At 41.0% G+C, this 54,745-nt stretch overlaps 3 pseudogenes across 2 annotated transcripts; 1 reads left to right on the forward strand and 2 right to left on the reverse strand.

The window, feature by feature from the left end:
* The first annotated feature begins 755 nt into the window (after positions 1-755).
* On the forward strand, positions 756-22,817 carry LOC100343412 (N(6)-adenosine-methyltransferase non-catalytic subunit METTL14-like; annotated as a pseudogene). The gene is made up of 10 exons (XR_016211485.1): positions 756-953; positions 7,825-7,913; positions 8,541-8,627; positions 9,696-9,776; positions 10,457-10,548; positions 13,752-13,893; positions 17,270-17,363; positions 19,974-20,090; positions 21,335-21,545; positions 22,528-22,817. The product of XR_016211485.1 is annotated as a N(6)-adenosine-methyltransferase non-catalytic subunit METTL14-like (transcript).
* Positions 22,818-28,038: 5,221 nt separating this feature from the next.
* LOC149125052 (calcium-binding protein 39 pseudogene) lies at positions 28,039-30,999 on the reverse strand (annotated as a pseudogene). Its single transcript, XR_016212020.1, has one exon. The product of XR_016212020.1 is annotated as a calcium-binding protein 39 pseudogene (transcript).
* Positions 31,000-31,130: 131 nt separating this feature from the next.
* Positions 31,131-32,913, reverse strand: LOC100343156 (pumilio homolog 3 pseudogene; annotated as a pseudogene).
* Positions 32,914-54,745: the final 21,832 nt, after the last annotated feature.

The following is a 54,745-nucleotide window of genomic DNA, read 5'->3' on the forward strand; positions in this document are numbered from 1 at the left end:
CTTTGCAGCCATTTGGGAGTGAGTAGATGGGTGGAAAATATTTCTGTTTCTATAATTCTGCCTTTTAAACGATTAAATACATCTTAAGGAGAAAAAGGGTGGGGGGACATCTGTCAAGCTTTAAAACATCAGGGGTGTCAACTAGGGAGTTAATGGAAAAGCGAATCAACATTTCAGAACTTTTTTTTTTTTTTTGGACAGGCAGAGTGGACAGTGAGAGACAGACAAAAAGGTCTTCCTTTTTGCTGTTGGTTCACCCTCCAATGGCCGCTGCGGCCGGCGCATCGCGCTGATCCGTAGCCAGGAACCAGGTGCCTCTCCTGGTCTCCCATGGGGTGCAGGGCCCAAGCACTTGGGCCATCCTCCACTGCCTTTCCGGGCCACAGCAGAAAGCTGGCCTGGAAGAGGGACAACCGGGACAGAATCCGGCGCCCCGACCGGGACTAGAACCCGGTGTGCCGGCGCCGCAGGCAGAGGATTAGCCTAGTGAGCCGCGGCGCCGGCCATCAGAACAGTATTTTAAACCATACTGATGACCTACCAAAGAGAGAGAAGTGAAAAACGATTCTGGATGATCCCATGGCGGACCACCAAAGAGCACTTCTGGGCGGCGCTCAGCGGCCAAAAGGCTTGAGACCCCTCTAGCGCAGCAACGCCTCTCATTGGGTCCTTTCCAGGTGGCGTCAAATTGCAGGCGTCCGATAGGAGGCGGGACTTCCGGATCTGGGCGCGCCAATTCCGGTCTCGTCGGAAATCCGAGTAGAGGAAATCCTTGCTGGTGTGCAGTCGCAGGAGGTATTTCCTTGTAAAGTTTGCTCCAGTGATTCGCGAGATTGGACAGGGGTTCATTCAAGAGTGGCGAGTATTCGGGTGGTGAAAGACGGAACATGGATAGCCGCTTGCAGGAGATCCGAGAGCGGCAGAAGTTACGGCGACGGCTCCTTGCACAACAGGTCAGCAGCCAGGGATGGCCCAGGTGGGGAGGGATCTCAGATGCGCCTGCGCGACCGCACTGTCGTTCTCCTGCCTTTCTCTGTCCTTGCTTCCTAATTCTGTCAGCGCCTTCCTGATCCCGCGACCCTGAGCCCTGGGCCTCTGGTCTTGTTCTCATTTCCCGTCGTGACCTGAACTTTCTTCCAGTTCCTGCCGCGGTCGTTGTGGTGCCACACTGAATGCTATGATTAGGCCTCACTAGGCTAATCCTCCGCCTGCGGCGCCGGCACACTGGGTTCTAGTCCCGGTGGGGGCGCCGGATTCTGTCCCGGTCGCCCCTCTTCCAGGCCAGCTCTCTGCTGTGGCCAGGGAGTGCAGTGGAGGATGGCCCAAGTGCTTGGGCCCTGCACCCGCATGGGAGACCAGGAGAAGCACCTGGCTTCTGGCTTCGGATCCGCGCGGTGCGCCGGCCGCGGCGGCCATTGGAGGGTGAACCAACGGAAAGGAAGACCTTTTCTCTCTCTCTCTCACGGTCCACTCTGCCTGTGGGGGGAAAAAAAAAAGAATGCTGTGATTACTTTCAGTAGCCTCTAAGGAACGCATGCCAAGTGTCTGGCTAGGGCCTCCACGAGGAGGATACAAAGCTTTGGTCTATAAGTAAATTACTGCAGTTCGTGGAAGGAGAAGCGACGTGTCCCCTAGATTTCCTTTCAGTATTCAGATGGTGTTCTGTGTCTTGTTATTTCTCGTAGTCAGCATCAATTCTTGAAATGTGGCTTCGTTGTTAACAGTGCTTTCTTTGGGATCATTTCTGAAGATAAGTAGTAGTAAAATTTTAGAGCCTGCATCTTATCTTATGTATACACTGTGTATACACAATGTTCTGATCATTCACAGCAACCCCTTGAAATGGATGTTATTATTTATTTCTTCAATAGTGAAATAGGGTTTAGAGGTTAAGTACTTTTAGCCTTGGTCACTCACGTCTCCAGCAGGATATTGAACCTATGTTCCTCTCAGCAAAGCTTGTCTTGTTTACCATTTTTCACTGCTTCTTGAGTATGAGTTAATTAACGTTTGCTGATTAGAGTACACATGTATAAAATACAGATTGTCCCCCATCTGCTTAAAGTCAGGGCTTTGTTTTCCATTCTTCCATTCAGATCAGTACATGTGATTAGGGAAATGATCATAGGCTTTAATGAGGCATCTTTGCCGTTAGTTTTCATAAATAATTTAGTACTAGTAAATGCATACCTGAAACCTGTCCTCTTTTATGATCTGATGAACAGATTTGTGATATACTGTTGAAGTTGTGGGAATTCGGAATCAGATCTGTCCTTTGTCTCTCAGGCATTTCACTATTGGACAATCCAGGTATCCTTTTGAAGTCTTTTTACCAACTTCTTTTATCATGTTATTTTAAAAAACATTTGTTGCCACCGCATAAGGTGCTTCACTCACACATTCTAAACTTTAATCTTTGACTTAAAACACATTCATGTAATGATTTTTTAGTTTTACACTAAAAAAAGTATCAGAGACTCTAGTAGGTATTGACAAATGAATTATGAGTGAGTACACATAAATCTTAACAAGACTACAAGTATATTCCAGAAGGAAATCATTTAGTTACGAAGTAAATAACGAAAATCAGAACTTCAAATGTTATGGTCTTAAATATTAGACCAGATTTAGTAGCTCCACATCTAAGGTTTTTTCTACCTGCCCCTCTTCAGTGCAGGGATGGTTGGCTGCTCAACACACTCCTCCTCCCCCTTTTCCTTTCTTTAAACTGTGTACAGTGAAAATTGTCTTCATTGTATTTTTGTTCTCTGGTAATGTAATAAGCATGATGGTTTCTTCTATTAATACATCATTCCAGTCTGGCTGGTAGTTTTGTACAGTATAGTGTATGAATTGCTGTGCTGCAAAGCCAAACAGCTGCGAAATATTGAAAAATCATTGAAGTATATAAAAATTGCAGTATCTTTAAAATCAGTAAAATGGACTAGCATATTATTTATCTTGTTTTTCAGTTAACAACTTTGCTCTCTGTGGGAGGGAGTCTTGTGTGTTTGGGAGGGAGGGAGGAGGAAGTCAATTATTTGAGTAAGTCTATAGTTGACGTCTCTCTTAGCTTCATTGTGACCGTTGAAATCACTTGAATGCTTAGAAAAGTCTGTCAGTTTGATGTACTTTTAGTGGCATTTTAAAAGTGGTTAGATTCCATAAATGGCAAGTACACCTGAAGTGAGGATACTGCAATTTTTGGGGGGAAAGAACAGCAGCTCTTAAGTGTTTGCATTTTCTATTTTGGGGGCAGGGAACTGTCATTCATTTTGCACAATTTCTTGAACTGATGTCAGCACCCAAATGGCTCCTGAATTTAAGTCTGGGATGACATCTTTTATTTTTACATGAATCTCTAAACAATTCTGTGAGCAAAGTTTGTAGCTGCTCGAGTATTGTCTGTATGGGAAGTTCCAGTAAACCACAGCTATGGCAAAGGTTATCCAATGTTATGCTTGGAGCAATCAGTACATATCAGTTTCTGATGTTTCAGGCAAGAAGTGGGGTAAATAATTGTGACCACTTAAAGCTACTTGTTAGCATGGAAGACTTCTCCATTCTATCTTAGTAAAAAAAAAAAATGCACTTGACATAGTAACAAATTGGTTCTGAATTATGCAACTGTTTGCTGTTTAGTAAACTAGCAAATGATGAACAGGTTTTGTTTTACATATACTGGGCAATATGAGTAAAATTCTGTCCTTTTTTTCCCCCTTTGAATGAGGTCGTCCATGTTGGAGGAAAAGACTTGCACTATTGCATTTATTTTAGGGACACAGATTTTCATAATTTCCATTTTGGGGGGGCTTAAGATTTTTTTATTTGTTGATTTAACAGTTTTACACTTTCTGATGTATAGTACTTGAAGTTCTTAACCAGAAAATTACGTTGAAGTTTTGACGCCTTTATTCAAACTTCTTTTAAATAAGTGGCCATTTTTTGTCAGTGTTGGGTCTCTCTCCCCCAACCATCCCTTCCTCCACCAACCATATTTTTCCTCTACTATTTTTTCCTCCTCATTTTACATATATGTATATATACATGCACACAGATGTGGGAGTATATATATGTATAGTGTGTGTGAGTGTGTGTGTGTAATTTCCAGTCCAAAATATTGCCCTGTCCCCCATGAAAATTGTTTTGGCACCAAAAGTAATGACCCTCAAAGAGCTTACTAAGTGCATAAAATTTAATAATGACTGTCATTTATTAAATCCTTTCTTCAAATCTACAAATTAGATGATGGAAGCTTAGAGATGAGCAAGGTCACAGAGCTGGTAAGTTTGCAAATTACAATTGTAATTTAGGCCTTTTCACGCTCGTTCTGGTCTACTAGCTATCTCCTGGTCTTCCAGTTGGATGCAAACCAAGAATGCCCCGTGAAACAGTAGCTTGAGCGTTTCACTTGCCTTTCTCTGTGTGAACATGACAGACTTGTTTATTACTCTCTGGGATAGGATTTATGTAGTATACACCTTATGGTTTTTCAAAGTTGCTTTCCTTCCTTTCTGAATTTCATCTATCTTCATGGTGCAACCCAGAACTTAGTGATGAAATTTATCTTAATCTCTTAGGCTTATGCACTTTCTATAAGCTTAATTTTCCTTACCATTGATTCTTCCACTACTTATTATATAACTGTCATATAGCATATAACGAGTTTGAGTGCAGTCTTTGCATTTGATTCCTGTTGGATTAATCTACCTTAGCATTGCTTCTTGCACAAAGTAGACTTTTAATAAACACATTTGTTAATTGACAAGATACCATGTGTGTGATTTGCCTAGTTTGCTTTTGTCTTTTGGGTGAGAAAGTTGGGTGCAGTAACTCCCAGACAATGATGTTGGCAGTTGAACTACTGCTTGGCTAGAAAATTTTACCTCCATTAAAAAAAAAAAAAAAAAAAGAGGAGGAGGAAGAAATGTATGTGTCTATTAGAAAGGCAGAATAACAGAGAAAGGGAGACAGACGTCTTTTATCTCCCATAACAGGCAGGGCTGAGGCTTGTAGGCAGCGTTTGGACAAATCAAGGCCCGTCTTGGCTTGTGGAGTTCTTGGGCTAAGAAAAAATGCAACACATGTTCATTACCAACCCCCTATCATTTGGAGGGTTCCAATGGATCCATTGGTTATTAATGTTGGCTGGACCACTATTGCTTTTCCTCCTTTGTATGGGATGTTTTCCGTGTGTTTTACAACTTATGTTAACTTTGCTACAGTCTATATGGACTGAGATCCATCATTTAAAACTTGATACTAAACTTCCTTTGTAATCAAAATAATTGATATTTGGCCTAATATCATATCCATTTTTAACTCTCTCCCAATGCCTAGCTGGAATGGTCCTCAAAGACGGGTAAGACACTCAGCATCCTGTACCAACCTAAGACAGGACTCTAGGCCAAGCTGCCAGAGTTACCAATGACGGGTAAGGGCAGAGATGACTGAAGGCAACCTAAGACAGAGGCCATTCTCAATAAAAATAAAAAAGGGGGAGATGTAGGCAGCCTTTGGACAAATCAAGGACAGTCTTGGCTTGTGGAGTTCTTGGGATAAGAAAGTCATATACTCCCATCCTGAAGGAGGATGTTAATCAAGAACACTCTGTTAAAATTATCTGTACTATTGGAGGCCCCAAAAAGTTGCATACATATGTTGTTATCTTTTGTACTTCTTTGTGCTTCTTTGATCTACAGCTGGTTATGTATAAATACCACCGAGACATTAGAATAAATGAGCCTTGATCAGCCTTGTTGTCTTGGCTCCACTTCTCTGTGCCCTCTTTTCATTCCCACTCCCTCCTTCAGGTTCCATTCGACTGGTGTGGCTGGCCCGCACAGAGGCTAAAGCCACGAGCCTGGAACTCCATCCAGGTTTGCCTCATGGACTGGAGCCGCCATCCATGGCCTTCCAAGAAAAAAGCTAGATTGGAAGCCGAGCAGATGGGAATTGAACTAGCACACCAATATAGGTTGATGGCATTACAAACAGTAGCTTAACCGACTGTACCACAGCATTTACTCCCTACTTGTTACTTTAACTTGTAGCTTTATTTTAAAAAATCATATATGCCTTTGTTTAATGCCAAATTTTCATAATTATTAAAGTAATGTACTTAGTTCCACCATAGTAAAACTCTGTTGTTGTCTTGATCTAGTCATTTCACAATTTAAAAAAAAATATTAACATAGCAGCTAAGATGTCCAGGTCCTAAATTGGAGTGTCTGGATTTGATTCCTGATTCTGATTTATAACTCCTGATGTAGACCCTGGGAGGAAGGAATGATAACTCAAGTAGTTGGGCTTCTGCAACCCATGTTACCAAGGCTTGGCCATTGGGAACTTTTAGGAAGTAAACCAGCAAATATGAGCCCTCTTCCTCTCTTTCTCGATTTCTCTGCAACATATAATATTTTTTTTAACTTAAAGCATTTCTGTGGTCATACATTGTATCCTAATGTAGATCCTAGTAGAAAATCTTCCTTCATTCTACACATATGTGTTGAAGATCTATCAGGCATTTTACTACTTGGTAAACATATGCATCCCAACAAGGCAGTCAGGGTTCTTAGCCTCAGGGAGTTTAGAGCTTATCAGGAAGAAGTGAACAAAAGTAAACTGGTGAAATGATTCAGTTACAAATGAAATAATTGGAAGTTGTGATAGAAACTATAAAATAGCACAAATAGAAAAGAAAATAATTAAACTTATGTTAAGATATAAAATTATTAAGAAAAACTGTAAAAAAGTGAGCAATGGAAGGGGGCTACCTGTCCTATATATATATATATATATATATATATATGTATATATATAATCATTATATATAATAATCATGGAAGAATTATCTTTGAAGAAACTTGTACTCTCCTGAGATATAAAAGCGGAATAGATAATCATACGAAGAAAGTTAGAAAGCACTCCAACTATAGGAAGTAGATAGATGTATTGCCTACTGAGTAAAGAGAAAACGGGTCAGGAGGATTGTATGAAGGAGTTGAAATTTCAGAAACAGTTAATATATTAAAAGAGATTTATCCTTAGAGAAAACTGAGGAGAATCATATGAAGTGGGTAGAATAAAAGGTTGGGAGGCAGTGTTTGAGATCAAGGCTGGTGACTTGCTGCTCTGATACTTTAGTATGCCTTCTCGCCTCCCCTGAACTAAAGAGATTATTTAATGCAGATTTGTTCATACCTTTCTTGTACTTAAAAGTGTTCCTCTAGATTTTTCAATGCCTAGGAATTACCTTCTGCCTTTCTTCTTGTGGCTTCTAAAGTTTTCCCTAAATTGTTCCTATTCTATAGCCAGTCTTTTCTTAACTATAATTTGGTTCTATTTGTTATATTTTGTGAAATTTTCCCAGCTGCCAACCAAAAGTGACATTACATTTTATAATTATTAGAAAAACTTAGCTTGAAAAAAACTGGATCCATTTTTGGTAGATTATGGACATAAGATGCTTCTACACCCTTTATAAATACTGTTGCTTTTCAGATGCTACCACTACTAAATCATGTTTTATTATTTATTTTAAACTAGGAAATTGGCTAAAGGTAAATGTATTCATTTCAAATATAACTGAATACATAAAATGCTTTTCTATCTGTTAAAATTATTCTTAGTTAATGTGATTTTGTTCCAAGGTGTTTCACTTTGTCTTGCAGGTTAATTAATCTATTTGTTTGCTCTGCGAGATGTTTTTTATTTTTATTTTTATTTTTGATACTTGATATATTAAATGCCTAGAAATGCTATGTAGTGCATTGTGATCCAGTTTTTTTTGTTTGGTTTGGCTTGGTTTTTGCCTTTTCTCAGTTGGGAGCTGAAAGTGCTGACAGCATAGGTGCTGTGCTAAACAGCAAAGATGAGCAGAGAGAAATTGCTGAAACAAGAGAAACTTGCAGGTCAAAGAATTTGTTTTGTTTTTGTTTTTTTCCTTTTTATTGGCATGTTAGTATTTTGAAAGGGTGGTTGTTTTAATGGTTTGGAGTGTGTGGATTTTATTGTCAATTTATGAAATATTTTCAAAAAATATAGTTCTCATTTACAGGTTAGAAAATGTCAGATGAAGAATTAGCTTATATATCAGAAATAGTTGCATATTTCTAAAATTTTTACAGAAGGAAATATATTTTACCTTGAAAATAGTATTTTTGATAGTTTAGAAAGTTATAGAATTTTTGAATACTGTAGTTATGAATTTGGATATTAATTTTGCTCAGCACAGATTAAAATTATATGTAATTATGTGCAGAAGCTTTTTGATGAGACATAATATAGAAATTTCTTTTTATAATATATCCTTCAAACAGCTTATTGTCTCATTCAGTTGCTTTTGTAAAAATAAAGCACAACATTACTAATTAATAAGGTTTATGACTTTGGATGATTTATAAACTGAGTAAATAGTTACTAGTTAATCAGGAAAAATTTTCTTTGTTCTGTTTTATAACCTGTTATTTAATGTTATTATTATGTGCATTTATACATCTTGTATATATTTATGTGTGATGTGCATATTTTGTTGTTAGGGCTTCCTATGATACCTCTGCTCCAAATGCAAACGTAAGTACTTGGATGAAGGGGAGACAGATGATGACAAAATGGAAGAATATAAGGCAAGTAGAAAATGGAATAATTTTATATAGTCAATAAAATAAATAAATCCTGTGTCCAGCATTAGCTTAGGATGCTTGTATTCCATATTGGAGTGCCTGAGTTCGAGTGCCAGTTCTGCTCTTGATTCCAGCTTCCTACAAACATGTACCCTGGGAGGCAATTATGATGTCTTAAATAATTGAGTTCTTGCTACCTTGTGGGAGGCCTGGATTGAGTTCACAGCTTTTGGCTTCCTCTCTCCCCTGTTGTGGATATTTGGGTGTGAACCAATGAATGGGAGCTTTCTCTCTCTCCTTCTCTCTCAAATAAATTTTTAAAAATAAGTTAAGTTTATAACAAAAAAAATATTTTAGCAACTCATGGTCTAAACAGTAGTATAGAACCATTTCTGAAAAAGCAAAGAAAACTCAATTTCTAAAATTATAATTGCAATATTTATTTGATAAGAAAGTATTATATACTCAAAAAACCTACCTCCATTTTTTTTCAAGTTAATTGTTGTATATATTTAATAAAGAAGATAAAGCATAGTTTCCATAAATCACTAGAAAGTTCAATGATGGAACTAATCTAGTGAATATTCTTGTGTGTTGCATTTTGATATATCCTAATTTGTAACCTAAATATTTTTCTAAATATTTTGTTGGGCTTAACCCTGTATAATTGTTGATAAGTAATATTTTCAGCTTATAAAAGTGGTATTTTCAAATGGTTCAACCTAAAAGAAATAAAACAAGCCCCATTGGTGGTTATTTCTTTTATGACTCAAGCTAAATTCTTACATGTAGTGTATTATAAATGAGATAAATGAGGCTAGATAATTCAGTAAATAAAACATTAGTAGTTGCAGGTATCATTCATGATAATGATGAAATTTTTATTTTGTTGTAAAAAATCAACCAGTTGAAGCCCATTATAAAGAAAGAAGACTCCAGTGTTTTACTTTAATGCCAGTTTGAAAGATTACATCTTAGGGTAGGGAAAGAAAACATTTATGTTGAGTATTAATCAAGATATGATAGAGGAATGGCCCCTGAACATTAAATATTTACATAATCTTTTTCAAGGATGAACTAGAAATGCAACAGGAGGAAGAAAATTTGCCATATGAAGAAGAGATTTAAAAAGATTCTAGTACTTTTCTTAAGGTAAAATAATCTTCAAATCTTGTAACTCTTCATATTTAAGCTCCATACTGCCAGAAAAATTTTTAAATACTTATTTGTCTTCAAGATCTTTTTTAATTATTGAGAAATCATTCTAATAAAATAGATGGCATTAAAAATTATTCATGAAGGGTCAGCACTGTGGCGCAGTCAGTTAATCCTCTACCTGTGGCACTGGCATCCCACATGGGTGATGGTTCTAGTCCCGGCTGCTCCTCTTTGGGTCCAGCTCTCTGCTATGGCCTAGGAAAGCAGTGGAAGATGGCCCAAGTGCTTGGGCCCCTGTACCTGCATGGGAGACCTGGAAGAAGCTTCTAGCTCCTGGCTTTGGATTGGCTCAGCTCCAGCCATTGTGACCATTTAGGGAGTGAACCAGCAGATGGAAGGCTTTTCTCTGTCTCCCTTTCATTGTCTGTAACTGCCTCTCAAATGAATAAATAAAATCTTAAAAAAATATATTCATGAAAGATTGGTTTTACATTTAGCTATTTAGGGTGAGATAATATTGTATTCATGTAACTGTTGATGAGTAATGTTATTTTAGTTGTGTTTTCAGTTTTTCAATTTCTCTTTGTATCTCATATAATAAAAAACCAATTACCAAGTTAATGTATTCACTATTGGATTACATACTTTTAATTTAATTTTGACTTTTCCTTTAGGGAACACAGAGCTTAAACCCCCACAATGATTACTGCCAACATTTTGTAGACACTGGACATAGACATCAAAATTTCATCAGAGATGTAGGTAGGTCACATGTTTTTGGGATATGCTATTGCTAGCTCTGGATTATATTGAAGTAATTAATCCATTTTGTCTGTTATTTCTAACCAAGTTATTTTTTCCTAGCTCGACTTCCTCTTTCTGTTCTCAGGGCTTCCAGTGTATCTTCCTTTGCCATTAAGTCATGTTGTTATTTTTTTCTTTGTTCTTTTTTTACTTTTGGCTCCAATTTGGTTCTGTGCCTATTCTTGCATTTTATCATTTTATTGAGATAATTTATATATGACCCATCTAATCAATTTATAGACTACAGTTCACTGGGTTTTAGTATAAACACTTAGTTATGCAATCATTACTACAAAAGATTTTAGAACATGTTCATCCCTATAAGGGATTCTTGTACCCATTAATAGTTAGCTCTTACTTTTCCCTCTCTTCTGCCCCCAGCCTTAAGTAACACTAATCTACTTTCTATCTACATATTGCCTTTTCTGGATATTTCATTTAATATAATATATGTTCTTTTTTGATGAGCTTCTTTCACTTAGCATAATACTTTCAAGTATCATTGCTGTAGCAAGTGTTCATACATAATTTCTTTCTATTGCCAATGATATTCCTATGAGTGTGTGTGTGTATCACATTCTATTTATTCATTTGGGTGGTTTGCATTTTTTCACTGTTATATGCAATATTGTTATGAATATTTATGTAAAAGTTCTTATGTGGGTAGATGTTTTCATTTTTTCATTATATGATTATGTATGGAATTTCTGGTAATTCCCTGTTTAACTTTTTGAGAAACTACTGAACTGTTTTTCAGAGTAGTTGCATCATTTTACATCTCTACCAGCAGTGCACAAGGTTTCCAGTTTCTTTACATCATGGACAATGTTATTGTCTGTAGTTTTTGATGATAGCCACCCCAGAGGGTGTGAAGTGGTATCCCATTGTGGGTTTAATTGGCATTTTCCTGCTGAGTAATGATGTCCAACAACTTTTCATAAGCTTGTTGACCATTTAAATATACTTGGAGAAATCTCCAGTTTGCTGCTTTAATTGAATTTTTGAAAAGTTATGGAATTGTAAGAGTTCACATAATCTGTGTGTGTTCTTTATATATTCTGGGTATAAGTGTCTGCAGTCTTTCCCTTATTCTGTGAGTTGTCTTCACTTTCTTGATGGTATGTTTTGCGATTTTGATGCAATCCAGTTTATTTTCTTTTATCACATTACTCTTGATGACAAAACTACTTTTAATGATTTTATAAGCAAAATTTAGGTATAGCATAAAAAGTTATAGAAATTGTACAGTCAAATTTGGATATAAACCTTTTAGCTCTTAAGACACTTGGTTTACCATGGCAAAGACAATGTGTGTAGAAACCATACCAGATTAAGAAAAAGTTGTACTTTCTGATTTATAGATGATAGAGTGCTAACTCTACTGTATTGAAACCTGACAGTAATAAAGTCTGCAAATTTATTTTATTTAAAATGTGGTCCACAAACATTCACTGAGAAAACATTTTTCTTTTTTATGTTGAAGTTATTAATTTTTTTGTTATTTTTTTTACTTTTGCTTTTAAATTAAGAAGTTTTCATAATTTATATCATTGTAAGTATACTTCCAAAGAGGGAAAACATGGAAAATTAAAGAAGTACTTGTTTTCTCTGCTTTGAATAACTTTCCAAATTTTAATATTTAAGAGAGGAATGCTTTTAGGTAAAAGGAGAACCAAACATATAAGAAAGATAATTGTTTTTTCTTTTCCTGAAAATAGGATGATTAAACTTGATGTAACAAGCAGACTGTTTATCTCAATATATAGGAGAAATAGAATGATATATGTTCTTGAACTAGGCTTTATTAGATCATTAAAAATTCTAGATCTTAAATGTTTTAAAAAATATTAGAGTGCTATGTGGATTGGGTTGTTTTCTTGGGGGGGCACATAACCTTTGCATTCACTGATACTTCAGTTGGAATGAAATTGAGAGTTTTATTGTAGAATATTCCCATTTAAGTTGTTTTGCATGTTTTCTATATTTAATAAAATACGACCTGTGAGTTATTAGAAGAACATCAAAGAAATCTCAGTATGTGGGAAAGTCTACATACACAATAATATTCAGCATATTTAAAAATACTCTTGGGGCAGGTGTTTGGCCTCATCATTAAGCAGCCAGTTATGATGCCATGTCTCACATCAGAGTTTCTGGGTTCAAGTCCCAGTTCTAGCTCCTGATTCCAGCTTCCTGCTAATGCACTCTGGGAAACAGTAGGTGATAAACTCAAGTAGTTGAGTCTCTGTCACCCAAGTGGGAGACCTGGATTTAGTTTCTAGCTCCCACTTCGCCCAAGCCTAGTCCCATTTTCTGCAGGCATTTAGGGTATGAATCAACCGCTCAAATTAAAATACTTTCATGGTATGTAAACATAACTCTTCAGTAGAGGTTGGTAATCTGAAAAGACTATTAATACAAATATTTTTATTCATGAGAAAAACTAGCCAAAGAAAATGTCCAGGGGACGGCACTGTGGCATAGTGTCGCCACCTGCAGTGCCAACATCCCATATGGGCACTGGTTCGAGTCCCACTACTCCACATCCGGTCTACCTATCTGCTGTGGCCTGAGAAAGCAGTAGAAGATGGCCCAGGTCCTTGTGCCCCCACACCCACATGGGAGATCCTGAAGAGGCTCTTGGCTTTTGACTTCAGATCAGCCCAGTTCCAGCCATTGCAGCCATTTGGGGAATGAACCAGCAGATGGAAGACTCCTCTCTGTCTGCCTCTCTGTAACTCTGTGTTTCAAATGAATATATAAATCTTTTTAAAAAAAGAAAAAAAAAAAAGAAAATGTCCATATTTAGAAATTAGTTTTTAGAAGGAAGAATTTGAAACTTAGAAATAGTCTTCATATCCTAACTGAACAATTGAGAAGAAAAAGTAATATAATATTCCTTAGAAAATTCAGATAACGATAAAAGAAGGTTCAGAGATTCACATTTGAGTATGGATTTTCAGTGTTAAAACAAGAGGATATCCATGGGGAATAAGTTGATTTTTACTTTGTAGTGTAATTAAGTCCACGTCTTAAGAAAGAGCTTGGTAGATTAATGTCTTTACTGAAGAACGAAGACCTCCATGAAAAGATACTTAGGAATTAACTTGTGATTGCTTATAAAATCGCATTTAAAAATCTGATTTTTGCGTTTTAATCAAATAGGTACTTACAAGCAGATATAGAAGCATTTGACATCAGAGAACTAACACCCAAGTTTGACGTGATTCTTCTGGAGCCCCCTTTAGAAGAGTATTACAGAGAGACTGGTATCACTGCTAATGAAAAATGCTGGACTTGGGATGATGTATGATGACACTTTTTACATTGTGATTAATTTGTTTTTCAAATAAATATGCTTGCTCAATCAGAAAGTGAGATCAAAATATCCATACTACTGTGGGGATTATAAATATAGATTTATAGTATTTGTTGTAGCTGAAGGCCTAAAGGACATTGAAAAATATTATCTTTGATTCCTCTCCTTGAGGTAAAAATAGAGTAGATGGTAAGTAGGCTATCAAAGACTCAGAATACCTTCTTAGCGACCTTAGATATATAACTAGAAAGGCCTAAAAGCAGAGAGAATGACTAGTAATTTATTCTGTATTTGATTAGTTTTAGTAATATCTGAATGTGTGTGTGTTTGTCATATATGCACATACGGACATAAACCATTTTTTAAAGGAACTTAACAGTATACATAAAAAGAGTATGCATGCATACTATCATTATAATATAACTGTGATAAAGTTATATTTTCCTAAATAAAATATTTTAAAATGTAAAGAAATAAATAAGTTGATGACTTCAGTTAGTTACATAAATGTTTGTTTTTACTGACCAATACCAAAAATAAGAAATACTTATCAAGTACCACTTGTACTAGGTACTGGATAGTCAAAGATGAGTAAGACTTGGTACTTTACCATGAATAGCATACAGTTTAATGGAATGAACATTGACTTAAACCAATAATTATCTTTTCACTTTGTTGATTCCATAATGAGAACTGTATAACATGATATGAGGATAACTGACCAAGCGTATGAAGATGGGACATTTGAACATAGAGGATTTGACACCTAAACCATAAAAGAAATTTTGGAATTTGCCAGGGGGAAGAAAAATGTGGGATAGGGATTCCAAGCAGAAGGGATAGCAAATCAAATGGTGTGGACCCGAAACATGATGTCTGGTCTGGAAGGGAGACTGATCCTGAAACATGGACTTGGGATTATTTTCAGTTTCTGTTTTAAGATCTTGGGCCTTATTCTGAACACATAAAGATATCTTAATGAAAGATGTTTTTGAAAACCCTTGAGAGGTTTTAACTAGTTTTTAGTAAAATGGTTAGATTGCTGTGTGGAGGCTGGACTAGAATATAGGAAGTCTGGTGAGGGAGGAGCAATTAGAAATCTTTTCCAATAGCCTGGTTCTGAGATGAAGGGACCCTGAATTAAGATATATAGTAGTAAGATTAGAAAGAAGGTGATAAATTCAGTAATGTTTATGAGATAGATTTGGTGATTGGATGAGGAAGAATCCAGTATAACTCAAGGTTTTTGTCTTGGGATAATTGGGTCATTACCAAATGAGAAAATGTGAATTGAAGAGGAGCAGAGTTAGAGGGGTTAGATAATATTGAATGTGTTCGTTTTTATGTATATGTGAGCCATTCAAGTAGAAGAGGTAAGAGGAACATAAATTCAAAGGACAGAACTGGTCTCAAATAAGAGGTTTTAGAAAATTAGCATAAGGGCCAGCGTTGTGGTGTATTAGGTTAAGCCCTGTGCGTGATGCCAAAGTCCCATATGGGGCCAGTTCAAGACCCAACTGCTCTACTTCTGATCCAGCTCCCTGATAATGCACCTGGGAAAGCAGCAGAAGATGGCTCAGGTGCTTTTGCCCCTGCACCCACATGGGAGACCTGGAAGAAGCTCCAGGCTCCTGGTTCTGGCATGGCCCAGCCCCAGCCATTGCATCCATTTAGGAAGTCAGCAGATGAAAGATTGTGTGTGTGTGCGTGTAACTTTGCCTTTCAAGTAAGTAAAGAAAATCTTGGGGCCAGCGCCACGACGCAGTGGGTTAAGCCGCCATCTGTACTGGTTCTAGTCTTGTCTGCTCCACTTCTTATCCAGCTCCCTTCTAATGTGCCTGGGAAAACTGCGGAGGACGGTCCAAAGTCCTTGGGCCCCTGCACCCATGTAGAGGCCTGGAGGAAGCTCCTGCCTCCTGGCTTTGGCCTGGCCCAGACCCGGCTATTGCTGCCATTTGGGGAGTGACCCAGCAGATGGAAGATTTCTGTCTCTCCTCTCTTGCTCTCTAACTCTGACTTTCAAATAAATAAATAAATAAAATTATTTATAAATCTTTATTAATAAATCTAAAAAGTGATAAATCTTAAAGAAAAAAAAGAAACTTAGCTTATTAAACCCATGCAAGTAGATGAGTTTGAGGGTAGTGTCACAGGTAAGGTAAAATGTGGATTGACGGTAAAGCCTGAAGGGGATATTTACATTATAGGGGCATGTGTAAAAGAAATATGAAGAAGAATCGGTCAGAGATTAAAGAGGAGAATGAGGACAATATGAATGTTTTAAAACCACAGAAAGAGTATTTCAATGAGTAAAATCAAGGAGTATCCCATGTAGGAGAGAGGTAGGGTGAGGAAAGGACTGCTGTGTCAGGAGAAACTGCTCTCAGTCCTGTGTGTCCCTTTCTGAGTTCATTGTAGTTACTTTTAAAACTATTTCTCAAGATTTGCCTCCAGTTCTTTTCAATGTTTTTGCCTGTGAGCTTTAGTATCTTGGTACTTTATACTTTTATGGCTCTTACCACATTAAAACAGTTTCTTCTTTGCTGATTATAAGTGCAATCTGTGCTTATTGTTGAAAAATCAGAAATTACACAGTGTAGGAATCCCAGGTCTTAATATTCTTGATGTTTGTTGATGAGAATTTTTTCAGATAGATTGTACAAATTTACATTCCTTCCAGTACTGTTTAAAGAATGTCTGGTTCACTATATCCTCATCAAATTTGAGTATTAATATTAAGAATGTCTTTGTCAATTTGATTAAAAGAAAAGAAAATTTAAGCAATGAATATTATGTCTTTGATTAGTAGTTCTGCTAAACTTTATTTTCTCTAGCTGTTCCATGAGGTTTGGTCAGTAAAGACACAAGAGCTAGGCCGGCGCCGCGGCTCACTAGGCTAATCCTCCGCCTAGCGGCGCCGGCACACCGGGTTCTAGTCCCGGTCGGGGCGCCGGATTCTGTCCCGGTTGCCCCTCTTCCAGGCCAGCCCTCTGCTGTGGCCAGGGAGTGCAGTGGAGGATGGCCCAGGTGCTTGGGCCCTGCACCCCATGGGAGACCAGGAAAAGCACCTGGCTCCTGGCTCCTGCCATCGGATCAGCGCGGTGCGCCGGCCGCAGCGCGCCGGCCGCGGCGGCCATTGGAGGGTGAACCAACGGCAAAGGAAGACCTTTCTCTCTCTCTCTCTCTCTCTCACTGTCCACTCTGCCTGTCAAAAAAAAATAAAAATAAAAAAAAATAAAAAAAATAAAAAAAAAAAAAGAACATATTACTCAGAATCTTAATAAGTCTTGATGGTTGTTTTGGATTTAGGATGAATTGAAAACAAAATGCTTTTATGTGATAATATTGTTTTGGTTTCTTCTAGATTATGAAGTTAGAAATTGATGAAATTGCAGCCCCCCCGATCATTTATATTTCTTTGGTGTGGTTCCGGGGAAGGATTGGACCTTGGGAGAGTGGTAAGATGGTGTCTTTTTTTCCCCCAAAGAAACCTTTTATTTAAGGAATACAAACTTCATGCATTTTGTAAGTACAACTTTAGGAACATAGTGAAGATGGTGTCTTTTTAAAGCAAATGTTTAAATTCATAAGAAAAAGTAATAATACGTTGCATAGTAAGTGTGAAGGTTAATGTTTTATCCTTTGTTGCTTGAATAGTTCTAAAATATTCAAAAGAAAAAAATGTTCAGAAAAGATTTAAAAAGGCAGTTCCTTAAATCAGTTAAAGAGCATTAAAAATGTATCTAGCCCTTTAAAAATAAAATTTATTGCAACTCGGAAAAGAACAGTTCTCAAGATTTGAAGCTCCACATTTTAGCACAGTAATGAGCTGCTTCATGTCATTTGTTGTTCTTTATTAGTAGCTGTACAATGTTACTCTGGATAGCGTTGACACCTGAATTCCAAATGGAAGCCAGAAGTCAAATTGGAAAACACAGCAAATTATAACACATAGTTTGAAAAAATGAGTGAGCATGAGAAAGAAGTCATAATACTTCTTTTTTTAAAGATGTTTAGTTGTGTTTCAGTGTTGTGCTTTGTTTTCCTTCTTCCTTTTTTATTGATTGGAGTATTTTGCCAAAAGGAAACAAATTAATATTTTAACCAAAGTGTAAGGGGAGCTTTCTGCTTAGATGTTCGCAGTCTTCAGTTTTGGTCTCAATTCAGTTGGTATCAAACACTGAGACTTTTGGACATACTTTGTAGGTTTCAAGTTCTTTGATGTCTTATTGGATGATAGTTTCCAATTTTAGAACATATTACCTGTTAAATAGCAAATGATCTCATTTAGTCATGGTAATTTAGGGAGCCATCCATTTGACAGGTGAAGAATTTAACATTGTATTTGATAACAAGTAGAACTGTAGTGAGATAAATTTGTGCTCAAATTCTGAAATTCTACAATTAGTTGATATTCTTTATATAAACAATGAGTTTGAGGCTTTTAGGTGGTATCATTGCTTGTCATTTATTAACTCCAAGGTAATATATATAGCAATTGGGTATCACCATTTTGTTTGGGGTAACTCAAGATGCTTTGGAAAAACAAGGAAGTAGAAAGAAATGCAGGTTTTAATAGGTATATTGGTATTATCCTTTTTAGCTCTAATGTCTGACTTTGGTCTTTAGGTCTTTTGTCTCATCGCCACCCTCACCCAAATTAGGTTGAAAATGATTACAAGGCCGGCACCGCGGCTCAAAAGGCTAATCCTCCACCTTGCAGCGCCGGCACCCCGGGTTCTATTCCCGGTCGAGGCGCCGGATTCTGTCCCGGTTGCCCCTCTTCCAGGCCAGCTCTCTGCTGTGGCCAGGAGTGCAGTGGAGGATGGCCCAAGTCCTTGGGCCCTGCACCCCAGGATAAGTACCTGGCTCCTGCCATCGGATCAGCGTGGTGCGCCAGCTACAGCGTGCCGGCTGTGGTGGCCATTGGAGGGTGAACCAATGGCAAAGGAAGACCTTTCTCTCTGTCTCTCTCTCTCACTGTCCACTCTGCCTGTAAAAAAAAAAAAAAAAAAAAAAAAAAAAAAAAAAAAAAAGATTACAAGGTTTTGTCTTTTTTTTTTAAGATTTTATTTATCTATGATGACAGTAGAAGGTAATACATGTTGAGAATCCCTTATCTGAAATGTTTGGGACCAGAAGTGTTTCAGATTTTGGAGTTTAGAATGTTTCCGTAGACTTTACCAATTGAACACCCCAAATCCAAAATCTGAAATGCTCTAAAATCTAAAACCTTTTGAGTTTTCTCTCAGCACTCAAAAACTTTCAAGTTTTGGATCATTTTGGATTTCACATTTGTGGATTAGTGATGCTCAATTGGTATTTTAAAGGTTGTGATATGATGAAATCCTTTCTATGTTTTGATGTTTAACAATATATAGTAAATCAGTATCCAAAAGATGTATGAGACTGCAAAAACTTTGTGGGAAATGTTTATTATTAAAAAACTATGCAAGATTTCAAAATGTTTACACCAAGATAAACTGATCATTTAATTCTAATTTTCCACAGACGTTTTCAAGTACTCACATGAATATATTCTATATTATGGCTATATACATATTTATTTTTTAAAGATTATTTATTTAATTTTTTTTTATTCGAAAGGCAGAGTGACAGAAAGGGAGAGATAAGAGAAAGGGATCTTCCATTCTCTGGTTCACTACCCAAATGCCTGCGAAACCAGGTCTGGGTCAGTCTGAAGCCAAAACCAAGAACCTCATCTGGGTCTACCATGCAGGGTGTCAGGAATACAAACATTTAGGTCATAATTTGCTAGCTACCAGATTTGTTAGCAGGAAGCTGAATCAGAAGCAGAGTCGGGACTCAAACCTGTGTACTCCAACAAGGGATACAAGTGTACCAAGTGGTAGCTTAACCTGCTGCACGCCAGTGTCTGCTTCAGTCTATTTGGAGACTAGCATTTCTTATATTTCTCCACTAGAACAAAACCAAAACCATTTTGACACTTGGGAATTTAGTGTCTCAAGAAAATTGTTTAATGCTGGTTGGTTATTTGAAGTATTGCTTAAATTAAGCATTTCTTTTTGTTTATTTGTTATTTTTAGTGTTTATGCAAGTGGGGTTACAGAAGATGTGAAGATATTTGTTGAATTAAAACCAATAAAAACAATCCTGGGAAGTCTAAGATTTTAGACCCAAAGGCTGTTTTTCAGAGAACAAAGGTATTGCCTTTTCTGTTTTGTTTTTCTCGTTATTTTCTCTCATACTTTTCCAAATTTCTGTATACTGTTCAATTACTTTTGCTGGAAAAAAGTCATTTTCTTCAACTTGTAAAAGTAGCCTTGAGCAGTATAGGAATATATCTAAGTTGGTTTAAAATGTTTTATTCACTATCTTAGATCAGTCTCCACCACCATGCTGGAGAGGGAAATATATATGTTCCTGTATGTCTTACACTGCTGTATTTATATATTACATGTGGGCTTTTAATGCTCCTCATACCCTGAATTTTTTTTGTTTTGCTAGGTTCAGAAAGAAGAGCAAAAATTCATAGCAAAATTCATAGCTGGCCAGTTTACAGACTTGTTTCTTCTTCTGTTCTTTTTCCTACTGAAGAACTGCTGAGAACTTCTGCTTCATGTTGATTCTGCTTTGCTAGTATCAGTCTTTAACCGCCTTTGCTCTTTACTCTTTAGGGAGCCACTGGTGGAAGATCTTACTTGTTCAGACTTTCTGGGGTTGGAATTATAGCTATGTAACAAAGTTTCCAAAAGAACAGGGTTTGGAGAGCTTCTGGGTTGGTGAACCTATAGAGTTGCTGGGGGAACATGGTGCACCCAGAGAGAGGGCCTGGAAGCTCCACATCCCTTCTCCTGTACATTGCCCTAAGCATCTCTTCCATCTGGCTGTTCCTGAGTTACATCCCTTTACAATAAACAGGTAATAGTAATTAAAGCACTTACTGAATTTCACAAGCCACTCCAGCAAGTGATTGAACCCGAGGAGGGGGTCTTTAGACACTCCAATCTGTAGCCTGTCAGTTATAAAAGCACATTGACAAGTCGTGATTGGTATCTGAAGTTGGGGGTCAGTCTTGTGGGACTAAGTCCTTAACCTGTGAGGTACACACTAGGTATAGATTGTGTCAGAATTGAACTGAATTATAGTGTCTGAGGAGAAGTGTAGTTACTTGGTGTGTGAAAACCCACACATCTGGTGTCAAAGAGCTGTCTTCTGAAAGTACTAAATGTAGAGTGAAAAACTGCTTTTCCTGTTTGCCTGACAGTCTTTCTACAACCATCCAGATGTTTCTAAAGTCTGTCCTCTTTTTGCCCACAGAACTATATCCCAAAAATTTGTAGAAATAAGGATTGTTTTGGAACTGAGGAAATCAGAAGTATAAATAAAATGTTATGAAGTAAGATTATTGATAAGAAAAAAAAATAATTGGTCTGTTCTTATTTAGGAACACTGTCTTATGGGGATCAAAGGAACTGTGAAGCGTAGCACAGATGGGGACTTTATTCACGCTAATGTTGACATTGACTTAATTATCACAGAAGAACCTGAAATTGGCAATATAGAAAAACCTGTAGAAATTTTTCATATAATTGAGCATTTCTGTCTTGGTAGAAGATGCCTTCATCTGTTTGGAAGAGATAGTACAATTCGACCAGGTATGACCTCAATTTCAACAACAAAAACAACTTTGATTCTTTGAGATATGGTTATAAAGGAAACAGACACAGGGTGGTATAAACTAAAATTCTAATGTATTTGAGTCATCTTCTTGCTGAACTTCAAATGTGAACAATGTTTGGTTCATACAAAAATTGAGAGGAAGTTCCTGAGATTTCCCATATACTCTGTGCCCTAGACTCACATCATCTCCTCTGTTATCATTGCCACCCCCACCACAATGATACGTTTGTTACAACTGGTGAATCTACATTGACGAGTCATCACCCTGGTCTGTAGTTTACATTAAGGTTCACTCTTGGTAGTCTGTGTTCTGAGGGATTAGACAAATGTGTGAGGACATGCATCCCCCACTGTTGGATCACACAGCATAGTTTCACTGCCCTGATAATCCTGCCTGTGTGCTCCACTTACTCCATTTACCCACACCTCAAATCCCTGGCAGTCTTTTTATTGTGATCCTGTCTTTTGTTGTTGTTGTTGTGTTATTACAATTGTCTATATAGTATATGACCTTTTCAGATCAGCTTCTTTCATTTAGTAATAGGCATTTAAGGTTCTCCCCTGCCTTTCCATGGCTTGAGAGCTCACTTTTGAATCGTATCCTACTGTCTAATTGTACCCACTTTATCCGTTTACCTACTGAAGGACACCTCAGTTGCTTTGAGGTTTTAGCAAGTAGGAATAAAACTGCCATAAATGCCCGTGTACAGGTTTTGGTGTAGATGTAAGTTTTCAACTCCTTTAGGTAAAAACCGAAGAGAAACAAGATTATAAATAGGAAGTTTTCAAAATATGATCATGATTAAGTGTTATTCATTCTGTAAGAGATCACTATTGGGTTGGTGATAGGAACATCTTTACAAGAATGCACTGGGGATTTGAACTAGCCCCTAAAGATTCAATAAGAGAAAAGAGGGTTGCAACTAAAAAGGATAATATTTTTCTCCTCCATTTCAGGCTGGCTCACAGTTGGACCAACACTTACAAATAGCAACTACAATGCAGAGACCTATGCATCCTATTTCAGCTCTCCAAATTCCTACCTGACTGGATGTACAGAGGAAACTGAGAGACTTCAACCAAAATCACCACCTCCCAAATCTAAATCTGATAGGGGAGGTGGAGGAAGGGGTGGAACTTCTGCTGGCTGCAGGAGAGACAGAAATCGATCCAACTTCCGAGGTGAGTGAGGTGGCTTTAGAGGGGTCCGTGGAGGGGTGCATAGAGGTGGCTTTCTACCTCGATAACTTTGGAAGACACTGATCCTGTTAAAGCCCTCTTACCCTTCATTATCGTTTGAATTTCTATTGGCAGGCTTACTTCAGAACTCAATTCCAGCTCACATTTTGCTTTAGTTTCTCTGAACTGCCAGGAATATCTTGGTCAACCTCCATTGGAGTTGTCACACACACTGTCTGGATTTGTGCAGGACAGTGAGTGATTCTGCCTCTTGGCTCTTGGCTTCAGATCGGCGCAGCTCCAGCTGTTGTGGTTACCTGGGGAGTGAACCATCGGATGGAAGACCTCTCTCTCTTTCTCTACCTCATTCTACAACTCTGCCTTTCAAATAAATAAAATAAATCTTAAAAAAAAAAAAATTGCTAGAGTCATCACCACCTCCTCTCAGGGAGAGCATCAGCAGTTAACTGGAGGTAGAAGTAGAGCCAGAGCTCAAATCCAGGCACTCTGATATGGGATGTGAGTATCCTAAGTGGTGGTCTTACTGCTTTCACCAAATGCCGCTCCAAATAACTAACTATTCTTTGTGGGTGAAAGGTGCAAGTAATGAGGCTAGTTTAATTGGATTTGGAGTTGGATTTTGAAACGACAGACAAGGTAATGAATCAAAAAAGAACCATTGTTACTTTGCAGTTAATGCCATCTGCTCAGCCTTTTTAGGACACTGTACTCCCACATGATGTAATATATTTAGGTTCAAATCAGTGAGCCATTAGATTTACTTAAAAAGTGATCCTGCTTACTACACCTACACATTTGCTTTCATATTATTTCCAGCTATATGTCTTAATCCACGATCAGAGCAGGTACCTCCTTGGATTTTTTATTAAGTGCCTGCTCTTGCCTCAGCCTTATCTTGGCCCTGACAATTCAGTACAAACAGTTCTGCTGAGCTCAGCTTCATATCAAGTGTATGCTCCTTCATGTTCAGCGTGGTCACACCAGGAGAACTTGTACTCTATAGGAAATGGTGGAATTCCCTTAGGAATTTCTCCATAGTTACTATTCTCACAAGGGAACTGTGGGAGGGCACCAAGTTTCCAGTTAATTATTTGAAGAGAACCTGAAGGCAGACAGATAGATCTTCCATTTGCTGGGTCATTATCCAAATGCCCACAGTTATTGTGGTTTTGATTTGCATTTCCTTGATAGCTAGTCATCCTGAGCATTTTTTCAAGTGTCTGTTGGCCATTTGAATTTCCTCTTGAAAAACTCCTGTTCAGGTCCTTTGCCAATTTCTCAACTGGATTGTTTGTTTTGTTGTTGTTAAATTTCTTGAGTTCTTTATCGAGTCCAGATATTAACCCTTTATCAGTTGCACAGTTTGCAAATATTTTTTCCCATTTTTTTGGTTGCCTATGCACTTTGCTGAGTGTTTCTTTTGTAGTGTAGAAGCTTCTTAGCTTGACATAATCCGCCTGTGCTTCTGTCAAAAAAAAAAAGGAAGTCTTTGCCTATTTCAGTGTCTTACAGAGTTTCTCCAATGTTCTGTAGTAATTTGATGGTACCTGGTTGTAGAATTAGGTCTTTGATCCACTGTAAATGGATTTTTGTATAAGATGTAAAGTAGGGGTCCAGTTTCATACTTCTGCATGTGGAGATCCAGTTCTCCCGGCCCATTTGTTGAAGAGACTGTCCTTGCTCCAGGGATTGATTTCAGCTCCTTTGTCAAAACTGCTTTTGGTCATATGGACATTTTGATGATATTAATTCTCCCAATCCATGAACATAAAAGATTTTTCCATTTTTCTGTGTCTTCTATTTCTTTCTTTAATTTTCATCATAGAGATCTTTCACCTCCTTGGTTAAATTTATTTCAAGGTGTTGAAAATTTTTGTTGTTATTTTGAATGGGACTAATCTTGTAAGTTCTTTGTCAAGCATGGCATTGTCTGGGTATACAAAGGCTATTGATTTTTTGCACATCCTGCAACTTTACCAAACTCATATCCTATGAGTTCCAGTAGTCTCTTAGTGGAATCTTTTGGTTCCCCTATATATAGAAGAATGCATGTACATTTTTTAAGAAGATTTATTTATTTATTTGAAATACAGAAAGGCAGAGGCAGAGAGAAGTCCTCCACCCACTGGTTCAGTCCCCAAATGGCCTCAGTGGCCAGATTTGAGCTGATCCAAAGTGAGGGCTACTTCCAGATCTCCCATGTGGGTGTAGTCTGAAAAAATTTCCAAAGATTTGTCTTCTAGCTCAGAGATGTTCTTCCTTCTGCCTCACCTTTTGTTAAGGCTTTATATTACATTTTTCATTTGATCTATTGCATTCTTCTAATATTTCATTTTGATTTCTCTTTAAAAATCTCAATTTCTCATGGGAAAAATTTTCATTCAAGTAATTTATACATTTCTTTATTTTGTAGATTTGCTTCTGATTGCTTTTGAATAATCCTATGATTAATCTTTTTTGAATTTTATTTCCAGCATTTCATCAATCTCTTCATCTTCACATTCTGATATTGAAATATTGTTGAGTTTCTTTTGGGGGGAGGTCATGATGTCTTCTTATTCTTGTTTACAGAACTTCTGAGTTTATGTTTAGGCATTTGTGGAGATACTTGCTGGTTTTTTCCTCTGGTGGCTTTTATCTTTGAACTATGCCTCTGTGGCTTAGTGGAACATCTGCACTTTCAGTGAGTACCAAGAGGTGTGTGCTGGGTGTGGCCAGGGAGCTCTGGTCAGTGCTCCAGGGTGGCACAAGCATCCAGAGTAACATCCAAGTTGGACATGGGAAATGGTCAACTCTGTCTGTGTGATCACAACCTCATCTCCTCTCCTCTAAGGAGATCTACGTTCATGTTTTAGCCCCAAACACATCCAACGCTCATCCACACAGCTGCATGAACTACACAAATGATCTATTCAATCCTCACTCAAAGTATGAATCCCAGCAGGCCGGGGAGACCTCAGCCAGGGAGCCACAGTGGGGACCCTGGGATGGGCCTGTGGCAGCTCCGGGCGTCCCCGTGTCTGGACAGAGGATCCCTGGGATTTGATCTCTTCTTACTTTATCACAAGAGCCACCAGACAGGAAGAGGATTCCGGGACCCCAGGTCTGGGCATAACCTCTCTTCCTTAGTGCATTTCCCCTTTCCTTGGCCTTTCAGCAATGCCTGCTCCCAACTCGCTCGCTTTTGAGTTAGGGCTCTGGTCCTGTTACTGGGTAGAGACCCCGACTCGACAGGAGCACAGTTGGCAAATTCAGGCGTCACTTTCTGTCCAGCTTAGATACCCAACTTTAAAGAATTAATGTGTAAAAACAATTTAAAAACGTGTTGAGGTGTAAAATCTGTTAGTTTGAAAAGCTACAGCACAGAAATTCCTGTTCTTGAAACACCACAGAGTAAACCCAAAGAAGCTTTTGCTTAAACAATTTCATTTCTCAAAGGAATTGCTACATGCAAGTGATACATACAGATATCTCCACTTTTGTGACATATCTGTAACTCAACATTTTTCAGTCAGGAAGAGATATGTGTACAGAATGTCTACTCCCTTTTGTGTTGCTTTTATGACTACTGTAGACAAGGTAATTTATTGTGAATAGAAATAGTGGCTCAAGGTTCTGGAGGAGAGTGACATTGAGAGTGAAGGAGACCACCACACCCTTTTAGTTTCTACAGTCACAAGCTCACTACTTTGATAATCTACTCACCAGGTGGAAGTGCTAATAGCCTCATCAGCATGTATTAGGTCTCCCATCCCAACACTGTTGTGTAATGGATGAAATTGTCAACACATGCTTTTTGTGGGACACATACAACTATCGCAGGCAGTGGGTGACTTGTTAAAGAAAGCACCTGACAAAAGAGATAAATTGGGAATAAACTACTTTCATTTTAAAGGAATGTTTCATGGTATTGAATCTTGAAGCTTACAGATTTTTGAGATGGTTGCATTATTAGTGGTTTAGGGACCAGTGCTGTGGTACAGAAGGTGAAGCTGCTGCTTCCCACGCCAACATCTAATGTCACAGTGCAGGTTCAAGTCCTGACTGCTCCACTTCCAACCCAGCTCCCTGATAATGCACTTGGGAAGGCAGCAGAAGATGACCACATCTCCCATGTGAAAGACCTGGATGGAATTCTGAGCTGCTGGTCTCTGTAACCCTGCCTTTCAAATAAATGAATTTTTTAAATAATTAAAATTGGAATATTTACAGGGAATATTTCAGGGATTCTATATTATTCTATATTATATTCTATATTTTATATGCATTTATTCCTAGTTATACATGTTTTTTCTCTTGTTGATGGTTAAATTCACAAAATTGTAGTGATTTAAAAAAAATCATTTCAATGCCAAGTAGAATAAAATGAAAGAAATTCAGGAATTACTCCACTTGTTTGACTTGTATTTACTTCTGACATGTTACTTTGGTTTCCAATAAAGTGTAATTGATATTAATGGCACTTATACGACATAGCCAAAAACCATCACTCTTTCTTGTTTTATTCACTTTTCTATAGTAAATCAGCTTAGAAAAAAATCTTTTCCACAGTTTATCTTTTGGTTTGTCCTTTGCTTGCCTATTTTGGTCTCTCATTGTACTAGCAATATATGACTGTCTTTCTTTCCCATCTTTAATTATTTTAGTTTATGCATGCAACTCTATATTCTTATTTTTCTAAATTTTGTCTAGTTGGAATGAGAGGTTACCTGGATTCCATAGAGGCCTCTAAGTAACACTGTAAGTCCAGCTATCCTGGAAGTCATGCATTGGGAAGGCTCATGGTCCAAAGGAAGATGCCCCAAAACATTTCCTTAAAGCACTTGAAAACATACAACATGGAGCAAGAGGAAAGCAGTTGGTTAAGTTACCACTCTTAAAATAGGATACAAGTGGGGAAGATCACACTATCTGAAGCCTGCATTATGTAATTGTTTCCACTTGCTACCCTCCCCAAAGCTCACATCTTGGACACAGTTCCCCTCCAATTTTAAGTAAAGCTCTGTGCAGTCTGGCTTCAGCAGAGGCACACAAGTTGATGCCACACTGTGCTCTGATCTTCATCAGGATGAATGCCAATACACAGGTGTACTTTGACAATATCGGTGCCCACTTCCCTAACCACACTCATCTATATATTCACTCTGGAATCTAGCCATGTTCAGAACTCCAGTAGCTGGCAGTCTTTGAATTCTGAAATCACAAGGATCAAGACAAAACCATGTGTGTTTAATGTGCAAGCAGCAGCAGCTACGTTCTCCAACCTAAACCAAAAATGAAAGGTCGAATGAAACACTCTTCACATAACAGCAGATTAGCAGTAATGTTCCTCATGAATCACTAATGGTGCCTGATGTTAAGTAGCTAACAGCAAATTCTGAACTTAGATTTAATATTTTAGGTGTTTACTGGAAATCAGCTTCTTGCTGGACTGGTCTCTTCAAATCCCTGATCTGTTGAACTAAGCAAGGTTTCTCATGAGTAAACAGCTTGTCCTTGGTCCTGTCATTCTGGAACTCGATGAGTTTGGTCTGGTTCTTGAGGAGGATGTCTAGAATGGGCTGTGTCTTATTTGGATTGACCACAAACACCCTGAAAACAGGAAAGGCCTAAACCTGGATTTTGTGACTTGTCTCATGGAAGATTCATCATGAACTTGAGGTTCTTAGGTTTACTGAAGTGTTTAGTCATCATTGGGAAGTTGTGTCTATCAGTTCACTGAGAAGCTTGGGTGATTGTCTATTTATCTCATTTTCTGAATGAAATAACTGCTCATATTCACTGAAAAACCTACCCAAATGCTGCTCCAAAAATTCTGCACTAAGGGATTTATGTCTGGTATGTAATACCTTGAATGTGGCAAAGGTATCTGAAACTATGTCCAATGTTGACATTGCAACTTACCTGAAGAAATTGTACAACTGTTCCAACCATACAATGATTTTGCGTATTGCTCACTTCTGATGCATTCTTAACACTGCTCCACAATTTAGAGCTATGTCTGCAGATTCTCACATCAAGTCAGTGAGCTGTAATGAGCTACCTGGTTGCTAAGGGGCCCACTATCACACAGTGCTTGTGCAGGTTGTGCCACTGCTTCTGTTTGGGGCTCTTTTCTATTTGATTTCTAAAGAACTTCTCTCATGGTAACCATGTGCTTGGAAACCTCTTCTTTACCATTTTTTGCCCTTTTGTCAGTGATGGCCTGTTTCTCAAGCGAGGCCATGCCCTCCTCCTCATTCTTCACAGTGTGTGCTAACGGTTTGTGAAACTCTGGAACTGGAACTGCACCACAGCAGTGATAGATAGAGGTGTGTGCCTGTGCTCTGCCTGCCTGAAGGGGCTGGGCCAGGCGGCTGGCTCTCTGCCTCCACATCTCTGTCCAGGTACTCAGTGGCACCCAGCGACTCAGGCTGCACTTTCAGTCCTCGTGGCGCTGTGTGTCCACTCTACCCTCTCAACTTCCCTCCTCTGGTTGTTCTGTGCCCACTTCTGCTCCTGGTGACCAGTTCCCAGCTCTGTGGCTGGAGGGCATCTGGAGGTCCAGGGACTCCCATGGTGGCTGTGGAGCTGCTGCATTCAATTGGGGGTGGCTCCTGCGGCTGTGAGGCCTGTACCTCCTTAGCCTTGGCCTTGACCTGGACCCAAGCTCCTGGAGGTTCAGTGTCTCCCAGGCTGTGCCTTCCTCACACACAACATCCTGTGGCAGCTCCTGGCCCGGGTCCCTCCTTGATGTGCACCTCTTCTTTTTGATTAATTAGGCCAGATCATTTTGATTTCATTCACCTCTTTGAAAACCTAATTTTTGGTATTGCTGGTCTTATTTTATATTTTCTTTTTATTACATTAATTGCTGAGCTTGTCCTTAATACTTTCTTTCTGCTGTCTTTAAATTAATTCTATAGTTCTTGTAATTTCTGATGGATGCCTAGCTCAGCAATATTCAGCATTTCTTCATTCCTGATAGAAATATTTACTGCTTAAATTTCCCATGAAGCACTACTTTACTGTATGTGTTTCAGTAAAGTTGGTACATTTTTTGGTTTTGATTATTGTTCAATTCAAAACATTTTTCTATTTTCCATTATGACATGTTCCTTGATTGGTGAGTTGTCTGGAAGTGTGTCAACTTTCTAACTCAGTGTCTTTGAACCTCATTTTTCAGCTAATAATGTCTGATTAGTGGAATTGTGATCAGGAAATATAATGTTTAAAACCAATTCCTTGGGGCAGGTATTTGGCAGAGTGATTGAGATGCTACTTGAGATGCCTGCATTCCATACTGGAGTGCTTAGCTTTGAGTCATGGCTGCACTTCCAGAGTTCAGACTCCTGCTGATGAGCACCCTAGGAGGCAGCAGGTGATCAGGTGATCACTCAAGCACTTGAATACCTGCCTCCCATGTGGGAGCCTAAGATTGAGCTCTGGGCTTCTGGCCTTGGCCTGGCACGGCCCTGGGTATGGGGCCATTTGGGGAGTAAATCAGCAATGAAGATACCTTACCCATTCTCCTCCATTTTCAAATAAAAAGGAGAATAAATTAATTTGAAAAATAAAAAATAAACCAGTTTACTTGAAAATTAAGATATGCTTTAAAGCCTAATGAGTGGTCAATTCTTACAGTATTCCATGCATGACCAAGACCAATCTGTACACCTGCATTTGTAATGCAGGAATCTATTTTCAGATTAAGCTTTCTGTATTTTTTTTATTTTAAAAATAATTTTATAAACAGATTCTTATATAAAGAAGCAGCTTATATGCAGCACCCAATTACCAACAAGGTGGGCCCTGTCACTCTGCACTTGGAAAACAGAAGATAGGAAAAATGATCCCATTTTGTTCTTCACTTTCTCCATCTATGCAATCAATTTTTCAAGCAGAATTTCTACTCCTTTGTTGGCATTTTTGTTTTTTCCAACGTGGGAATCGGGCTTTTCAATCTAGCTCAGACTTTGCCTGTAACTTCTTGGTCAGAGCTCTAGAGAAGGCTGGAAAGGATTATGGCATATGGCACCTCAATTGACACTGGCCCATGACTTCAGGTTCTATTTTTTATTTATTTATTTATTTATTTATTTTTTGGACAGGCAGAGTGGACAGAGAGAGAGAGAGAGAAAGGTCTTCCTTTTTTCTGTTGGTTCACCCCCCAGTGCCAGCGCACTGCGCCTATCCAAAGCCAGGAGCCAGGTGCTTTTCCTGGTCTCCCATGCAGGTGCAGGGCCCAAGCACTTGGGCCATCCTCCACTGCACTCCCTGGCCACAGCAGAGCTGGACAGGAAGAGGAGCAACCGGGACAGAATCCGGCACCCGACCCGGACTAGAACCCGGTGTGCCGGCATCGCAGGCAGAGGATTAGCCTAGTGAGCCATGGCGCCGGCCAACTTCAGGTTCTTAACACCAACATGCCCTACCAGTGCTTTTGCAAAGCATCCTTCTCTTCCACTTTCTCTCATCTTTCTGTCTTGCTCTATCAACCACTTCAGAACCAGATGTCCTGCAGGATGTTCTGCAACATGAAGCTCTCCGTCACTGCTGCCATGATGCAGGGGTGCTGCTGCCAGGGTGGCGATGGCATCCATGGCGGGCTGAACATCCCCAGTGGCAGATCCAAGAACGCTGGACATTAACACACACAGAGACTTATCTAGCACCAACTCCTGGGCGTGTCCTTGCAGATAGCTTAGCAAAGCTGGAGAAATGGACTCTAAGAGCTCACATCGGCGGATCTCTGTATCTTTCTTATTGGGTGCATTTCCATCTCCTTTCTGTAGAACTTCGATGATTTCTTACACTGTATGGGCAGGATCTCTGTGGCTTAGTAAATACAACAGGACCTTCCTTCCATATTTGTCATTTACAATACTAGGCAAGGAACTGATAATCTCTGATATGATTATCTGCTTCACAAGCTTAGTATCGTCAATGCAATCAAATGCTGCCAGTAAAACCAAATGTGAGTATTGGCCATTAGCCACCTTCTCAACGCAAGATTTCATTGTTTTCACAATCACTTTCCTGTCCTTGGGCGTTCCATGCCAGAGACAGTGTATGGCCACTCTGGCGCCATCGTGTGTGTGTGCCAGGTAGATCACCGCTTCCTGGATAGCTTCAATCACTTGTGATCTGAGTTTTGGGGGTGCATAGGTAAAAAAGTCCAAGAATACTTTATGCACCAACAAGTGCTTAATCACAGCTTCCTTTTGAGCCATTGGCATTAGAATCTGTTTCATCCATAATAAGCTCTAATTTTTCTGGCTGTACCTCTCACACTTTGTCCAGAGTTGGATGATCTGCTGACTTGTAAAGCTGAAATGTATTTCCATAGAGTTCCTCTGTCAGCATGTTCCTCTGCTCCAAGATGGCTTTGTCATTATAGGTATGCTCCACAACGGCTGACGCCTCTGCATGCCGCAGCATCTTGCGCACATGGCCTTTAAAACTTCTATCTCTGCAACCTGTGGTTTACTTCCATACATAAGAAATTTCTTAACAATATTTCTGGAGTATTTGGCTTTACTTAATTCAACCAAATTACCTTGCAGTTCTTCAAATGCCTGTTCTCTCTGTTCTTCATTACTATACTGAATGTAACACTGGATCATATGAGCTGAATCATGTGCAAATGGAATAGTTTTAATTTTCCCTTGAATCAACTTCTGCAAGTCACTCATTAACTTTACTCTTTTGTCTTTGTCACAGTCTTGTCTTCTCGGGATCTCCCAAATCTGCTTTGCCTGAACAATAATGTCATAGTTGGTTTTATCACTCAGTTGCCTGCTCTGCTTCAGTTCTTTCTTCTTTTTGAAGTCATCCAATTTGGGTTTCTTGGCTGCTGATTCATCACTTTTATTGTCCGACTGGAATTTTCTCTTCTTGTTGAATTTATTTGCTGCCTGAAATTTGTTCTTCAATCCTTTGTCCCCTTGTTGCTTAGTATTGAACTGCTTCACACCCTTTTTCCCAGGTTTTGTGGCACTCTTCTCAAAGTTCTTTGATGTGATTTTAGGTCCACCTTCCTCAGTAACTTTCCTTGGGAATGTCTTTGAAGAAACAGAATCACTGTTTTTAGGAAATCTGCTTTTTTCCTTGAGATGGCTTCATATTCTTTCTTGTGAAAATTTTTTTCCCCTTTACTTCCATTATAACCAACTTCCACACGTGGGGCAAAGTCAGGCACCAGCAGCTGCTTTCTGTATTATTTAAACTATCATATCCTTAATGAGTTTTGGTACATCTTATCTATCAGTTACTCAGATATATTAATGATTTAGTAAACTGAAGAATTTATTATTGTCAAATTTTAAATTATTGAAGCTCCTATCAGATTTGTAAAAAAAAGTATAATTTCCTCTTCCTAATGAGCTAAATCTCTTATCCTTATTAAATGACCTCCTTTAAGATTTTCTGCCCTAAAATCTATTAACATGAAATGCATACACTTTTTGGTTAATCTTTGCTTAAAGTATCTTATCTTTTGGCTTTCAAGTTCTCTTTATTAGCATCTTAGGTGTAAAACATACACATGTTTTTGATACAATGATAACCTCTCATCCAACTGGAAGCTTAATTCATTCTACTTTATGGATATATTTAAATTTATTCATGTTGTCCATTTTTATAACTATTTCTTCTGACTTTATTTCTTTTTCTCCCTCTTTCCTCTTTCTTATTGATTAAATTTCTTTATTCCAGTCTGTGTGGTAAATTTTCTGTTATTCAAGTTGGTTCTTGAAATCAGGACATGCTTAATTTACCTAACAAAGTCTAAAGTTAATATCTTAATAATGTCCCATAGTTTGCAATTAGGGAAGAATACTTTAACTTCTGTCTTTACTTGTACTTTACAAAGTATTATTTTTAGTGGTTTTAAAAATATTGATTCCTTTTAAAGGTGGAGTGACACAGAGAGAGATTTTCCATTTGCTGGCTCACTCCCCAAATGGCCAAAGGAGCCAGAGCTGGGCCAGGCAGAAGCCAGGAGCCAAGAACTCCATCTGAGTCTCCCATGTGGGTGGCAGGGGTATAAGTAAAGACCATCATCCACTTCCTTCCCAGGAATATAGCAGAGGACTGGATCAGAAATGGAACCACTGTTCCAATATAGGATGCTGGTGTCAAAAGAAGTGGCTTAACTCACTGTACTACAACAGCGGCCCCAAGAATATTATTTTATTTTATTTTATTTATTTAAAAAAGCTACAGAGTGAGGGAGAGACAGAGAGAGGTCTTCCATCTGCTGGTTGATTCCCCAAATGGCCACAATGACTGGAGCTGAGCCTATCTGAAGCCAGCAGCCAAGAACTTCTTCCATCTCCCACACTGGTGCAGGGGCCCAAGGGCTTGGACCCTCCTCTGCTGCATTCCCAGGCATATAAGCAGAGAGTAGGGTCAGAAGTGGAGCAGGCGGGACTTGAACTGGCGCCCATATGGGATGTCAGCACTGAAGGCCAGGGCTTTAACCTGCTGTGCCACAGCACTAGCCCCCAGAATATAATTTTTTCTCCACAAATTATACTTATTTTTATGTGTGTTTTTCACATATTTGTTCAGCTGTTCCCAACAGTATACTTTTACTTTACTCAGCCTTCCTGTTCATATCTCAGACAGTCCTCAGATCATTTTCCTTCTTCTTGATGTTTAGTTCCTTAATTACAAGCTTTTTGATGATAAACTTTCTTGGTGTTTCTCTAAATTGCCCCTATTTAATTATATTTTGAAACACAGCCGTAGAAAACAAAGTTGATATTACTGAATATCCATCTGATCCTCTAACTTTCCCAATTTCTCTTGTGGTTACTTTGAGACTTTGTAGCTCTACAGTCAATACAGACTAACGCTTAAGGAGACAAGTCCCATCACCAAACAAAATCAGTAGGAACTTGTCATCTCTACGTCCCTCTTTCTTTTCTGCAGTGATCTTATGGGTCCTGCCGCTCTGGGTGACACAGCTATTAGTAGAGTCTCCTCTCTTGAGTCCCTGCGTAACTGGGTGGAACAGCTCCCTGTAACCTGTAGTGGGAGTGTAATGTGAGAGACAAACTGTTGTTATGTTAATCAGTCACTAAAGCATAATGTAACTTACTGTAACCAATAGTGTTCGTGGGCAAATAATTATATTTGAGAGTGTGGTCTTTTCCTGTTATTGCCTCTTGCCATTCTGCTTAGAGGCATAGTGAGACTTCTCTGTCCTCCATGGCTCTTGACCTCTTGGTCATTTTCAAGCACGTTTCCTTGTACTGCATTCTGGGTAAGGTCTTCCAATGTATGCATATCACTCTATACCCCTCTGCAGCTGCAATCTTTCCTGTTGTGAAGTCTTCCATTGAGCTTTTAATTCAAATCTTTTAATTTCTTTCATTTCCAGAAGTTCTATTTTAGTTTTCAAATGTGGTTATTTTTAGTCACACTTTTACTTCCTTGATGATTAAGTGTGAATTTTAAATTTATTCTCATTTAAGTGATTACATATATATGTATGTTGTATGTGTGTGCATATATGCACTTACATATATACATATCACTTTCATTCAAAGTGGGAGTTCTCCATCCATATTCTAACATTTCTCCCTACTTTATGGCTAATAACATGTGTCATTGTAATTCCTATGAGGAGGTACATACCTGATTTGTAACCTTCTAGACTGAATCATCCCAGCAATGTTTATCCAATTCATATGATAAAATAGACCTCATACTTAAAAAAAAAAAAACAACTCTGGACTGTATTAAAGTATGTGCTTGGTCCTTCCCCATATGTAGTCTGATGTTCATGTGTGTGACCAGGCAGCAGAGAGGCTGGTGAGCACACATGAGCCCAGGGTGTGCAGCTACAGAGACACAGGATTCCAGAACCAGGGTTAGCACAAAGCTGTGTGAGAATTCTGTGGGCTGTGCTCACACCCACTGTAGGGGTGTCTATACTAAAAGGTGCAGACCCAAAGCCAGCAGCCTTCCCAGCGGGCTGAGGACATATCCACTTAGCATGGGGGAAGGTCAGCTGAGAAAGCTGCTTGCAAATGTGGGAGGACTTTCCTTCCCTATCCAGGCCTCTGGGTGTCACCCATGCACACCGTGCCTTCAAACCAGGTGATGCCTTGTTCCTCTCAATTCAGGCACAGTCATTTCCTCCCTACATGAGAACAACCCTCAAAGTAACACTCAGTTATCCGTTAGTCACATGAAAGTGCTTCCTCTGATCCAATCAGCAGCTTTCCTGCTTCACTGGAAGAGAGTTTGCAGCCCAAGCCCTGACAATGTCCAGGAGAAGACAAGAGGCCTGGAAAACCAAGTGTCTGTGGTCCCTCCCACCTTTCTCCTGTCCCTCATGGCTATGGCTCTCTTGGGTCACCCACACAGCATAACCATCACATACACCAAGGCTTATTTCAGTTTTCTTGAAGCTAGCCTTTGTTCTTTTTACTGAAATGCTTATTTTGCTTTTACCTATACAGTATTGTCAGCAAAATCATGAGGATTCAAGGCTCTCCAGACCTGGCCCCACCAACCTCTGCAGCTGCAATTCCCCGCACCCTTCCCACCCTGTTTTCCCCATCCCTGCCACCTGGACTATTTGAGGGTCCTTGTGATGTCCCTTCTTTCTCAGCAACCTTCATGTCTGGACTCAAGTATCATTGTTACCACTGCTGTGTGTCCTAGCAAGTACTGCCTCTGGGCCTGCACAGGCCTTGAGTCATAGTCACGATGTAAACTCTTACCAAGCATTTTCTGTGTACCAGGCTCTGCTCCAAACCTTTCACATGCATTTGCTCAATTCATCCTCATTCTCTATGTTAACAGGATAGCTGCAATGATCTAGTGGGTGAGAAAAATGAGACACATAGTCAAGTGGCTCACCCAAGGGCCTAAGTAGGGGAAATGGAAGCTGAATTCAGACAGCCTGGCCACAGAGCCAGGCACCACGGCACTTTGCACACTGTAGTTCTCTGCCCTGCCCTTCCTGGAGCTGTGATGACAGATACTACCTCTGGGTGTTCTAGTTCCTGTCTCAGTGCCTGCCACAGTGCCCAGCACAGATGAGGGCACAATGGATTATATTAGTAACCAGGTAAGCAGATGGACAGCAGAGCAATGAGGATTACTAATACATGGGAAGATGATAGATGGATGTCTAATTCTAACAAGGACAAAGGAGGGATGGATAATGAATGGGTGGATGGGGGACAGACAGGTGCCTGGATGAATGATGGATGGATGGAAACCTGATATGAAGGATGACAAGATTATGGATAGATGGGGAATGTATAAATGGATGCAGCTGCAATGGGTAGAGGATGGATGATGGATGGGTGGGTAGGTAGATGAGTAGATCAATGAATATATGAGTGAGGAATGGATGGATGGATGGAGGATGGGTGGGTAAATGGATGAGTGAAGAATAACTTCACTTGGAGGAAAGCTCTAGAAATCGTTCTGGGAAGGAATGTGGCCTATTGGAAGATAATTGAATTTCTGTAGTCAAAACTGGTTCACACCCTGACTCCATTATCTCAAACTCATTACTTTTTCTCTGACTCCATGCTCCCTACTTTGATGACATGAATCCATTTCCCCAGGCATCTGAGTCCTGCAGTTTTATGTAAACATGGCCTAAACACACAGTAAAGGGTCTCCATGGGGTCAGAATGTGATGTTGCTAAGCTCTCAGAACCAATGTGGCTTCTTTACCCTCCCAGCTTAAGGGCTGGGTTTCAGGATCCATCTCCTACCCACACTCTGGAATCCAAGTCAGGCCTGCCAGCCTGTGCCCATCCTGCCCTGTGCACTGCAAAGGTATCCAAGCTGTCTCCATCTCTGGCCCTCACCTCAGCATGATCAGTGTGAATACTTTTAGGCTCCATGGACTAATAGGATAGGGTGATGAAGGGGCAGCCACAGCACAGAGAGCAGCTGGCTCAAGAAGCATTTATTGAGTCCCTGCCATGTGACCCCTGCTGTGCCAGTATGCTGATTCCTCCTTCAGGAGCCCCCACTCCCTGTCCTCCCCAGGAATTACTCCTCTTGGCACCTCCTCAGCTTCCTGACTTGCTTGTGGGTACCCCAAGACTCAGTGGGCAGTGTTTGTGTCCTTCCTGGTGTCCCGGCTGGCTCTGAAAGAGTTCACAGCTGCTGTCACAAGATCACTCTGTACAGCCATGCCAAACCCTTGGGCTCATCTTGGCCCCATTTCCAGGCAGGCAGGCAGGATGAGCCTGGTGTCTCCCCCACAGGCCAGCTGAGTCCACAGCACATGTGTCATGCATTTTGGATACCAGCAGGGGCTGCCAAGGACAGCCTGAGTTCCAGGGGTCAGGCAGGGGTTCTCCATTTCATCCAGTGTCCCAGGACTCAGTACTGGTGACTCCTGTGCTGAGCTCCAGGGCTAGGAATCCCCCATGTGTATCTGGTGTCCTGCAAGAGACAAGGAGGTCAGTGCTGACAGCCTCCTTTCCTCCACCCTCACCCACACCTACTGCACATCCACTACCACTGCCACTCACCAGGTGTCCTCCCACCTGTCCACTCACCTGTCTATCCACCCACCTGTATCCAATACCAACCCACTGACCAAGCATCCTCCCACATGTTTATTAACCCACCTTTCAGTCTGCCTGCATTTGTCACTCAACACTTCCACCTGTCCTGTCTCAACCCATCTATCAGCGCATATGCACACCCCAGGTTCTACTCCATCCCACCCCAACCACCCTCCCATTTATCAACCCGCCCATAGGTTTACTAACGTATTTGTAACCAGTAATACATCTGCCAAGACTTGCTGCCATCCAGTTACCAACCTACCAGTATACCCATTCCTCATGTACTCTTCCCACGCCATCTACCTGCAGCTATAAAACCCACTCACGGCCCCTCGCCAATCAGCAAACCTATCATACAGCTGCCTACCTCTACCTATAACACACAGACTTCCCTTCTCACATCCAGACACATGCACCTATAGCTACAAATGTCCCAATATCCACCCACCTATCCCTGCTTCAACACCTGTCCCCTAACATCAGCTCAGTCATTCAACAGTCCACCACTGTGGCCATATACCTGCCTATAGGCCTACCTGCTCCTGCTATCCACCAGTCACTTTGCCTCTTACCCCTCCTTTTAACAGTCCATCTCCTCAGCCAAACCACCCACTCCCAACTTAGCCATCTAGCCACCAAGTCCAGCTCTCCCATAACCTTGCCTCCACCTTCCAGCCCACCCATTATGGCGACCTCCCCTGAGCTCCCCTGTGTGCCCTGCTGTGTCCAAGGAGCCAAGGGAGATCATAGGGCACCCAAAAATGGGCGGCTCCCTTGTCCTCTTGGCTTTCAAGGCCCCTGGGAATAGTCAGCATGTGCATGTGAGTGACCCTAGCGGGATCTAAGCAGTTCTCTGAGTGCAGAGGCAGTGGTCACAGACCTGCTAACCCTGCCCCCATGAGCTGCTGCTATCATGGCCAGGGTAAGACGAAGGGCCACTAAGCTTCTCTTTATCCAATATTCTCACTCTTGTTTGTCTTAATTCTCAGATGACTGCCCCTCAGCCCCATCTCCTTCAGTGTGAAAGCCACTCCCACTTCATACTGGGCCCTGCCTGCAGGTCCTTGTACCTGATGCTGAAGCCTCAAGACCCAGTTCAAGTTCCACCTCTTACAGGAAGCCTCCCCTGACATCTTCCCCTGCCTTCATGGATCCCCTTCATCTTAGAACACTCACCCAGAGCAGCACCCGCCACCCACTTCATCCCCATTAGACCCTAAGCACAGGAGAGCAATGACAGAGCCCAATCCCTGGGCGTGCTGCACGGTTGGGCCATGGAGGTGGAGACAGAAAGAAGAAAACCCAAGGAGGAGACCAGTGATGAGTGGGATGGGTTGGAGAGGGAGAAAAAGGAAGGAGGGAAAAAACAACAGACTGAGCAATTATACTTCCCTGCAGCCTACTGGGCTCCATCCTTTCAGGAAACCTGAGAGGTAGGTTCTACCCATTTTACAGATGAGGGAGCTGAGGCTCAGCAAGGATAAGCAGGACTCAGAGATACAGTGGAGGTGTGAGTTAATTTCTTCCTCATTTCAACTTCAGCATGAACAGAAATGTGTTCCATGATTTTTGGCTTCCCTACCATGAACACTGTGGACATCCCAACAAGGCTGTCACATTTTAGGATCAGAGAGGCTTTTGGCAGAAAGCCTGCTGCAGTGGGGAATCCTAGTAAAACCAAGTACCTGCTTGTATACCTCTAAGGACAGAGATATTTTTACTTTTTCTTGCAACCTGACTTTGCCAACCAGTTATCAAGCCACCAATACACCCATTCCTCATCAACAGTAAGATCTGTTTTATAAAAAAAGATTTATTTATTTAAAAGTCAGAGAGAGAGAGAAAATCAGAATCTCTTCCATTTGCTGGTTCACTCCCCAAAATTGCTACAATGGCCCGGGCCAGGCTGAAGCCAGGAGCCAGGAACCTCATCCAGGTCTTCCACATGGGTGCTCTTTCTCAGGCACATCAGCAGAGAGCTGGATCAGAAGTGGAGCACCTGGGATTCAAATCAATGTCAATATGGGATGCCAGTACTGCAGGTGGAGGCTTAGCCTTCTTTGCCACATCACCAGTCCCTGGGGAAATTCCAATGACAAGACTGGATGGAAAGAGACAAAGAGGGATAGGGAAGGGGTGTGCTTCTTTTTCCTTCTGTTTTTATTTATTTATTTATTTTTTTGACAGGCAGAGTGGACAGTGAGAGAGAGAGAGACAGAGAAAGGTCTTCCTTTACCATTGGTTCACCCTCCAATGGCTGGCGCATCGCGCTGATCCGAAGCCAGGAGCCAGGTGCTTCTCCTGGTCTCCCATGCGGGTGCAGGGCCCAAGCACTTGAGCCATCCTCCACTGCACTCCCGGGCCACAGCAGAGAGCTGGCCTGGAAGAGGGGCAACCGGGACAGAATCTGGTGCCCCGACCGGGACTAGAACTTGGGGTGCTGGCGCCGCAGGTGGAGGATTAGCCTAGTGAGCTGCGGTGCTGGCCAATATTCTTTAAAGCTACTGTTTTTCATGTTTCACTGTATTTGGAAAGGAGTGGGGAATATTTTGCAAACATTACAGAATCATTTGGCCTTAGAAAAAAACTTTGTTTTGGCATCAGCAACAGAAACAGTTACAACTTTTGGAAATGCTTGCTGCCAAGATGAAGGTGTTTTGACTTTGTTAACAATCTTCAGAAGAAAATATTTGGTGCACAGAAAGGTTTGGCTGTTTTTCCAAGTGAATAGTTAGAAGGGATTGGAAGTGCTCTTAGGGTGACCAAGAAGCAGACCAGTGGCGAGTGTATTAGAATCTGGAGAAGCTGATTGTGGATTTTTTTTTTTTTTTTTTTTTTAAGAAAAAGGAAAAGACTCTCCCCTGCCCTTTCTTGGGTTAAATTTGGCTCACCACGCCCTGGATCAGAGGGCCCCAAGTCACTGAGACCTGAACCTTCCTCTCCTTCTCTGGCTTCCTAGAAGGGGTTCAGGGTGAGGAGCCATTTATACAGTGTGTAGGGAGGATAGCTCCTTTGTCTGGGGAGCCCCCACCAGACACTAAGTCTCCCCTACTTCTTCTCTCTCCTAGGTCCTATGACTTCAGGCCAGTCACCAGACTGGAAAAAAGGTCTTGAGGGATGTATTAGGGAATCCCAACCCAGGACGTTTTCTTGGCCCAAGAAAATCATGGAAACAGCTGAAAAGGGCAGAGAGGCAGCTCTGCTCCAGCCACTTCTTGCAATGGAGAATGTTGGCTCAGTTTCCAAATGCGTCAGAGAAGTATAAATGTGGATTTCCAAATAAAGCATCCTGAGGGTCTGGTAAAGCCACCACCTGCAGTGCTGGCATCCCATATGGCACTGATTTGAGTCCCCGCTGCTCCACTTCTGATCCAGTGCCCTGCTGCTGTGGCAGGGAAAGCAGTGGAAGATTCCCCAGGTGATTTTGCACCCATGTGGGAAACCAAGAAGAAGCTCCTGGCTCCTGATCAGCCCAGCTCCAGCAATTTCAGTCGTTTGGGGAGTGAATCCATGGATGGAAGATCTCTCTCTCTCTCTCTCCCTTGGTCTCTTTCTCCCTTTCTCTGTCTGTGATTGCCTTTCAAATAAATACATAAATAAATCTAAAAAAATACAGCACTGGCCTATAATTAATGGTGATTAAGTGGTTTTTTGTAATGAGGGATCCTCAGAAAGTTCATGGAAAACATAAATTATGAAAAAAAAATGCACAAATTTCAAATTGCTTTGAATCAAAATAAACTTACCTTTTAAAAATACATTTATTTATTTACTTGAGTTAGAAAAAGAAAACCCTCATGCTATGTCTGTAATAGCCTGGGGCTTGAAGCTGGGAGCTGGGATCTCATTCCAGGTCTTCCTTCACTGGTTCCCTCCCCAAATGGCTGCAATGGCCAGAGTTGGGTGGTTTGTGGTAGAAGCAGAAGCTTCTTCAGAGTCTCACACATCAGTGCAGGGGTCCAAGTACTTGGACCATCCCCCACTGCTTTCCTAGGCATGTTAGCAGGGAGCTGGATCAGAAATATAGTAGCTGGGACTCAAACTGGTGCTCACAAAGGATGCTGGCAACATGGGCAGTGGCTTTGCCTACTACACTATACCCCCTCCTCTCTGCAAGTGACATCCTAACTATTGTGTCAAATGCCCACCTCTTTCCATAACCTTTTTGTGGTATTTGGTATTTCATACAATCTGTGGGCCAAGTAACATCTCTCAGGTCAGTCTTAGCCATGGGAAGCCAGTCTGTTCCATGTTTCCCACTCTGTCCCATGACTCAACAAAGACCCCTTGGATGAGAGTGCCCTTCCTTGCTCTGCTCTTCTCTGGCTTTGAATCTCCCAGTTTCCTTTCAAATTCTCCCTCCAAAGGGAGGACTTACCCAGGCCCACAGGCAGAGCCATGCTCCCTGCCCCCAACTTGTTCCTTTCCACACACATTGGCTCCTTGGCTGGTGCCTTTGTGTTATGATATCCAATTCAATGTGGGTCTTCCTAGTTAACTGAGGGATGGCAAATATCCATACTGGGTCTACTTCATGTTGGAGCCAAGTCCCAGCACCTGGCCTGGCCCAGACCAAGTCCTGACATGACTTTCCTCTTTAACGAAGGAACCACATAAGGGGAGGACGTGGTGACTCCTGAGCTTGGGGGATGAACTCCACTAGGATTGGCTGCTCTGAGATTCTCAACAGGCTTTCTGTTACTCTTCTCTTTTGGATGCAGCCTTGAGAGTAACAGAAGGAGACTGTACTTGATTCTCAAAATTAAAGGCTCAAATCCATGCTCTAGCACTTAAAAACCCATGTGAACATTTTCTAAAGCTATGTGGCTGTTAATAAACGTCAGCTCTCTGAATCCACAAATGAGTGTGAGACACAAAGGCATCTGCAGGCCCAGCAGGTCCCCTACATAGAAGCCCATCATTATCTGACCTAAGATATTGGGTAGACATGAAAAGAACAAAACATGAGCTCCAGACTGGGATCAGATTCAACAGATTCTCTTCACAAATGGAGAAACTGAGGGTCTTGGTGATGAAGAGATTTGTCCAAGGTCCTTCTCAGTTAGTGGAACTGCTGTGAACCCTCCTGGGTTTGGCACACTATTCACCCTGCAAATGTGATTGCTCTGCTCTTTCTAATCTAGATAGGAAAATATGAACATATTTATCATCTGGACTCTTCTAGCCCTGCCTTCCCAGCCCTTCTCTCAGAAATGACTGGACTTGAATCCCCTCCAAGGCACTGAGATCCCAGAAACCAGCTCTCGGCTCAGTTAAATTGAAATAAACCACATATATTTGGGTTGGTGTTGCGGCACAGTGGCTTAAGCTGTGGTGTGTGATGCTGGCAACCTATATAAGCACTGGGAAAAACCTGGCTGCCCTATTTCTGATCCAGCTCTGCTAATACTGCTGGGAAAGCAGAAGATGGCCATTGCCAGAGATCTGGATGGAATTCCAAGCTGAAGATTCCTGGCTGGCCCAGCCTCAGCTGTTGCATTCATTTGAGAATTGAATCAGTGAATGGAAGATACCTCTCCCTCTCTCCCTTTCTCTCTGTAACTCTACCTTTCAAATAAGCAAAATACGTCTTTCTTAATTGCATCTATTGTTTCAAAAATAGATTCACTGGACTGAAAGGAGCCTCTAAGACCAAGAATGTCAATGCCAGTGCAGACATGGAGATGAGGAAACTGAGGCACTTAGAGGGGAACTTACTTGCCCAAGGTCACTCTACATCTAGTACAGAGGATGAGCAGGTGGCTGGTATTGGTGCTCCTGACCCAACAACAGCTCAGCCTAAAGAGCTGTGTCCCTTTATAGTTAAGGGCTGTGGAATGTCTGGCCTACAGGCCAAATGAGGATAGCAAAATCATTTGGTATGACCCTGTCAAGGCAACTGCAGGTGAGATGTGAAATTCAATAAATCTATAGCAGGCTGTTTTCAGCTTATCATTTGTATGGCCCACGAATGATCATATAAATATCCAAATGGCCCTTGGCAGAATAAAGGCTCCCTACCCCTGCGAGGATGTGCCTTGTAGGGACTTGCCCAGCAAGTGGCCCCCCAGGCCTTATCCCTACTTTTCCACAGTCAGGTATCAGGCACCCCAGTGCTTCTGCTGCCAAACTCGGTTTCCAGCATGTTCTCCAGCCCATGTGGCCCCATCTGGTCCTGACATCCTCAAAGCCAGCCTCTCTCCCCCTGGCTCCAAGCTCATTCTGCTTCCCAAACCTTCTGCCAAGGCCTGAATTGATGGTCTACAACACCCTTCTCAAACTCCACCACATAGGGCTAGATGTTCCTCCCTTAAATTTCAATCCTCCTCTGAGGAACTCTTTTTAATGAAAATGTAATGGGAAAAAAAGTAAGCCTGAGTGTCCCTGGAATGTCAACCTGCTATGAGTTTCCATTCATCTCAAGTTCTATCTTTCTACCATAGAGGTGTGTGTAGATGGCACTGGTCCATGGACTGCATTTTGAATAGCACTGGTCTATATAACCTTTCTTTTCCCATTGGCCCCTGCAGGCCACACCCACCTTCTGACCAGCACCCCACCTCCTTTCCACCACCAGGGCCTCATCTGCTCCGTCCTTCAGCCTGGCCCTTTTTAAACTTTAAGATCCCCAGGGGTCAACTGAACAGAGCCTGTCTGGATTAGCAGTTTTGGGGCAGGACCTGAGAATCTGCGTTTCTAAGAGGTTTCCTGGGGAGGCCAAAACTGTTGGTCCTAGATCTCATCTGAAGGTCTGGATGAGCAGGGGACTCTTCTAAACCCAGGCCTCGAGTATCTTCCCCATAGCCCTGGTTAATGGACATGGAGGAGGTGACCTGCATGGGCAAACGATGGACCTGGGAGGCCCTGCAGCCACCTCCCTCCCACCCTCCTTTCTCCCTCCAGCTGTGTTGCTCCCCCACTCGCAGTGGAAGGACACCGGACCCTGCGCTGTTCTCTTTGCCCAGCCCTTCCCGGGTTTGCTGCCGCTTCCCCCTGCCTCCACGCAGGGGCTGCACCCCTGCCACTTCCCCCGCTTCCACGGAGGAGGAGCAGCACACCGCCGGCCAGCTCTCTCAGGGGTTCCTCCGATGTTCCTCCTGCATGTTGTCTCTCTCCTCCTTTATAGTCCTCTTCCACCAATCCCAACTCTGCTGGCGTTCTCTCCCCATGCGCTGAGCATGCTGCTCTCCTCCAATCAGGAGCAGGATCAGCTCCTGCAGCTTGTTAGTCGAATTGGTGAGGCAGCTGTGTGGAAGTTGTTTATTCCCTCTCAGCGCCATATGGTGGGAGATCAGATGCATAGAATTAGTCTTAGCAGTTCCAGTAATTTAGTCTCGGTTGCTCCCCACACAGCTGTTTCACATTTATGAAGAAACAGGGGCACTCAGGAAGCAGCCACTCCTTACAGATGTTCCTCCTATTTGTCCTTTAATCTTTTCCCACTTCAAGGAGTGGAGCGACCCTTACATTTTGCTTGCCTCATGCACTGGTGATGGCCAGAGATCCCAGATCTGTCTGATCTTGTAGACTTGGTGGAAGCTCTGTGATCTGTGTGGGGCTATTTCTGAATCCCTGAGATCAATGGAGGTTTCAAAAACCTCAATGTAACAAGAAAATGACAACAGAGAATTTATTATTATCTCAGTTCTTTGTCTCATATGGAAAAAGAATTTCCAAGCAGAGATTTAAAAGCAAGATTTATGGGACCAGTGCTGTGGTGTATTGAATAAGCAGCCACTGAAGTGCCGGCATCCTATGTGGGTGCGGATTTGAGCCCCGGCTCTTCCACTTCTGATCCAGCTCTATGCTATGGCATGGGAAAGCAGTAGAAGATGGCCTAAATCTTTGGACTCCTGCACCCGGGTGGGGGACCCATAAGAAGCTCTTGGCTCCTGGCTTCGGATCAGCACAGCTCCAGCCCTTGCGGCCAACTGGGGAGTGAACCAGAGGATGGAAGACCTCTCTTTCTCTGCCTATCCTTTCTCTCAGTGTAACTCTTTTAAATAAATAAATAAATCTTTAAAAAAAAAAAGGGGGCAAGATTTGTTCAAGTCAAAGAGGGCTGCAAGAGAAGCAAAACCCGAAGTGGCTGGTGGTAGTGGGGTTTTCAAGGACAAGTTTGGGGAAAAATTGTCAATCAATAAGATGGGGATAACCCCAACAAAGACCTGATTTACAATCCTGTATCCTGTCTGGTTTGCTTATGATAAAACAGAAGAGCCATCACAAGGGTGGGATACTTAATTTGTGTTCATAATAAACTTGGAGCTCAAAACGGTAGAGTCACTGCTGCTCCTTTGCTATTCTCATAAGATGGAGAGCTCCCAAGGAGTAGGTAGGCAGGCACTTTTGACCTTGCTAAGGATAACTTTTGGGGGAACATTTCCACCCTAAATTTCCAGAATGCCTATTAACCCATTTGACTCCTCACACCAACACAGAGCACTGAGAAGTCATATGGAAGCAGGGAAACCAGAGAAGTGGGAGCTGGGACTGAATGCTGGGCTCCAAGGTTAATATCCAGGAAAAAGTAGCATAGCACAAAGAACATATGGATTTTTAAAGAGCGAGTTACAATGTAATCAAAAGGAATTTTGGCAAATGAATGAGTACAGATAGTAAATTACCATCACATCAAAAAGGCCACTTGTAAGAGAGAAGTAAGTGAGTTTTTAAAAAGGATTGTCTTATCTCTTTTACCATTTTTAATATCATCAGTGATGCCTATTTGCTTATTAATATTTCCCATATTAATAAGCCTTAGGGGTTCTTGCCATGAATTCAGAGAATTCTGAATATTGGCTCAAATAGACCAGACAGAATGGTAAGCTTTAAAAGGAGGGTGAGGGCTCACTCTAAGAGAGAAAAGGAAGTCTAGATTCAGAGGAGCAGAGAGCAGGCCAGGAGCCAAACAGGTGGAGGAGTATGCAGGCTGGAAAGCATGGAGCGGGTGGTCCAAAGGCCATATGCCCCAAAGGCACAGGGCAACAAAGGTCAACAACGGTCCATAAAGGCAAAAAAGGGTAAAAAGGGCCAGGCCCACCATTTTTCAGGCCTTTTATCCACTTCCAAAGGGGAGTGGTTATGTAGCCTGATCAGCAGGTGGGCATACAGGTGGGGCCAGGTAGGAGGATGAGATCACATAGGGGCATGGTCAAGGCATGGTCTTCCAGCTCACAAATCTAATCACTTTTATCCTATCTGCCTGCCTACATCATTCAGGATACCAAACATTTGAAGTGTGTCAGAGAGGCTGGCACCGCAGCTCAATGGGCTAATCCTCCACCTAGCGGCACAGGCATACCGGGTTCTAGTCCTGGTCGGGGCGCCAGATTCTGTCCCAGTTGCCCCTCTTCCAGGCCAGCTTTCTGCTGTGGCCCGGGAGTGCAGTGGAGGATGGCCCAAGTGCTTGGGCCCTGCACCCCATGGGAGACCAGGAGAAGCACCTGGCTCCTGCCTTCGGATCAGCACAGTGCGCCTGCCGCAGCGCGCCAGCTGTGGTGGCCATTGGAGGGTGAACCAACGGCAAAGGAAGACTTTTCTCTCACTGTCCACTCAGCCTGTCAAAAAAAAAAAAAGACCCTTAAAAAAAAAAAAAAAAAAAGAGGAATCCAAAAAAGAGGAATCTTTCATCTGTTGTGATACAAATTGAGAATTTTTTAATCAATTTGTTATACATCTTATTTTTATATTTTGGGTGCTTTGTTCCCACCCAGAGCTTTTTATTTTTGTGTAATCAACTTTTTTTAAAAAGGATTTTTATGTATTTGTTTGAAAGGCAGAGTTACAGAGAGAGAAGAAGAAACAGGGAGATCTTCATCCTCTGGTTCATCCCCAAATGGCTGCAGCTGCTTGGGCTGGGTCAAGCCGAAGCCAGGACCCAGAAACTTCATCTGGGTCTCCCATGTGTGTGTAGGGACCCAAGGACTTAGGCCATCCTCCTCTGATCCATACAGAAGATAGCTTAAAGTAATGTGGGAAAATTTTATCTTTTCTTCCAGATGATTATACAGTTAGCTATGTTGAATAATTTGCTTTTTCCATTGTTTTGAAATATCACCTTTATCACTTAATAAATTCCTGTATGTAGTTTACTTCTAAGCTTTCTGTTCTGTTCCACTGATCAATCTATTCATCCTGTAGAACCATGTTATTTTGATGATTATAGTTTAAAACAAAATCAAACAAAAAAACAAACAAAAACACACAAACACACACACACACACACACCTCCTTACTTCAGGATGCCTGTTTTATAGAATTTTCCTGGCTTCTGTATTTTATCTATGTCAATTTTAGAGTCAGCTTGTCTAGTTTACAAAATGCACTGTTTGGGTATTTTTATTATGTCTGTTAATTTATGCAGAATTGGAATCTTTATGATGTTATGTTTTCCTTTTTAAGAACAGGATACACTTCCATTTATCCAGGTCCTCTTTTGTCTACTCATTTCATTTTAAAGTAGTCTTTGTATTGCTCATATTAATTAGGATTAATTTGGTGTAACGCACACAAAACCACTAAGTGGCTAAAGGGAAACAAACTGATTTCTGTCTTATGTTACAAAGATAGGAGGTGGTCATTCCAGAGCTCCTAGTAGGATACTGACCTATGTCAAAGACCTAGGCCTTTTCTGTATTAGTCTCATGAGGGTGGTTCAGCGTGACATTGTCTTGTGACCCACTAAAACTCCTGGGGCTATGGCTCTTCTGGACTATGTTGAACTCTTTACCTAGAATAGAGTTAATCTTCGGTGTATAAAGTTAATTGAAAATGGATCATAGTAAAAAATAAGACTGGGAATAGGAGAGGGAGGAGAAAGAGGGGTGGGAATGTGGGTGGGAGGGCGAGAATTGTGGGAAGAATTACTGTGTTCTTAAAGTTGTAATTATGAAAGGCATGCAAACAAATAAAATTAATTAATTAATTAAAAATTATCTTCTCTAAAGTTGCATGGAGGCTGGGAAAAAAGTTCTAATTTCAGTTAGCCATATGCCAGACCAAAAAACTGGGGAAGAGAAATGTGGATCTCTGCTAAAGTAGATTGTATTATTTGTCTTGGTGCTTATCCTTTTTTTTTTTTTTTTTTTAGCAAGCTTTTAGTTAATAAATATAAATTTCATAGGTATAGCTTTTGGAATATATTTTTGGTTCTTCCCCCCCATACCCACCTTCCCACCCCAAAACCATTCCACCTCCTACTCCCTCTCTCATCCCATTCTTCATTAAGATTCATTTTTAATAATATACAGAAGATCAATTCTATACTAAGTAAAGAGTTTAACAGTTTTTGTGGTACTTATCTTAATGCCTTAAGTATAGTTATATCTTTCTAACTTGAATTGTTTGTTCCCAGTTTCATCTTCTGACCCTCCTGCTCTAAACTATTAGAAACTCAAAGTGCTTATTTTATCATTCACCATTGTTCCCCTTCCTGTCTCAGGTCCTGCTAGTTAAATCATTGAAACTTGAAGGAAGGAGGAAAATTCTTTTCCTCTACTCTTAGTTTAGTACCTGGGACTTGCAAATTAAAATAACAAAAGAGGGGCTGTCTCTGTTTTGCCTTTTCTCTCTGTTACTCTGCATTTGAAATAATCTTTAAAAAAACATAACAAGACAGAATGTAACAGGAGGGAAAGAGCAGAGTCTATGTATGCAAATGCACATATGTTTGGGAGAACTCAGTGATGATTATAATTTGAGGCCTGTACACAGACTTAACAAAGGGAGATAAAGTTGTGGAGAAGGAAGAGGACAAAGGAAAATGAATTGGGGTCCCTAGGAGCAATAAATTGTGGGAAGGTAAATATATGGGAGAAATTAATGGAAGAGAAGAGTTATCTTAGTAAGTGCAGACCCATCATGGTGCCAGCTTTCTTCCCTGTTTTCACTGGGGTTGTTTTCCTCCACCTGGTGTGAGAGAGGGAGAAGGCCTTCATAGAGGGAAATTTGTGTTCTACTTTTAGGGAGTCGGGGAGGGCAAAGAATTCTTTCTGTATTTGCTGCTTCTCAGTTGTCCTAAGATCAAAATAATCTTTATGCCGAAGTGGCATATTTTATGATGGTGTGTTCTGATCCCTTGACCATGTTGTTAGGATTATAACTCACATTTGTTTTAGCTTAAGTCCCACAGTTAAACAGAATCAGTACTCTTTTTGCCATAATTTTCCACTAATCTCTTTGTGAGTTTAAGTTTGTCTTCTGGGGCCAGCGCCATGGCTCACTTGGTTAATACTCAGCCTGCGGCACTGGCATCCCATATGGGAACCGGGTTCTAGTCCTGGTTGCTCCTCTTCCAGTCCAGCTCTCTGCTGTGGCCCAGGAAGGCAGTGGAGGATGGCCCAAGTGCTTGGGCCCTGCACCCGCATGGGAGACCAGGAAGAAGCACCTGGCTTCTGGCTTTGGATTGGCGCAGCACCAGCCGTAGTGTCCATTTGGGGGGGGTTAAACCAACAGAAGGAAGACCTTTCTCTCTGTCTCTCTTTCTCACTGTCTATAACTCTATCTGTCCAAGAAAAAAAAAAAAAGTTTGTCTTCTTGTAGGTTCTTCAAGAAGAGTTCACTGGAACTTTGTTCTTGGAGATATTTCTGAACTAGTTTCTGTGTTCTGCATATTATGTGAATATAATAGCTATGAAATCCATAGGTGACACTTTATTCTAAAAGCATGTTTGCAGACAGTGCTAAACTGTCTAGCTGGAATGGAATGTCGACATGGTAGAGTTTGAGGCCAGTATGTTTTCCTCATATAATTGACCTGAGGTTTTTTTTTTTTTTTTTTTTTTTTTTTTTTGACAGGCAGAGTGGACAGTGAGAGAGAGAGACAGAGAGAAAGGTCTTCCTTTTGCCGTTGGTTCACCCTCCAATGGCCGCCGCTGCAGCCGGCGCACCGCGCTGATCCTGGCAGGAGCCAGGAGCCAGGTGCTTTTCCTGGTCTCCCATGGGGTGCAGGGCCCAAGCACCTGGGCCATCCTCCACTGCACTCCCTGGCCATAGCAGAGAGCTGGCCTGGAAGAGGGGCAACCGGGACAGAATCCGGCGCCCCAACCGGGACTAGAACCCGGTGTGCCGGCGCCGCAAGGTGGAGGATTAGCCTATTGAGCCACGGCGCCGGCAACCTGAGGTTTTGATTTGACTACCCTAAGTTTTCTTTATCTTTTAAATTCAGTAACTTGCAAGTGATTGCTCTGTAGGTGGAACTGCATTAATTTTTCCTGGCACACAGCATGGCCTTTTAATCTGTACATTTAGCTTTTGCTTGTTTCTGAAAATTTTTATCTTGAAATATTTTTTCTGATCCATTATTCTTGGTCTCTTCCTCAAAGACACCAGTTGGATGCCTGCTGAATTTTCTTTGGTGTCTCCCAAAACTACCATTTTGTCATTGTTCCCTTTGAATTTTTCATCCATTCTACTTTTACTCCTTTTTTCTCAGATTGTATTTTATTTCTATCTTCATTTGTGCTGCTTCTAATTTGCCTTTTATTTCTTTGATTTTTTTCCCTCTTCTTTTCTTGAAATATGCCAGCTTATATAACTTTTTCCTCTTTTTTTTTTTTTTTTTTTTTTTGCTCACCATGTTTTCCTTGATCCCTTTTTTAAAAATTTGTATTTGTTCATTTTTATTTATTTGAGAGACAGAAAGTGATCTTTTGTCTGCTAGTTCTCTCCCCAAATGCCTGCCAATAGCCAGAGTTGGGCCAGGCTGAAGTCAGGAACCCAGAAATCCGTCCAAGTCTTCCATGTGGGTGGAAGGAATCCAAGTACTTGGGTCATCATCTGCTGTTCCCAAGTGTATTACCAGGGAGCTGCATGGAAAGCAAAAGCAAGACTAGACTCCAGGCACTCCCATGTGGGATGCCTGCATCCCACCACAGGTGGTGGCTTAAGTCACTTTGCCATAAGGTCCTGTTCTCTTTGACCTCTTTGTGATCTTACTTCAAAGACATTTTTTTGCTTCATATGTTAAAGATAGTATTATGGTTTAAATAATGGTTTTATGTTGACTTGCTCAGCCTTTCAGAATCATAACAAAGTACCTCAGTGAAACTACTCAGGAAGGTTTGTTTTTAGCTCAGGGTTTCAGAAGTAAACAATCCAAGATTGGGTGGGCCCTATCTGTTGGGCCATCTGGTGAGACCAGAAGATGGCAACATGGGAGCATATGAGGTTGAACAATTGCATGGTGAGCCAGGAAGCAGAGAGAGTGGTGAAACCTGACTCAGGTTTCTGATGGCATACCCCCAGTGACAATCTTTGTATGAGACCCCAACCCCAGTCACCATAATTGGGTTTCCACCCACTTTGTACCATTAACTTGTGACTTTGGGGTTGAACAATCACATGTGTCTAGAAGCCAGATCTTGTTCAAACCATAGTATATGTTTTCATCTGTTCTTTAACAGTGTATTTGTTAGCTTTCTCATGGTTCTGGAGGTATTTTGTTACTTTTCATAGTTCTGAGGCTGGAAGTCAAGATCCAGCTGCCAGGTGGGTACCTGCTCCTTGGATCATAGATAGCCATCTCTCACGAGTGTATAAGTATAAGGTGTCCGGCGCCTAACGGATCTTCCCAGGCAGACGAATCGATTAATTCACAGGCTTTTATTGGGGTTCAGCTCCCGGGCGAGGTTCCCTGGTCCCAACAGAGCAACAGAAGGTGGGTGGGGGGTGAGGGTGGGGGGCTGGGAAAGTCGCGCTTCAGAGATTGGGAGAACTCCTTTTACAGATTCAGGGCATGGGAGTTAAAGGTTGAGGTGGGTCTGATTCTCATTGGTTGACCTTTAGGCACCCTCAGGGACCTTGACAAGGACTTTCCATTCCCGGAAGTGTAGGCCTTCCTTCCTTGCGGATCCCAAAGCTATCAGAGTGTTTCTGTGCCCAAAACCAAAACAAAACAAAAAAGTGGAGTAGGGGCAAGAAAGCTATGGGGGTCCTTTATTAAAATACTAATCCCATTCATGAAGGTTCTACCCTCATGATTGTATCACCTCCTAATCCCTTCATATTTGCATTTAGGATTTTGACATGTGATTTGGGGATTAAAAAAAATAAAACAACTCTGGGAGTGGGTGGGCATTTGGTCTGGTGGTTAAGATGCCACTTGGAATGCCCTCATCCCCTATCGTGGTACCTGGGTTTGGGTCCCAGCTCCATTTCCTATGCCAACGTCCTGCTTAGGTGCTCCCTGGAAGGCAGCAGCAATGGCTTAGATATGGGGGTCCCTGCTACTCACTCGGATACCTGGATGGAGTTCCTGACTCCTGGCTTGGACCTGGCTCCTGGCTTGGACCTGGCTCACCCCTGGCTTTTGTAGGCCATTTGGGGAATGAACCAGGAGGTGAAAATTTTTGTCTGTTTCTTTGTGTCTCTTTCAGATAAAATACAAATTAGTAAATAATCCTCTTAAATCTTAAAAAAATTCAATCCATGGGTAATAACAGCAGTTGTTTCATTTTTATGGAATTTTGTTTCATGAACTATGATTACCATAGATAAGACTTACCTTTAAAATATTCTAGGACTAAGTCTGCTGAATGGAAATTTTTCCCTCAAAAGGGTAACACCTGGAATTCACTAATTCTAGTGGTGCTATCACAACTCAGAACGTTTTTAGAACATTTTAAATAATCACTGTTACAAGGGTGGGCCTGTGGCTCAGAGGCTAAGATGACACTTGGGATGCCTGTGCTTCCAGTTTTAGCTTCCTACTAATGTGTGCTCTGGGAGGCAGCAGACTTAAGTAGTTAGGTTCCTGCCACCCATGAGGGAGAGCAGGATTGTTTACAGATCCTGGCTTTAGCCAGGGCCAGTCCCAGCTATTGAGGGTATTTCGGGAGTAAACCAACGGGTGGACAATCTCTTTCTGTCTCTGCCTCTCTCTCTACCTTTCAAATAAATAAATAAAAACTAAAAGAAAAAAGTTTATATAAGTTGAATTAAATGGCACGCCTAAAAATACTTCTGTAGTTTTAAGCAAACAAAAATATTTCATTATTTTCTGGTTACTAAATTCAGTTAATTATCCATATTAATAATTTTTTGAAAAATAATAAGTTATTTTTCAAAAATAATCACATTCACCTTCAAAAAACACATGGCCTTCACCAAGAGGGTCATCACTTTAAGTGTTTTATATGCAAATGAGTGTTTCCTCTACAAAATATTTCTTTAGAGACAGAAATTAGAATGTGCCTCTAGGGCCAACAAAGTTTCAAAAATGCTTTGATCAATGGCAGGATTTATATTAAAATTAATTATTAATAGCACGCTAAAATCTTTTATGTGTGTAAAAATCCTTTTTAAAAACTGGGGGTGACTTTTCTTGACAATATAAGGACTTGGAAGGATGATTATGATTGAATTTTTGCCAATTTTAGTGATGTTTTCTTGAGTACCTGTGCTACTTTCATTATTTCAAGTTGAAAGCAGACAGA

The sequence above is a fragment of the Oryctolagus cuniculus genome, chromosome 8 (assembly GCF_051225735.1).
Source record: "Oryctolagus cuniculus isolate XC-2025 breed Fujian yellow rabbit chromosome 8, ASM5122573v1, whole genome shotgun sequence".
NCBI lineage: Eukaryota > Metazoa > Chordata > Mammalia > Lagomorpha > Leporidae > Oryctolagus > Oryctolagus cuniculus.